At 36.9% G+C, this 72089-nt stretch overlaps 1 protein-coding gene across 24 annotated transcripts; it reads right to left on the bottom strand.

Annotated features, from left to right (window-relative positions):
* Window positions 1-22789: 22789 nt before the first annotated feature.
* On the bottom strand, window positions 22790-69226 carry LOC114270207 (uncharacterized). 24 transcript variants are annotated; one of them, XR_014329249.1, is made up of 12 exons: window positions 69060-69226; window positions 68190-68291; window positions 67847-67902; window positions 65430-65498; window positions 64951-65089; window positions 63059-63238; window positions 30973-31107; window positions 29929-30751; window positions 29745-29811; window positions 29554-29646; window positions 29133-29378; window positions 22790-23150 (listed from the first exon to the last, which is right to left on the bottom strand). XR_014329249.1 is itself a non-coding variant. In XM_082868430.1 (12 exons), exons 9-12 carry the CDS (start codon window positions 29841-29843, stop codon window positions 23118-23120), a joined length of 471 nt encoding a protein of 156 aa, XP_082724556.1. In that variant the 5' UTR covers window positions 29844-30751; window positions 30973-31107; window positions 58043-58134; window positions 63059-63238; window positions 64951-65089; window positions 65430-65498; window positions 67847-67902; window positions 68190-68291; window positions 69060-69226; the 3' UTR covers window positions 22969-23117. The 24 variants fall into 24 exon arrangements, 19 of the variants coding, with proteins under 19 accessions (XP_082724556.1, XP_082724543.1, XP_082724541.1 ...); XM_082868430.1 differs by adding an exon at window positions 58043-58134 and having other exon boundaries at window positions 22969-23150; window positions 29745-30751; XM_082868417.1 differs by lacking the exon at window positions 22790-23150 and adding exons at window positions 58043-58134; window positions 65587-65684 and having other exon boundaries at window positions 28918-29378; window positions 29745-30751.
* Between the last annotated feature and the right edge of the window lie 2863 nt (window positions 69227-72089).

Below are 72089 nucleotides of genomic sequence, written 5' to 3'. Positions count from 1 at the left end.
GTCTTCATCTGGGAATAGATACTCCACTGCTTCATCATCTCCTTCTACTGGGTGATCCGCTAGAAATTCCGCTACAGCTCTCCCTTTGACTGATTTGCGCATGACATACTTGAGGTCAAACTCGGAGAGAAGAAGCAACCAACGAGCTAGCTTACCCGTAAGTGCTGGTTTCTCAAAGAGATATTTGATGGGATCTAAGCTCGAAACCAGAATTACAGAATGAGCTAACAGGTAGTGTCTCAACTTCCTCGTTGCCCAAACCAAAGCTAAGGAAGTTTTCTCGAGAGGAGTGTAGCGAGTTTCATATTCTACCATCTTCTTGCTTAGATAATAGATGGCCTTCTCTACCTTCGCTTCTGATTCTTGTGCTAGCATGCACTCCATGGTTGAATTTGTTATTGATAAATGCAAGATCAGTGGTTTCCCCGGTTCTGGTGGTGACAATACAGGAGGATTCTGAAGGTACTGCTTAACTTGCTCGAAGGCAAACTGACACCAATCATCCCATTGGAATTTCTTTCCTTTCTTCAACAGATCAAACAGTGGTTCATAAGTCAAGGTTAATTTTGAGATAAACCGTCTTATGAATTACACCTTACCTAGAAAGCCGCGCACCTCCTTTTTAGTCCTTGGTGGTGGCATTTCCATGATGGCCTTGATTTTGGAGGGATCTACTTCAATCCCTTTTTGTGTAATCAGAAATCCCAACATTTTTTCTGCAGTTACCCCGAAGGTGCTTTTCTATGGGTTTAACCTCAGTCTATACTCCTTGATCCACTCAAAGAATTTTTCCAGTGTGGTGTAGTGACCTCCTCACTCTTTAGACTTGACGATCATATCATCCACATACGCCTCAACCTCCTTGTGGATCATGTCATGCAAAATGGTGGTTGCAGCCCCCTGATATGTAGCCCCAGCATTTTTCAGTCCAAAAGGCATAACTCTATAACAGTAGGTACCCCACAGCGTGGTGAAAATAGTTTTCTCTCTGTCCTCCGGTGCCATCGAAATCTGATTATACCTGGAAAACCCATCCATGAATGAAAGCAAAGCATGGCCAGCTGTGAAGTCTACCAGTTCATCGATGTGTGGCAATGGAAAATCATCTTTCGGACTTACTCTATTTAGATCCTGGAAGTCGACGCAGACCCTAATTCTACCGTCCTTCTTTGGAACCGGAACGATATTAGCCAACCAAGTCGGGTATTCAGATACCATCAAGAAACCTACATCAATCTGTTTGCTGACCTCCTCTTTAATCTTTAATGCCTAATCTGGGTGAACTCTGCGCAGTTTCTGTTTGACTGGTCGGGCCTCGGGATTAAGAGGGATCCAGTGTTGTACAATCTCTGGATCTATTCTAGGCATGTCTTCGTAGGACCACGCGAAAACATCTTTGAAATCTTTTAATAAAGCGATTAAACGCTCGCGTTCCTCTGAAGATAACGTGGATTCGATCTGGACCAAACAGGGATCCTCCTCAATACCCACATTAATTGTAGTGATTTCATCTGTGCAGGACTTAACTCGCCTCTCCTCTTCTTGGTCAACCAAAATTTTCAAAGCCCGAGGAATTTCTTCCTCTTCGTTTAAGTCAAAATTTTGAAAATCAAGATCAGTGCAACAAACGAAAGGCACAAAGAAGTAAGCAAACTCTACGACATTCCCATTAGTAAAGTCTGGGTCCTCAGTTACAGTTGACTCAAAATAAAAACCAAAAGAAGGCTTTGATAGGACTTTGGCATCCGAGTTACCACTCTCAGAAGTACCAGACTCAGAAGAACTCGAATCTGACTCCGACTCTACAGACTCGATGGAATCAGATTCAGACTTATTATCCGATTCAGAACTGCTGATGATGCCCTTTTCAAACTTCCAGATTAGGTGTGGAGCCTCAGATGCATCCACAATAAGTTTAGAGAAATCCGCTTCTGGTTTATCCCCGATCATTGAGCTAGTAAAACTATCCCCCAAGTTGTCAGACTTAGTTCCGACAGTAGAATTTGCTAGTAGGTCAGTTAGTGTTTTTCCCAACAGCTCTTCTTCTTCAACGTTCATAGTTACGGTCCTGCCTTGACCTGTATTAGTACTCAGGTCCATCTGCTCATCTTCCCATTCCGGTAACTGGTGCCCGAAGAAGATCTCGAACCCGGGATAGATTGTCTTCGTCTCCTGGTCAAACCAAGGCTCTGGAAATCCACAAAAGGGGAAATCTTTCCCTTGGCAAACAAAGCGTTCGTTCAAGGTTCCCCGTATTGGTTTGTGAACTAACTCATATTGTTTTCCATCCTTCTTTGCTTTAATTCTTCCTCTCAACTCAGCCCACTTCCTTTGCCAATCCTTAGCAGTAGGTCTGTATCCCAGCCCAAAAGCATGGGGGTTGTGAATCAGCTCCTTGGTAACAGCACCTCCTTGCCTGCCACTCCTGCCTAGTCCTGATCCAAGCATATGCCCCTGTTTGTTCATCATGTAGATGGACTGAGCACTCATATAGATTCTGTCAACTTCTGCCATGATAGATTGGACTACTCGGGCTTCTGTTAGTGAGAAGCCAGAGAGGAATACATTTTCTTCCCCGTGTATGATTTCCAACACTAGTGTGGCAATTCCCTGGGGAGGGTGGATCGATGAATTACCGTAGACTGTAGCAATCCCATCTTTGAAGGGGTATTTCACCAACTGATAGACTGTTGGTGACACAGCTTTTATCTGATGCAGCCAAGGCCTTCCCAACAGTAGATTGAAGGTAGCCAGAACATCCATTACATGGAATTCTACCTCATGTTCGGACGGGCCGATCGGGATATGGCTTTTGAATGTTCCCATGACATCCTGGCTTGTATTTTCATAAGCTCGGACGGCTTGAGTTGTGGGTGTGAAGTCAACAGGCCTCAAACCTATGGCATAAGTAGTCCGTGCCGGACACACATTGATCGCCGATCCAGTATCTACTAACACTACTGGAATCCATTTCTTTCGGCTCTCCAGAGTTACATGCAAGGGCCGATTGTGGTTGGCACCCTCAGGTGGCAGCTCTTTATCCGTGAAAGATATCACTGGCGTAACATCACCGGATGTGACCAATGACACCAGTTGATCAGCGGTTGTGTCGATAGGCAGTTTGGTGCGATTCATTGCCTCTAGCAATGCTTGCCTATGCTCCCGGGAAGCCATTATCAATCCCCAGATTGAGATATCTGCCTGAATCTTCTTAAGCTATTTCAAAACCAGGTTGTCTTCACAATCCTTCTCTCTGGTGTTATCAACCTCTTTGTTAGAGGATTCTGGTTGATCTACAGCCACAGGTTTGAAGTACCGACCATTTTGGGTCATGTGATTGATTTCGTCTGTATACCACGTATCGTCGAGGGTATTAGATTTCCACCCTTCGTTCGTGTATGCATGACTCAGATCATTATCTTCCCACCACTCTTCGGCAGTCATGGCCAAGCTTTTATCAGACTCTACTTGGAGCATGTTCACATCACGCCCCTCAGCAACATACCTTTCCTTTTCAACTATGCTTTTGGTTTCTGGCAAGGCCATCTTCCTTTGAATTTCTTTCATTCTCTTCTGCTGGAATTGTTCCAGCACTTGTTCTGTACTAGTAATGGATGTGGTCTCGACTTTTTCCTCATTGACCCCTTTTGTCTGTTCCACCTCATTTAGCTCTTTATCACCAAACCAACCGTTGTTTGTTTCCGACTAACTTGAATCCAACCAGCCTATCTGGACACTACTTGTTTCCTCTTCTTCAAAGAAGTAGAGGTTGGCTAGGTCTTGTTCTATCTGAACTAGATCTTCTTCCAGTTCGGCCAAGTCATTTAGGCCTTGTTCAGGCCAATCATTCTGATGTTGCCCTAACTGGCCTTCCCCGATAGCATTGACACTGAGAACATCCGGCAATAGGATCACTGGTTTTGGTTGATCAATGGCCACAATGTATAAACTGGGGTCATACTCCTCTGCAAGCGAAGCCCCCTTTTTTATGACACAGGTATCAGATAACCTTGTCTGTAATGCACTTTCCTCTTTCTCTGTTCCTGTCATAACCTTTTTGGGTTGGATTTGTAAGGCTAGATCCAACATGCACATATCCGTGCCTTTTGGAATAACCACCTCTGGTTTTGGTAGGTGGGAAGAGGTAATATATATGCTTGGGTTGAAGGTAGGTGGTAGTGTTTGGATGTGGTTAATATTTCTGGAGGGAGGAACTGGGTTATGTGTAGGAAGTGGGTTAGTTGTCACATTTGGTTCAGGAGGGGCGATGACTTTATTGTCAATGAGATTCTGAATCTCATGACGTAGACGATAGCATGAATCTGTATGATGGCCATGTTGTTAGTGGAAAGTACAATATTGGGTTGGGTTGGGTCGTGTCTAACTGGCAGTGGGTTTGGGAGAGGGTGAGTATCAAGAGGCTTGAGATGCCCCTAGTCCATCAACACCTTGAGGGTGCGGGTTGGACTCATATGGAGGGGGGTAAAAGATCTTCGGTTCCAAGGTTGACTATTTTGTACGGTTTGTGAGTTTGTGGCAGCAGCAAAGGGATCGACCATCTTGGCCGATGATGTAGCAATGGTACTGACATCTGCAGGCCACAGAATAGTGCTAGTACTGGCATTAGTACTCCAAGTGAATGGCTTTTTTGCAGGTTCACTTGATCTGTGGATGATGCCCTTTTTGAAGGTGCTCTCAATTTGAACCCCTAACTCATGTAAAGAAGCAAATGTGGACAGCGGTGCCACTATTATTTTCTACAACATGTCTGGCTCGAGGTTTTGGACCACTAACCTGACTTGTTCTCTTTCAGAAGGTCTGTTCGTCATTCTGGCTGCCTTTGCCCTCTATCTTGCCACAAAGTCAATGAAGGGTTCTTTAGGGTTCTGAGTGGTTGCTTCCAGCTCACTGATTGTTACTTCTATCTGAGTATTGTATGAGTATTGGTTAACAAACCCCTCAGATAGTTCTTCCCAATTCCCCTTCGTTGAGTCCTCTAGTTTGGCATACTAGATGGCTGCTACATCTGACAGGGTCCTCCCAAATAATGAGAGTTTTTGTGCCCTAAAAAAACCAATGGGCCTCAACATATCTGAAAATAGGTAGACATGCACAATCGAATCCCCGCTCCCATCAAATCTATCGATGTGAGGCATTTTGAATTTTTCAGGCAACCTGACTGAAGCCTCAGTGTACCTGTCCTCAATGTCAGGAATTGAATTGAAACCCTGGGATTTCTTCAAGGCTTTCTCAAGCCTAGCAATTTTGATCATGGCTGGATCAACTTCATTCATATCGAAGGGAATGGTTCCCATAGGAGGTTGTACCAGAGGTCTGTAAGCTGAAGCTGTTGGAAACATCTCATGAGGATCTGGGACCTAAGGAGTTTCCAATGGTGGAGGGAGATCAGGATTTGGTTGGGCAGCTGGGACCGGATGTACAGTAGATGCAGATGCCCTAGATGGCCGTCGCAGATCAGCGATGACTTCATCCCGTGTGGCCATCCATTGGTTGACCGTATCCATGGTCCTTTGGATGGCAGCAACTTCTTCTGTGTTTTGTGTTGGGTTCTGTGCCATTGTTGGAATAGATGAATTAGATACTGGTGAGTGAACAGGAGTTTACTGAGTGCTTGGTACTGATGCTGACTGTCTATTCCTTCTTTGTTGAGTAACCGACGGGAGAGAAACTAACACTGGCTGACCGTCAACAAGATCTTGCGTTTTACAAAGCCTACGAGAACGAGTCCAAACAACTCGGGGAATATCGAGTCTTTCTGAAGCTATGATGAAAAACTACCTAGCAAAAAGAAAGAAAGAAAACATATTTTAAAAAAATGGACAGTACTTCGGCCCCAATTCTTAATTAATCACAACACATAGTTGAACTATGATCCCCACTGAACTTTGTTCTCAGACTGATTGCTCATTTGTACCATTGCTATAAACCACCCTGTCTATTTCATTATTAAAGCACATACCACATAAAAAGAACCAAAACACCCCTATGAGGGGGTAGGGTTACCCTATCCTAGATTTTGACATGATCTAGGTTGCACTATTTCAAGCAAGTGGTTTCATAACATCCTGTACGGGTAGCATCCTGTCTTAATTTGAATAGTGACTACAGCGTACTATATCCATTAGGTCAAATAGTCACAAAGGGTACCTCAGCAAGACTACTTAATATACCTCTCACACCTAACACCGAGAAGTGAAAGGAGGATCAAGCGATACAGCGGTAATCCAGATCCAAGGGTTGTGTTCCCAACTTGACAGACCCTATGACCGGTCAGCCTTTTGACAAGCTTTGTAGGCAAGCCTCCGGCAAACCGTCCAGGAATAACAAATGGCAAACACAGGGACTTAGGTGCACCAATGCAAACGCAATGCAAAGACTATATTTATGTAGATAAAATTTCACATCATAAAGTTTGAGTCAAGTTCTCTAATTCCCCAGCAGAGTCGCCAGAAACTGTAGCTCGGCTTTTCGCGCTCCCTTTTGGAAGAATGAATAGCCCTTACAGTTCGAACTCCACTTGTGTTGGTTCTGAATCTAATTTCACAAGTGCAATGTGAAACAGTGGAAACACAAAAAGAGTCCAAATCCGACAATTTCTATTGGAAAATCGATGTTTGAATCAAATGCCAAAAATGGACTGCTTTGCCAGATTTCAGAGTTGCCACCTAAATATTTATTTTGAAAAATTTAGGAAACTTGTGACTCCTACCAAAGGCCATTAGCCCGTCGTCACCAAAGTGTCTTGGTTTGGGAACTTAGGTATGAGAGGGGAAGGTCAATAATTGAACACTCCACTCACCCGATCAAAGATCGGCCTCTATTAATCATGATGTGATTTTTATGTACAGTATATGCTCTTGTTCTATGTGTAACATACAAGTATAGACTAATTTCACGAAAAGCTGGAATATTTGATTTCATGTTTGTTTTGTAAAAAAAATGTTTTGAATATGTATCACTGAAAATGGTGATCTCATATATACCGAAATCAAAGTATCCCAATTCAAGTGATTAGCCTTTATCCACAGGCATTTAAATAGGTATATCACATAAGCAGTTAGCCTCATGGTAGTATGTTTGATATGACAGCATTCACACTTATGCAATATGCTAAAGCAAAAATGCTTACCTTAATGTCCGAAGGTGAGTCCAAAAAGAAAGCAAATAGTTAGAAAAAAAATGCATGATCCTAATTTAATGACTAATGCAACACATGCAATGTGTAATTAAGGTTCGGCTATTAGTATGGCATGTGAGTCAATTCAAGGCATGTGGTAGCGCATGTATGCAAGTAAGGAGTTTGAATTTGAGATTTAAATAACATGATGAGCCAAACTTTTATGCATGTAAACGAATGGATGCAAATCATGGAAAATGCTAATTAAACATGATGTCCCTAATCTAACCATCATAAGCAGTGAAATAAAAGGGAGAAAGAATGGGGGTTGGAAGACATACAACTTATTACATATTTCTCCTCGCGAAGGAGGGTCCGAATGTCCAAATGTCCAAATAAATAATTATTACAAAGCCGAATGAATAATAAATGAAAGGGGCTATCTAATTTATTACAATAAGCCTTGACACAATAAACTCGGTATAATGTCCGACCGAATTCAATTAATCTTATTGGTTCTTTATGTCGGTTGTAATTCAATTTTAACCAATTTTATTAGCCTTTTTTTATTACCTTTCCATTTCTTTATCTTTTCTCATGTTTGTGCAAAAGTAATATTTACGTCCACTAAGTCCAAAATGCAATAAAAAGAAACAAACATCAACTTAACCCGAGAAACAAATCTTATTTTCTTCGAGGGAAATTACAAATGAAGAGTCAAACTTATTTACAAGCAATAAAGGATTCCAAGTCAAACTCAAGATGTGCAACAAGGACTAGTCAAACTCAAAAGAGTGATAATGACTTAGAAAAACCCAAACGTGAGTGATAATGACTTGAAATCCAAACTTGATAATAAGTGATAATGGCACTTTCCTTGGTGATTTCTAAGGGTCAATTACTCCCTTAAAAGTAAACACACTGATGAATAAAAAGAAATGAAAAAAAAAAGATCGTGCTTTAGTATAAGAACATGTATACATTTGGGGTAGTGAACCTCCAAAGAACTTAAACCGTTAAGTATAGAGCGTTTTATGCTTTTGGTAGTAAATCTCCTAAGAGATTAAATCAGTAAGCATAGAACGTTGTATACTTTTGGTAATGAACCTCTTAAGTATAAAATGTTTTATGTCTTTGGTAATGAATTTCCAAAGAGATTAAACCATTAAGCATAGAACGTTTTATACCTTTGGTAATGAACCTCCTAAGCATAAAACGTTTTATGCCTTTGGTAGTGAATCTCCAAAGAGATTAAACCATTAAACATAGAGCGTTTTATACCTTTGGTAATGAACCTCCGAAGAGATTAAACCATTAAGTATGGAAGAGTTCCTTTCTTATACTTGAACCACAATTTTAATTTTTCACAAATTTTTAATCGAAATAAGCAAAGAATTGAGGGAGGTTGTAGAGATGATTATGCAAAGTTGATTAATTGGTTAGTACAAACAAACTTGATATTTAAAACATAAATTATTGAAATAAATTAAACAGCCCCTTAAATAACATACAATAGTGTTGAAATTAAGCTATAGAAAGCGAGCAAAATTAAATAGGATCAAGTTAGTAAACAAGTAGAAGGAAGGGTGGCTAACCCTTCCACTTTTACAACTTCAAATCACATAGTTTAGATGTTGAAAAATAGCCCCAAAAGAATTTGAGAAAAACCTACCACTTTTACTATTCACCGCCGGAGGTTACTATTCACCGCCGGAGGTACTATTCATCGTCGGGATTACTATTCACCGCCGGAGGTTACTATTCATCCAATTGGGTAAATTATTTAAAGTAATAAATTACAACAGTTTATATACAATATTTAAATTACAGCAGAGATGTGGGCGGTGCAGCCTTCCCATTAAAGCAATAAAAAAACAGTTATGAAAAGAAGTAAATGAAGTATTTAAACAAATTATATCACATTTTTAAATTAAATGAAAATTTGCGAAAACTCACCTTTTGGGGAAATGATGAATTTTCTAAGTCACAAACTTTCTTTTGCTTACTCTCAAGTCTGTGGAATGTGTTCTCAATTCTCAGTCCAAAATTTGGAATTACAGCTTTAGTGGTTGATTTTTTGAATGGTGTATTGATGGAATGGAAATAAAAATATCAAAGAAAATATTTTATTTTTCCTCTCTCTCTCTCTAAAAAAAAAACTAATTTTCTTTCTTTCTGATTCTTTTTCTCTCAAATTCTCTCGCACCACTTCATTTTTCTCTCCCTCTAATTAGCCTCTCTCCTTTTTCTTTGTTGGGCCTCCCCGTCCCCGTCCCCGTCTCCCTTCCCCTCTTGAAATCTCACCATTTGGTTGCTTTATATAGGCAACAAATAGATAATATAATAATATAAAGTATATAAAGATTATATATATAGATATATTTATATATGTTTGCTGAGGTTGATGTCGGCAACCGAGGGCTGACCGACATCCATATAATTTTTTATTATTTTTCTTTTATTATAATATAATATAATATATAAAATATCTAAAATATATAATTTATACCAAAACACTAAACATATAATATAATAATATAACTTTTTCTATTATTTTATTTTATACATGTAAAATATATAATTTATACCAATTTATATAAAAACACCAAAAATATGAACAAATACATAAAATTATGCAAAATTACAAAATACTAAACTAATAAAATATTTAGTAGTTTAAAACAATTGGGCCATAATGGTGAATGTTAGGGTTAAAGTTCAAATTCCATCTCTCTTACTGAGGATTCTGTGAGAAACACATTCTAATTGTCATCATCGGGTAATTAAAAGAAAGCGCCCAAGTCTTAGGGCCGATCAAAATTGGGGTGTCTACACTAGTGCAGGCTTCGGTTTGCTTCTTTACTTATCCGTTGTTCTTATTTTTTCAAAAATTTAGTTTACAAAGATGAGTTCTAATCTTTAGTTATCCATGTTAATAATTTGTTCTATTAGTAATGTAATCTAATCTAATTCATTTCTGTATTTTAGTTGTGTATTTTATTCTGTATTTCATTCCTTTTAACATAAAAATAAAAAAATAAAAAAAATTGTTTTGTCATTTCTATTTAATTATTTTTGGGTAAATTACAGACGCAACCCCTGAGGTTTACTTAAATTACAAATTACCCCTATGGTTTTAGAAATTGCATTATGCCCCCTAAGGTTGCTAATTTCATAGCAAATAGGTTCTTTTATTAATAAATCATCAAGTTAATTAACAATTTTTAATAATGTTAAAATTTTATTTCAATTAGTAATTCAACTAATTTTATTATTGTATATGTGAACAATTAGAAATTTTCCTTTTTTTAATTAATTTTGTTAATTAAAAAATTCTGATAGGGTGCTATTTGTAATTTTCCAAACCACAAGGGGTAATTCGTATTTTAAGCAAATCTCTAGGGGTATTTGTAATTTACCTGGTTGTGATGATATTGAAGTTTATTTTTGGCCATTAATATTATATTTTATCACTTGATGAGACATTTCAATGTTTAAACCAAACCAAATCAAACTAAGTCTTAAATCCTATCAAATGGGACCGGTTACATGAATCCTTCTTCTCTACTTGACTCTATCAACGGCCATTTGGTTTGTCAAATTAAGGAGATTTTTATATATCTATTTACTACACTAACTCACGTCAATCTAGGTCTACCCTTTTTCCTTAACACTTCTACCTACTGTCACTATATCACATATCTTCAGTACTGCTTGTGTTGGTCTCCATTGTATATAACCAAACCGTCTCAATATATTCTCTCTCAACTTATCTTCTATCGGTGCTACTCCTACGCATTCACAAATATACTCATTCCTAACTCTGCCTTTTCTAGTCTTGGCACGCATCCATCTTAGCATCGCCATCTCAGCAACACTCATCTTATCTACATGTTGTTTATATAACCAAACCATCTCAATATATTCTCTCTCAACTTATCTTCTATCGATGTTACTCCTATCCATTCACGAATATACTTATTCCTAACTTTGTTTTTTCCAGTCTTTCCACACATCCACCTTAACATCGTCATCTCAGCAACACTCATCTTATCTGCATGTTGTTTCTTAGTTGCCCAATATTCTATCTCAGACAATATTGCTAGTCTAATAATCGCTCTATAGAACTTTCTTTTAGTCTAGTGGGTATTCGTTTATCGTACAGTACCCCAAACGCACTCCTCTATAAAAGCCACTCAGCCTTAATTCTAGGGATTTTTGGTGAAACCCCCATTTTTGGGCCTTTTTTTAGGGTAAAGGACAGCTCAATAAATTTTTCTTCAAAAAGCCCTTGAGTAGAAGACGCATGGCTCAATAAGGACATTCTATAATTTGTCTCTTTTTTTGACAATATAGCCCTTATATATATATATATATATATATATATCATATATTTGAAAATTAGAGCTCATGCATACACGGATCTTGTATATTTGAATCAGTGAAGACAATCTGCAAAATCAGTGAAGACAATTTGCGAAATCCATGAAGACGATCTTGAAATCTAAAGATCTCGCCGCCAACAATCTTGTCCTTGGTCAACAATATACGATCTCGCCGACGACGATCAACACTCTCAATTAAACGAGAGATTACATTTCAAATCTGCACAACTCTATATCAGATTTCAAGAGTTTCATCAAGATTTGTGAGTGTTGATCGAGTTTTAAAGGTTTTGCTTCAATAACGTGCTTGATTATTGTTCAAGTTCAATCAGGTATGTTGATTTGTTGATTATTTATTTATTTATTTTTATTTACTTTTATTGTGTATGATATAATTTTGTTTGACAAAATGAGAGTAAATTTTACTCTGGTAATATGTGCTCTGTTTGTAACAACCCTCACTTTACTCTAGTCATGCTTGGCTATATTACATGACCTTGTCTTGATGTGTTACATTTGCAAAACCTTGATTTGTCTTGCATAAGTGTTACTTGCATGCTTTGTTCCTTGTTTGGTGTGTGTGTTTAGCCTAGGTTAATGCAAGCCGAGGTCACCTTAAGCTTAGAACCATCTTGGAACCACTTTGGTTGACCTCCACCTTCACCAAGGCATGTTGGCTGAGATGTCATCATCTATGCCGAGGTGTTCATCACCAAGGCCGAGATGTGTATTATCTAGGCCGAGATGTTACCTTTGCACCTAAGTGATCTTGTTCATGGATTGGTACAACCTAGACCGAGGTGTGGCATATCTAGGCCAAGGTGTGGACAGCTAGGCCAAGTGTTGTCCTTCCTAGCCGAGGTCATTGTTCCCTTACTTGCCGACGCCTTGTTCTTAACCGATGTCATTACTTGCCGGAGCGCCGTTGCCGTCTAGCTTGTTGAGTACACTTTGTCATAGTCTTGTCTTTTCACTCAATCACCTTTTTGAGGAGAACCAACCCGGTAGTGCCACATGTCCGAGCTGAGTGTTAAATCAGCCGGCAGAGAGAGGAATGCATCATTTTTGTATCATATCTTGTTCTTGAGGAGAGAGAAGTTCTTAGAGGAGGAATAGATTTCCAAGCTTGATCCTTAGAGTTCAAACCGTTTGATTCGTGTTTTGAGGTTAGAATCTTAATCTACTCTTGTTGTTCTTATTGATCATCTAGCTGCATTGCATGATCGGACCTGATTTGCAAGCCATGCATCGATTTAATGTTGGGTTTAGAAAGAGAAAGTGGTATTCATGTGTTCTTGAAGAAAAGGCCTTGTTTGATCCTAAAGTTTGCATTAAGATTCAAGTTTTTGTGTTTGTTTTCATAAAATCTTCGAGTATAGGTGCCCAGGTCCATGTTTTTGAATTCATAGCATGAAATCTCAGATTTTGTAATAACAAGTTATGCTCTTTGCATTCATGTTCTTCATGATCATGTTCTTCAAAGAAAAGGAAACCCAGATTTTCCTGACTTCGTTCCCTTGAATGTGGTCATCGGGACCACACCTCGGCAAGGAGGTGTGGGACCTCGACCAAGACCTGGTTGGTGCCCAATGTGTTTTCCCGAGATGAGGAACAGTGTTTTGTTTTGGTTCGACTTAGTTTGAAGGAATGCTGAGATCATTTGCATTCATGTAAAGCTTGTTTGATAGTACATTCAATGGGATTTGTTATGTGCTTGTAGGCCTTGGATCCTTACTTGTAACCCCGACGTTTGAAGAACTATGTGAGTGGTATTTTTAATAAAGCTATGTTATAATGTTTTGATGAAAGCTTTGCTTTGCTTTGTTTTGGAAAAGTATTTGTTAAGCATGAATGACTATCCCTATGTTATGTATCAAGTATTAGCCTTGGTTTTGGTAAAACCTTTGAAAGTCCGTACGTGCTAGGGAACTATAAGCATTTGTAGCACAACCTTTGAAAGTCCGTACGTGCAAGGGGACTATAAGCATTTGTAGCACAACCTTTGAAAGTCCGTACGTGCTAGGGGACTATAAGCATTTGTAGCACAACATTTGTTAATGTCATCCCTTGAAACTTGAAAGCCTTGAAAGACTTTGATTGATGAAGCTTGAAAGATTTGTTAGATGAACTTGATTCATCCCATGTTTTGTTACAAGCTATGATTATGTATTGTTTGTTAAAGATCTCGGATATCACGCATGCAAATCCTTTATTACTTGTATCATTCACTGAGTATCCAAGCTCACCCTCTCTATATATATATAGGTGATGAGCAGGACGGCGGCGACGCCTAGATGTGCTTTGTAACTTGTTTTGGATTCGCATTTTGTAGCATCTTGAAGATCATGCTTCTTCGCTTGCATTTCATTGTATTTTGTATATGATGGCTCGAGAAGCCTTTTAGTCAAGATGTATTTTTGTACTTCATTTTATTGTACCCAAGTTGTAAGACCTTGTTAAGATGTATGTCATTCCATTTGACTTATGCACAACTCTTATGGATTAATTAGAATTGTATATATTGCTTCCGCACTTGTGAGCCCCATATATTTATACTCTGATTGTGTGTGAATTTTGGAAGTTGGCCTTCGATAATCTCGGATTACTGGCCATCACGGCACCATTCTACTAGGGGCGGAATGGGGTCGTGACAGATTAGTATCAGAGCACAAGTTTCTTATAGTACGTTACTCACACACTTCGAGTCCTAAAGAGCATAGGGCTTCCCTTAGAATTGATGTTAGGATTGCATCATAATGCTTGCTACTTGACAATGTGTACATGATCTTGGCGTGACTATTTGTTATTTGCATGCATATTATTTGATCGTTTTGTTTTAAAGTCACATTTTGCATACTCTTAGCATCATGAGAAGGGGTAGACCACCAGTTGGCCGAGATCATCCCGAAGACAGATTGGACAGATTAGAGAGATTGGTCGAAGGTTTGGTCCATGAGTTGAGACAACCTAGGCCACAAGACACTAGTACTACTTCTACCCAAGCCGAGCAGAAAAACGGCCGACATGCAGTTCCACCTCCACCTCCTCCAGCACCGCAAGTGCCTCCACAGCAAGCTTTATATGGGGATGGCACCATAGCCCTAATCCGAGAGTTTAAGAAAATGAAACCGCCGAGATTCTCTGGGGGTATAGAGCCGATGAAAGCCGAAGCGTGGGTCTTGGAAATGGAGAAACTGTTTGAGATTTTTCCCAGCACCGACGCCCAGAAGGTGTTATTGGTCGCGTTCACATTAGACGACGATGCACGAAGATGGTGGATGATGACCCGAGAAAGCAACCCAAGTCTGACTTAGGCCAGATTTTTGGAGTTGTTTTACAACAAACACTTTTCCCTTAGCGTTCGAGACCGCAAGACTACAGAGTTCCAGACTCTAACACAAGGCAGCAGGACAGTGGCAGAATATGACCGCGCTTTTACCGAGTTGGCGAGATATGCGCCTCACATGGTCGATGATGAATATAGAAAAGCCAGGAAGTTTGAAAGTGGGCTTCGTAGGCCGATACAAGATCGAGTTAACATACTCAACATGTCGATTTACGCCGGAGTATTGGACAAGGCCATCCTTGCAGAAGCTAACTTGAACCGGTATCAGAATTTAGGAGAGAGCCAAAAGAAGAGACAGAACTATGATAATCGCCGAGTTCCGTTTAACGCCAAGAAGAAAGTGAATGTGGGCAGCTCCAGCAACTCGAACTAGGAAAGTAATGCTAAGCCGACGTGTACAAGTTGTGGGAAACTGCATTCCGGAGTTTGCCGTTGGGCGTCAGGAGCCTGTTTTGAATGTGGCGAAATGGGTCATCGCACGAAAGACTGTCCGAAGGCAAGAACTGATGATGGTAAGATGAATGGGAGTACCTCGGGCTCTGCACCGAGAAATAACATCGGGAGGGCCCAGGCGAGACAGGGCAGAGTTTTTGCATTGGTACCAGGAGACACTCAGAATGCTGAGACAGTCATGTCAGGTATACTCCCAATTTTGCTCTCAAGATGCATACATATTGATTGATTCGGGTTCTACACATTCATTTGTATTTGCTAAGTTTGCCGAGAAGTTAAATAGAGAACAAGAACCCCTTGATTATGTGTTATATGTGTCTACTCCATCTGGGAGAACTATGATTGTTGCATCCATTTATAGGGCGTGTGTCGTTGTGATTGAGGGTGTAGAATTATTAGTTGATTTAATGCCGTTAAGCATGACTCACTTTGACGTCATCTTGGGAATGGACTGGTTAGTAACAAATTATGCATCTATTAATTGTGTTTCGAAGAATGTCACACTGAAACCCCCAAACCAAGCCGAGGTTATTTTCCAAAGTAAAGGAGTAGTACCCCCACCTTACTTAATCTCATCCATGAAAGCCTATAAGTTGATCCAAAAGGGGTGTCAAGGTTATCTGTGTAGTATACTAAGTGATTTGAATGGAAATGTTAAGTTAGCCGACATCCCAGTGATTAGAGAATTCCCCGATGTCTTTCCAAATGAATTGCCTGGCCAGTTAGTGGATAGGGAAATAGAATTTATGGTTAATGTTATGTCGGGAACCCAACCTATCTCCAAAACACCCTATAAAATGGCCCCAGCCGAACTCAAGGAACTAAAACTACAATTAGACCGAGCACTTCACCTTGGGGAGCACCAGTTCTATTTGTCAAGAAAAAGGATGGTACACTTCGTCTTTGTATCGACTACCGAGAACTAAATAAGGTGACCATTAAGAATAAGTATCCATTGCCAAGGATTGATGATTTACTTGATCAACTACAAGGGGCACAGGTCTTCTCTAAGATTGATTTGAGGTCGGGCTACCATCAACTGAAAGTTAAGGCCGAGGATGTCGAGAAGACTGCTTTTCGGACAAGGTATGGCCACTACGAATTTTTGGTAATGCCTTTCGGAGTGACCAACGCTCCTGCAGCATTCATGGATTTGATGAACAGAGTTTTTAAGCCGTACCTAGGCGAGTTCGTGGTTGTTTTCATCGACGACATACTGATCTATTCCAAGAGTGGTGATGAGCATGAGAAGCATTTGAGACTAGCCTTACAAATCCTAAGAGACAGGAAATTATATGCCAAGCTTAGCAAGTGTGTATTTTGGCTTTCCAGCATTTCATTTTTGGGCCATGCGATTAAAGAAGAAGGAATCTCTGTTGATCCAAGTAAAATTGAAGCTGTCGTAAATTGGCCGACGCCAACCAATGTGTCCAAGGTTCGTAGTTTTCTGGGTTTGGCGGGCTATTACAGGAAGTTTGTGAAGGATTTCTCAAGGATTGCAGTACCACTGACACAACTAACTCAAAAAGGAGTGGCGTATGATTGGACCGAGGATAAGGAATCAGCTTTTCGGGAGTTAAAGGAGAGGTTGGTTACAGCACTAATACTTATACTACCGTCAAACAAAGAAGAATTTCAGATTTATAGTGATGCTTCACATAGGGGATTGGGTTGCGTGTTAATGCAAGGAGGTAAGGTTATAGCGTATGCATCCCGTCAGTTGAAACCTCACGAAAAGAATTATCCTACCCATGATTTAGAGCTAGCAGCCGTGGTGTTTGCTTTGAAGATTTGGCATCATTACTTGTATGGGGCTTCTTGCCAAGTTTTCACAGATCATCAGAGTTTAAAGTACTTATTCACTCAGAAGGAATTAAATTTGAGACAGAGAAGATGGCTTGAGTTATTGAAAGACTACGACAAGCAAATTCAGTATCACCCAGGTAAAGCAAACTCAGTAGCCAACGCATTGAGCAGAAAATCAGTTGGAAGTCTAGCATGCTTAACCATGATTTCAGTGGAGCCGACCGTTATAGAGGAAGTGAAGACCAGACAAATGGAAGACGGATTCTTCAAGAAAGTTGCCGATGAGATTATCACTAAGCCGAGTTCAAGGTACACTATTGAAAATCTGGTACTTAAGTTTGAAGGAAGATTGTGCATGGCCGACATTCCAGAGTTGAAAAGAAAGATTCTGCAGGGATCTCATGGTTCCAAATTTGCTGTTCATCCAGGGAACACTAAGATGTATCAAGATGTGAAACAAACTTTTTGGTGGCCAAATATGAAAAGAGAAATAGCCGAGTTTGTATCCCGGTGTTTGCACTGTCAACAAGTGAAAGCAGAACACCAGAGGCCAGCAGGACTACTTCAACCTTTGCCGATTCCTGAGTGGAAATGGGAACACATCTCCATGGACTTTGTGGTTGGTTTGCCGAGGACACAAAAAGGCATGGATTCAATTTGGGTTATCGTTGACAGATTAACTAAGTCATCACACTTCTTGCCTGTCCAGACTACATTCAATGCTGACCGACTTACGGTACTGTATATGAATGAGATTGTGAGACTTCATGGAGTGCCGATGTCCATTGTGTCAGACTGAGATCCGAAGTTTGTTTCTAGATTTTGGCAGAGTTTACAAAGAGCTTTGGGAACCGAGTTGAAGTTTAGCACAGCTTTTCACCCCCAGACCGATAGACAAACAGAAAGAACGATTCAGACACTCGAAGATATGCTCAGACTATGTGTGTTAGATTTCAAAGGAAGTTGGGAAGTACATCTACCGTTAGTAGAATTTGCTTACAACAACAGTTATCAAGCCAACATTGGCATGGCGCCGTATGAAGCTTTGTATGGAAGGAAGTGCAGATCGCCGATATGTTGGACTGAAGTGGGAGATAAAGCTTTGATTGGTCCCGAGCTAGTTCAAGTTACAATCGAGAAGATTAAGCTCATTCGACAAAGGATCAAAACTGCTCAAAGTCGACAGAAGAGCTATGCCGACCAGAGAAGAAGAGAGTTGGAATTTGAAGTTGGGGATCATGTATTCCTGAAGGTTTCACCAATGAAAGGAATTTCTAGATTTGGGAAAAAAGGTAAGTTAGCACCTTGTTACATCGGGCCGTTTGAAATACTTGAGAAAGTTAACCCAGCTGCCTATAGACTGGCTTTACCACCAAAACTAAATCAAGTTCACAATGTGTTCCACATTTTGATGTTGATGAAGTATATTCGGGATCCACTGCATATAATTGATTATTCCGGGATTGTGGTTAATGAAGATTTAGGCTACGAGGAGAAGCCGATGAGAATTATTGACAGACAAGTGAGACATTATTTGTAGAGCAAGGTAACTTAAGTTTGGGGACCAAACTTCTTTAAGGAGGGTAGGATGTAACAACCCTCACTTTACTCTAGTCATGCTTGCCTATATTACATGACCTTGTCTTGATGTGTTGCATTTGCAAAACCTTGATTTGTCTTGCATAAGTGTTACTTGCATGCTTTGTTCCTTGTTTGGTGTGTGTGTTTAGCCTAGGTTAATCCAAGCCGAGGTCACCTTAAGCTTAAAACCATCTTGGAACCACTTTGGTTGACCTCCACCTTCACCAAAGCATGTTGGCCGAGATGTCGTCATCTAGGCCGAGGTGTTCATCACCAAGGCCATGATGTGTATTATCTAGGCCGAGATGTTACCTTTGCACCTAAGTGATCTTGTTCCTGGATTGGTACAACCTAGACCGATATGTGGCACATCTAGGCCAAGGTGTGGCACAGCTAGGCCAAGTGTTGTCCTTCCTAGCCGAGGTCATTGTTCCCCTACTTGCCGACGCCTTGTTCTTAGCCGATGTCATTACTTGCCAGAGCGCCCTTGCCGTCTAGCTTGTTGAGTACACTTTGTCATAGTCTTGTCTTTTCACTCAATCACCTTTTTGAGGAGAACCAACCCGGTTGTGCCACATGTCCGAGCTGAGTGTTAAATCAGCCGGCAGAGAGAGGAATGCATCATTTTTGTATCATATCTTGTTCTTGAGGAGAAAGAAGTTCATAGAGGAGGAATAGATTTCCAAGCTTGATCCTTAGAGTTCAAACCGTTTGATTCGTGTTTTGAGGTTAGAATCTTACTCTTGTTGTTCTTATTGATCATCTAGCTGCATTGCATGATCGAACCTGATTTGCAAGCCATGCATCGATTTAAAGTTGGGTTTAGAAAGAGAAAGTGGTATTCATGTGTTCTTGAAGAAAAAGCCTTGTTTGATCCGAAAGTTTGCATTAAGATTCATGTTTTTGTGTTTGTTTTCATAAAATCTTCGAGTATGGGTGCCCAGATCCATGTTTTTGAATTCATAGCATGAAATCTCAGATTTTGTAATAACAAGTTATGCCCTTAGCATTCATGTTCTTCATGATCATGTTCTTTAAAGAAAGGGAAACCAGATTTTCCCGACTTCGTTCCCTTGAATGTGGTCATCGGGACCACACCTCGACAAGGAGGTGTGGGACATCGGCCAAGACCTGGTTGGTGCCCAATGTGTTTTTTCGAGATGAGGAACAGTGTTTTGTTTTGGTTTGACTTAGTTTGAAGGAATGCCGAGATCATTTGCATTTATGTAAAGCTTGTTTGATAGTGCATTCAATGGGATTTGTTATGTGCTTGTACGCCTTGGATCCTTGCTTGTAACCCCGACGTTTGAAGAACCATGTGAGTGGTAGTTTTAATAAAGCTATGTTATAATGTTTTGATGAAAGCTTTGCTTTGCTTTGTTTTGAAAAAGTATTTGTTAAGCATGAATGACTATCCCTATTTTGTGTATCAAGTATTAGCCTTGGTTTTGGTAAAACCTTTGAAAGTCCGTACGTGCTAGGGGACTATAAGCATTTGTAGCACAACCTTTGAAAGTCCGTACGTGCAAGGGAACTATAAGCATTTGTAGCACAACCTTTGTTAATGTCATCCCTTGAAACTTGAAAGCCTTGAAAGACTTTGATTGATGAAGCTTGAAAGATTTGTTAGATGAACTTGATTCATCCCATGTTTTGTTAGAAGCTATGATTATGTATTGTTTGTTAAAGATCTCAGATATCATGCATGCAAATCCTTTATTACTTGTACAATTCACTGAGTATCCAAGCTCACCCTCTCTATATATATGTAGGTGATGAGCAGGACGGCGGCGACGCCTAGATGTGCTTTGCAACTTGTTTTGGATTCGCATTTTGTAGCATCTTGAAGATCATGCTTCTTAGCTTGCATTTCATTGTATTTTGTATATGATGGCTCGAGAAGCCTTTTGGTCAAGATGTATTTTTGTACTTCATTTTATTGTACCCAAGTTGTAAGACCTTGTTAAGATGTATGTCATTCCATTTGACTTATGCACAGCTCTTATGGATTAATTAGAATTGTATATATTGTTTCTGCACTTGTGAGCCCCATATATTTATACTCTGATTGTGTGTGAATTTTGGAAGTTGGCCTTCGATAATCTCGGATTACTGGCCATCACGGCACCATTCTACTAGGGGCGGAATGGGGTCGTGACACTATTTTTGTTTGATAGAATGAGAGTAAAATTTTACTCTAGTAAGTGCTCTGTTTTTATTTGGTAAAATGAGAGTAAAATTTTACTCTGGTATGTGCTCTATTTTGTTTGATAAAATGAGAGTAATGTTTTACTTTGGTGTTATCTATTCTGTTTTTTTATTTTTTGATACAATGACAGTAAAATTTTACTCTGGTATTGTGTATTTCTATTATTTGTTTTTGGACTTGCTTTGACAATATTTTACCTTGATTAACAGTAAATTTTTATTGTCAATTGATTGCAAATTTGAAAAATAATTCCACCTCTTATGTTGTTATGCAACTATAGTGATCGTACCATTTTGTTCAAGGTTGTGTCAAACTACACGTTGTAGAACTTAACTGATTTCTTAAGTTGTAAATTGAAGAAGTTTGACAATAGTGGTTACATACTATTATCGTACTGTTTACCTAGACATTCGCAATGCATGATTGATGATGATTATGATTTTCAGAATATGTTGTCGCTTGTTTATCCCTTAGTGTTGACCGGGTTGATGTGACTATTACTAAAATGGGCATTTCAAATGAAAAACATGGAGTTAGAGAATTGGGTGAGGCTAGTGGATCCAATGTTACTGATGATGAAATGGATTTACTCTCTATGATTTGTCAACATGAAGAAAGGACTTTATTGTCTTCTGGATGGGTAAATGGAATTACTCATGTAAGTCAAAGATTTATTAGAGGTGTAAAGGATTTCTGGACTGCATTATGTAAATATGTCATTGAGATAGAATTTGAGTTTGTGTATGTGAAGAATGAGAAGTGTCGGGTCACTGCTGTGTGTTCAATGAGGGAGTCCAAAAGTTGTTTATGGCGAGTACATGCATCTCTAGAGAGTGCTAATAATTGTTTCTACATTAGGACTCAACATGATGAGCACAGTGTAGCTTGCTTTTCGTGCTCCTTTCAGATATGATAGCCCTACAATTCAAACTCTCGTGGTTCTGAATCTGATTTTATAAGTGCAATGTGAAACAATGAAAACACAAAAAGAGTCCAAATCCGACAATTCTTTTGAAAAATCGATTTGAATCAAAAATGTCAAAAATGGACTGCATTGTCAGATTTCAGAGTCGCCACCTAAATATTTTTGAGAAATTTTGGAAATCCATGACTCGTGCCAAAGGCCACTTATCCTTCATCACCAAAGTGTCTCGGCTCAGGAACTTAGGTACGAGAGGGGAATGCCATGAATTGAGCGCCCCACTCACCCGATCAAAGATCGGCTTCTACTAATCATGATGTGATTCTTATTTACATTATATGCTCTTGTTCCGACTATTAGACTAACATTACTATGTGTTGCACACAAGTATAGATTAATTTGCAAAAATTGGAACGCTTTGATTTCATGTTTATTTGAAAAAAATTTTTGATACTCGTCAGTTGAAAAGGTGAGTTTGTACATTAATCAAATTGGCACAATTTAAACAATTAGCCTTCATCCACAGGCATTCAAATAGGTATGTCAATTAAACAATTAGCCTTATGGTAATATGCTTGATACTATAACACTAACATGCAATACATTATGCTAAAACTCAAAATTGCTCACCTAGTACTCCGAGCCAAAACAAAGCAAAATGATTAGAAAACATGCATGCTCCTAACTAATGCAATATGACTAGTGTGACACATACAAGTATACAATTAATAGGCTCGGCTATGAGCATGGTATATGATTACAATTCAAGACATGCGATAAAGCACGTATTCAAGCAATGAATTTGAACATAGATATCGGGTTAGCATGACGAGCCGAACCTTGTATGCATGCAAGGCAATGTATGCAAAGCATAAGAATGCTAATTTAAAAAATGTTCTATACTAACCATTGTAAGCAAGTAAGTAAAAAAGAGAAAGACGTGGGATTCGAAGACATACAACTTATTATATGTTGGCCCTCGTGCAAGAGGGTGTGAATCAAAGTCCAAAAGTCTGAATTAAACTAATTATTACAAAACCAAATGAATAAATTAAAAAATTAACTAACTAGCTACTCTATTACAACAAGGACAATAATGAAAAATAAACTAGCTATCTAAGTTATTTAGCTATAACAATTACAAATAAACAATAATAATAATTACAACAATACTCGGAGAATTAATTTACAACAATGATACAAGCAAGGATGCACAAGGGTTGCATGCACAGTGTCCGAGAACAGCTCTGTCTACCTAGGCCTGCTCTGTTTCACCTTTAGCCATTGTCCTTTATTTTCTGCAAAACATACTGCTAACCAAACATTGATGGCCGGCCATGCCACAATAAGGCCAACTGTGCCTTAATTTTATGCAAAACTCCATTTTAGTGTTCTGAAGTAAAAACAGTGCAGACAGAGTTATTCTGAACTCTGTTTGTCCCTTCTACTCTTCTCTCTCATGGTAAGCCTTAAGAGAAGAATAACGTCATTTCCAAAACCATCAATGAGCAAATTGATTGCTTGATGAGTTAGGGCATGATTTTGGACAAAAATTAATGAATACAATGAATCAATAACCACCCCTCCCTTCTGTCATGGAGTAAGCTCAAAGAGAGAGGTAGGAACGCTTCAAGGCTCATCAAAACATCATGAATTGATATAAGACAACCCTTGACACAATAGACTCAGCATAATGTCCAGCCGAGCCCAAGTAATATAACTCACTTTCTTTATGTGGGTTGGTTCGTTTTAGCAATTTTTTAGACCTTTCCATTCTTTAGTCCATTAAGTCCTCTAAAGATTACATCCACTAAATGAGAAGCATGTCAAACGGGAAGTGATTCTCAACATGAAAGAGAGACTATGCCGTTGGCAATGAACCTCTGTAGAGATTAAGCCATTAAGCATAGATCTCTAGCTCATGTTTTGAACAACCATCAACCGGTTGAAACAACTCTCAAATGAAAGAAATTGATGGTAGCTTGCTTGTTAAAATGAGGCATCTTAACATGGAAATTAATTAAAGAAAAGCTAGAACAACATGCAACAAGTATGTATATGGACTTATGATACAACAAATGGACTAATCAAAGCTTGAACCAATTAAACAACCTAGGATAGCCCTAAAACAGTCCTTAATATGCTAAAAATAGTGGCTAAAATCAAGAGAAGGTAAGTAAAAAAAGTAGCGGAAAAGCTATGGAACAAAGCCTAAGGAGAGGTGGCTAACCCTTCCACTTTTTGCAATTTTAAATCACATATTTCAACCCCCAAAACAATCCAAGAACAGTCCCAAAACAGCCCAAAAACAGTGGCCAAAAGTGTGTTTAAAGAGCACAAAAAGATAAACAAAAGCCAAAGATATAAAGCTAGTAAGCAAAATCAAGGAAATGTGGCTAACCCGTCCACTTTTGAGACTTTTAAACCAAGTTTTCCAGCATTTTTAAGCTCTGAAAATCAGTATGAAAACCAAAGAACAAAGTGCAAAAATAAAGGGTATGAGCTATGGGATAAGGTGCAAGAAAGGGTGTTAAGCCTCTCTACCTTTGGTAACTCTTCAACCCCAAGTTCCAACACTTAAAATAGGTCCAAAACAGTAGGGAAACACAAGAAGAAGATTGAAAAAGATTGAAATGAAAGCAAGGGAAAAAGTGACAAGCTTATTCCTCTTGAAGAGAGCAAGCTTTGGTTGTTGATCAAACTTGATTCCAAACACCCTCAAGTTTATGAAATATAGTTTGAAAGTCTAGCAAAAAACTTCAAGAACAAGCTTTAATGTTGTATGTATTGTGCATGTATAGCTAAAGAAGGTTTGAAGGTCAAGAAAGCTTTTGTAAGGAAGTTATGTCTAAGCTTCTACAAATATCTCCTAGAACAATTCTCTAACCTCTAGGTTCTAAAAATATGCCTTGAATTCTCTACAAGAAAGCTTCAAATCCAAGCTTTAATGGTGTATGGAGGGTGAAAGTTGATTTGAAGAACAAAAGAAGCTTGAAGGTTCAAGAGCTCTCATCAATGTCTAAGCCTTTTGGAAAGTTTTTCTAACCTTAAAATCTGAAGTGGGAGGTCCTATTTATAGAATTTGAGCCAATTTGGTTTAAAATATCTTCAAACAAAGATATTTGTTCAATTCTCGCCAGTTGTCTGTTTGGCACCATTGAACCTGGCTGGCCCCCAAAACCCACGGTCGAGCCCAAAAATGGACAGTCGAGCCCAAAAAGCAAGTCTGGAAAAGTTTTCATTGAGGCTCGACTGGGCCTCAATGAGGCATGGCCAGTTCTAAATGGACCCGATTGAGCCTAAAAATCTGTTTTTCAGGCCCGACTTCAAATGGGCATATCTCCTTCATCCGGACTTGGTTTTAGGTGATTCTTGAGTCTAAATTGAAGCTCCAGAAGTTTACTTTCCAATGGTGGTAGCCTCACCTATAAATTCTAAGTAGTTAGAGAGATATGCCTAATTTAGTGAAAGTCGCTCATTCTTATCCTAACAGATTGATGCCCAACCTTCTCCCCAACTAGTTTTCTTCCCTCCCCTTCTATTTTCTTCAGCTCCAAACCTATAACTAAGATGTTTTAAAAGATTTTTCAAAGAGTTCACCTCCCTTTCATTTATTTCCACTTTGTCCTTACTCAATTTACCGAAAAGTGCAATATTTTAAACGAAATGTGAGCCTCGAAACATAGTGGAAGTATTTGGAAAAATATTTTGAAATGAGGGTTTTAAGGTCTAAAATAGTTTGGCCAAAATGAGGTGTAAGGTTTGGGATTAGAGCTTGAATCCAAATTTCTTCGCTGAGAATTCAAAGGATTGCATAGTGTAACTTTCATCATCGGGTGTTTAGAATAAAGCGTCCAAGTCTTAAAGGCGGTCAAAAATGGGGTATCTACACATAGTTGTGGAGCTGCAGTTCGTACTTCTAAAAACTCAAGGATGAATTCAAATTTGGTTGCAAGTTTGATTCTTAATGAAATTCATGCGAATCCCCAAACTCGTCCAATTGATGTTGTGCATCAACTTACAGATCAATACGAGATTACCATTACGTACAATCATGCTTTGTTGGGAGTAAAGAAAGCTAGGACTACTACTTTTGGGGATTTCTCTATGTCTTATGATGGTATATGGATATTGTGATGAGTACAAATCCTGGTAGCTATTTACAGCTTGACTATACCCATCAAAGTGACGGTTCAAGAAGTTTTTTGTTGCATTTAATGCTTTCATTCAAGGGTTTAGGCATTATCGTCCTCTATTGTTTATCGATGGTACTTTTCTAAAGGTGAAATATAAGGGCACCTTGTTAACAGCTACAACGAAGGATACGGATCAAGGTAGATATTACTGTCATAGTTTATTGAAAAGTAACAAGTTACTTATTTTCAGAGCAACATGTTACTTTTATTCAAAGTAAAAATTTACTGTATTTGTCCTTTTTGTTTAATATACTTACTAATTGTAAAATAATATATTTTTTTATTTTTTTCCTCTTACAATGGCAATTGTCGATACAGAGACTACAGACAGTTGGGAATAGTTTCTTATGCATTTGTGGAATATATTGTTGGATGAAAGAGCAATTACCTTCATATAACATTGGAATTTTGGAGGTTTTACCTACTGCTTACCACTATTTTTGTCTCCAATACTTGAAGGCCAATTTGAAGGATAGATTCTCCGATCCAAGTTTCAGAAACACTTTCAGGAGTATAATAGTTTTTTTGTTTTCTTTATATGCTTATGCTCTGACAGTGGGATGTTTTAATCAGTGTTTGAAAGAATTACAAGATGAGGGAAAAGGGATCGTTTATAAGTTTCTATCCAATTTTCCCTATGACAAATGGACTAATGCATATTTTAAAGGACAAAGATACAGTGAAATGCACTTGAATGTGGCAGAGTCTTTCAATTCATGGATCCGTCAAGCTCAACATTTGCCCACTACGAAGATGACCGATTCAATTAGGTTGAAGATCATGGATTTGATGTCAAGAATGAGAAAACAAGCTAAAAAATGGAATACTTTTCTTGTTCCTGAGATGGATTCAACATTAGTAAAGGCTCTTAAAAGTGGAAGAACTTTGTTGGTTAGTCGTTCAAGTGATCATGTTTTTGAGATTCAATCCTGGCCATCAGTCACTGTTGACCTGTTGGATAGAACTTGCTCATGTTACCAATGGCAATTGAATGGCTTTCTTTGTGCTCACACGGCGGCCGCTATCCAAAATAGCGGAGGTGATTTGTAAGCACATGTGGAACCATTTTATTACACTAGCAAGTTCAAAGCTTGCTATGCTGAGTCCGTTTGTCCAATACCCACTGTTGAGAAACCTCTTGTAGCTATGGATGATCTTGTTGTCCTTCCTCCAATTTGTAAGAAGCCATCCAGCAGGCCAAGGAAGAATAGGATTGCATCTAAGGGTGAGAAGATAAAACGAGTACAGTGCGGTAGATGCAAGAAGTATGGTCATAATAGGAAGACTTGTAAGGAGACATTGCCATGAAAGACATTATTGCTTTGTAATAAAAGTATAAAAATAATGCAGTTCTTCTGCAATAAATAGTCCATAGCAATCATAGTCTAGTCTTTTAGACTGGACTTATAAGGAGACATTGCAATAAAAGACATTTTTACTATGTTCTTAAGGCATTGTTTGGGAACTTCGTTTGGAGCTAAAATAGCCACAAAAAACAAAATAGGCTATTTTAGCCACAACAAACAAAACATCACATCCAACACATAATCATTACACTCTTCTCTCATAAAAAAGTCAAAAAAGCTAAAAAACCAAAAAGTCCTTCCCAAATCAAGCTTTTTAGCCCAGGCTAAAATAGCCAAAAAAGCCAAAAAGCCAACCCACTTCCCAAACCAACCCTAAATGGTTGTCTATCCAAGTTTCTGATTTTCTTTGTGGTTGAATTTTACATTTTAATATATTTTTTTAATGTGGTTGAATAAGTTTCATGTAAAGGAACTTATAATGGAGTTTGTTCAGTAGGTGTGAAGGATTGAAGTAAAATTCTAGTCTAAAAGGAAGTAAACATGAAATTAAAATTTTACTACATTTTAGAGTAAAATTTTACTATCTTTTAGAGAAATGTACTTTGAAGTGAAAGTAAAATTTTACTATGTTGTTGAATGGTTGTCTATGGCTGTACTTAGCCTATGCTTTCAAAGTAAAATTTTGCTATATTTCAGAGCAAACTTTTACTTTATTGCAGAGTAAAATTTTACTTTTTTCATTTTAAAACATTACCTTCATTCATATGAAAGTAAAACTTTACTACCTTTCAAAGTAAAATTTTACTATCTTTTAGAGGAATTTACTCTGAAATGAAAGTAAAATTTTACTATGTTGTTGAATGGTTGTCTACGGCTGTGCTGGGCCTGTGGTTTCAGAGTAAAATTTTACTATTAGACAGTATGTGTGTCCCATTGAAAAACATTTCCAACCAGCACCAAAATTTACCACAATACACAAACTCCCATGATATTCATCATGCAATCTTTGTGCAAAAATAATCTAACAACACAACTACATATATTATCAAGGCACACAAGTATAATCTGTATCATTGTATTCTATCTATAACAACGTTCATTCCTAGTCAAAACAATATCCTGCTATAATCACCAAACCACAGTAAAATTTACTAGAACAATAGACATACCATGTACTATCTATAACTCTTTTAGTATTCTTTCACTTGCAATTACTTTTTCAGAATTCTTTCATTTACAAAAAGTAAAATTACATACATCATTCACAGATACAAAAAAGTAATTTCCAAAAAGTTGTCCATATCGTCGTCATCAAGGTCTTATTTCTTGGGTATTTTTCTTTTGAGGTTGAATTGATCCTCACCCCATGCTTTTAGATAATTATTCAAAAATTGATGCACTATTGATGCTCAGAATTGTTAAGTTCGTCCTCTTCCATAGACTTTGCAATAGGCTCATCTCTTATGATTTGACGCATGATATAACATATAATAATTCCACAATCAACACAGTTAATAAAAATCAAGATCTTGTTAGATTTACTCAAATTTGAAAACTACCAATTCAAGCATGTAGTAGTAACGTGAAATACTTATGATGTTGGGCATTGTTGTAGACTATCTTTCACCGAAACTAAGTTTGCAAACTTTCTTGTACCTCTCTTTCTTTTGTTGCTCAACTTGTTATCCACATATGTTATCTAACATCATTGCATAATTGTTTGGTCGCGATTAAATACAAGAATAAAACACAACAAAAATTTAATGTTAATATGATGCAAAGCACTTACAATCTGTTTTGCATCCTTAAGGTAAGGATCTTCTTTGTTGTCTATTGGCCTTAAAGAATTGTAATGCCCCCACTCATCATATTCAGTGTCCAATACAAGCAACGTCCAGTTATAGGGTTTCTCTTCCTTCTTGTTCCCATTGGAGTTCATGCAAAAGTGAAGGAATCTATATCCACTCAAATCTTGCTCAAGCACTTCTTCAATTAAATGATTTCTCAAATCTCCATAACCCCGTTTCACTACTAACTGCATTTAATCCTATAAGAGTGTCATGTGTCAAGTTGTGTTGGTGACACACTGCATGAGTTGTCAATCTTTAGCAAACCAAATGGTAAAAATTAACTCTAAAGTACAATACAATGTTACATTAAACTATAGTAAAAGTTTATCAATTCAAACTAAACACAAATTGATGGCTTACCCAACAAAGGCTTGAGAAAAAGAATGGCTTATTCTTTTCTGGCTTCTTTGCTTGTTGCTCAATCTGAATAATTTCTACAAGACTGTCAATGACCTACAAAAACAAAAATAAATTAAATATATGTTAATAAAATGAACTATTTTTAGTTATTGAAGTGAACACTAGTCATTGAAAATTATATGGCCACTTACATTATTTGCAGTATCACCATCTCTTACAATTGCATCCACATCATGTAATGTAACATATACGCCATTTCTTGTGTTGGACCATATGATTGCATTAGTCATAAGGATAAAAAAAAAATGTTGATTAACAAATTGTACTTTAATAACAGTAAAAATTTGTTGTTTGAGAAAATTAAAATGGTCTTACTCTGTGATTTCCAAATTGTAAATTTTGCTCAGTAGACGCTTATCATTCTTAACAAGCAATTTGCATATTGCAGCCTTATCCAGATACAAAACCTTTCAACTGGTTTTAGTTGGATTAGAGGTAAGTTGTTAACACAAATCACTCCTTTTGATATAACTTCAATTGCTTGTTTTGTGGTCTTTTTTCTTTTCTTTTTTTTTCTCTACCTCTCTTGTCTCACATTCAAAATCAAACATCTCTTTTTTCTTCCTTGCCTTCATTTTGATTTTCTTAACCATAGATGTTTGCAATGGCTCTATGACTAGAGGTGTTTCTTTCAATGTAGCCTGAATCCCAAAGTTTTGCTCTTGTTGTACTCCTTTAGCATATGGCATTTCTTTAGAAGCAAAAGCTTGGGTAACCGCATGAACTACATTTTTATCAATCTGTCCAACAAACTCTTTATTTTTAAATTTGAGTACTTCAAACTCCTTTCGTAGTTTCTCCATTTCTTTCTCTGTGTTGCTCATCTTTTCCATCATTTCTTTTGTTTTCGCCTCTTGATCCTCCTGTATTTTTTGCATTGTTTGCCTTATTTTCTTTAGTTCTTCAACCGATGCCATATTCTTACCTTTCAGCCTCTTGTTTTCTTTTTGAAGTCGTTCTAATGTCCCAAGATCAATGAAGTCCTACAAAGTTGATCATCTCCTATAGCTTCAGCTACATAATCTTCATCTTCTTCAGTCTCCAAATTTTCCTCTATGTCCATTGCATCTTCTTCCTCATGATTACAAATGAGATTCATTTCTTCTTTGGAAATGGGGTTCAATTAATTGTGATTCACCTGCATTTGAAAATTAGAAAAAGAAAAGAAATTAACAATGAAGCAAACTTTAATCAATAGTAAAATTTTACTTTGTTTGAAAGTAAAAGTTACTCTAATTGTAAGTAAACTTTTACTGTGATTTTAAGTAAAATTTTACTCTGTTCAAGAGTAACATTTTATTATGTAACTATAATTTTAAGCAAAATGAACCAGTAAGACTAAGATTGAAAAGATGATACCTCTTCAAGCTTTAGTTTTTGCAATGACCTCATTATCAGCTTTTTCCTCAACTTTGATACTTCCTATCGAAGGAGCCTTGGACACAAATTTTTGCCTTTAGGTTGAATGAGGGTAGTGTGCTCGCATAACCAGTACTGTAAAATAAAAAACTGAAATTAGTAATTCTCTAAAGATAGATTGCGTAATATTTCAAGTAGTTCAATTTACTTACCAAAACAAGTACACATCCAGTTACATTTTCAAGACTTCCTAATGAAGCCTGGATTGAAGTAGTCAATGTGGATGCAACTGCAGTCGACCATGCATATGAATTCATTATTCCCAAATCTTCTACAAGGGCGACAAAAGCCCATCCAACTGTTAGACCGGTTGTTGGGAATAACAAAGTTGCCACAACAAATAAACACATTATTCGTGCAACATCCTCAACATCAACTATTGTTGTGCCTTCCATAGATTTCTTAATGCCTCTCTCAAAATCTTTACAGATATTCTTGACATATTATGAAACCTTCTCTGCACAAAAGGTGTTTCTTGTTTCTTCCCATATGAGACATCTACTTTTTTCATTCCCGATTTTATCCCAAAATCAAAGTAACATCACTGTCCCATATGTCACACGTTTTCTCCCCAAGCTTGAATCCCTTTGCATGAAAATCATAAGACTTGATCATAGCCATGACATTATCGCCAACACCACATCTTCTTTCTTCCAAAAAGATTTGAATAACATCCCAAAAGGTGTTCGCATTAGGTTTATCAATGAAACAACATTTGATCTATATTGTTTCACATAGTTCTCCCTCTCCCGTACTCCACGTACAAAATTCGACTTTAAAGGTTTTGTTCCTGAAGGCATTGGATTGCTTTCATGAGAGCCTTCACCCTCACTAAGGGAGCCCTTTCTCAGTCTCGTTAATGGAAGTACAAAATCATCATCAAATGCATTATACACATTACTCATGGATTTTTTACTACTTTTGCTACGTTTTTCAAGGAGTTTCTTCTTTTGTACAACCGTAGGTGGAGTTTCTTCTAAACCCTAAACCCTAAACCCTAACAACCATTTTAGAACACTAAAAAGTTTCCCTGTATCAATAGTGTAACATTTTACTTTAAACAACAAAGAAACAAAACAATAAGCACTAAAGAAAATGAAGAATAATGCAAGAAAAAATAAAAATAAAAAATCAGTGCGTGAAGGTAAAGCATAAAAATGCACAAACATTGCAATGAAACAGTAAAGTTTTATTGTGAAAGTAAAATTTTACTCTGATTGGAAGTAAGAGTAAAATTTTACTCTGATTGGAAGTAAAATTTTACTCCGAACAATACACCCTAGGAAATAAACAAAAAAAACACCTACAAAAATTCTAGAACCAATAATATTGACAAAGCTGCATCGCCATATTCAAGAAATGATTGTGAACAAACAGAGATAGTTCTAGCGATGTATAGAAATTACATATAAAGACCACAAAAACATATATTGACAACATCAGACTGAAAATTTGCTGCAAAGATCAAGAACATTGACCTAAATTCAGGAAAATCCCAAGAAAACTGTGTCTCAATTGTGACTATACGCAACACAATTCTGAAATTAACATGTACAATTCACATTCAAACTGAAATCAGAGAAATGATGAAACTACAATCACATTCACATACATAAATAGATACATATATATACACGTATATTTATATACAAATTGATATACACATTTATATAATGAGCAAAGGCTAGAGAACACATATAGCAAAAAATCAAGAGGCATTGACGAAAGCATGAAAATGCACAAACATTGTAATGAAACAGTAAAGTTTTAAAGTAAAATGTTACTTTGTTTAGAAGTAAAACTTTACTCTCATTGAAAGTAAAATTTTACTCTGAACAATATGCACTAGAAAAAAATAAAAAAATAAAAAATAAAAAAAAAACATATATTAACAATATCAGACTAAAAATTTGCTGCAAGATCAAGAACACTGGCCTAAATTCAAGAAAATTCCTAGAAAACCGAAATCAGATACACGTATTACACATTTATGTAATGAGCAAAGGCTACAAAATACATACAGCAAGAAATCAGGAGGCATTGATGAATGCTCCTCAATATCGGTAGCACCGTCACTCACGATGGTGCTAGAATGAGGGTTTTGGATGCTACTGCGGTGCTGGAAGAAGGGTGTCGAATGCTCACGATGGTGGTGGAATGAGGATTTTGGATGCCAAGGCAGTGGTGGAAGGAGGCTTTCGGATGCTGGGGTTTCCGAATGACGATTTTCAGAGCAAGGTTTTCAAGCGATGAAATAGATTGAGGGTAGACAAAAACGGTTTCATCATTTGATATTTGCCCATTTATATGGAAGGGTATTTCAGTCTTTTCATCATAATTTTTCATTTGAGGGACTTTTGGAACTATTATTTTATTTCATGGGCATCACACAAAAAAGGCCCAATGGAAGGGGCTTTTTACCAAAAATTCCTTAATTCTATAGACCACATCCGCTCTAATCTCCCAATTTGTTATAATAATTGATTATAAATAATGAAAATGTCCACTCTCAATCTTCATTTCTTCTCTACTTCCATTGTTACTGTTACTAAAATTACATTCCATGTACTCTATCTTATTTCTATTTATCCTAAATCCTTTAAACACAGTAAAATTTCTTTGTGTTGAGAGATACTAAATTTCATTAATCTAAATGAGATTTTTCTCAAATCAATCAAATTTTCTTTTAGATACTATCGTTACAGTCATGATAGTATTGAAGTTGTTTCAACACTTAATTTTTTTAATTTTACTCTTTAATTAAAAATTTTACAGTGAAATTTCACTAACTTAACACTATGAATTTTCACTGAGTTGGAGAATTTCACTGTGCTGAAAAGTTGTCACCAGTGCTGTCACTATCATCAGCGACCAGTGGCAATCGGAGGTTACAGTGGCAATAAGATGTGGTGAAATAATAAAATAACATTAGGGGTAGTCTTGTCCAAAAATAAGTTAATATGCTCAAACTAACACGTATATTTTGCTTGTACTTAAGCTTAAGCTAATAGAAAATGTTTATTAAGGAGCTTTAAAAAACTAGATTAATAATAAATAAATCAATTAGTAATAAATAACTCTTAAATATTTTGTTAACGTAACACAAACAAATTAATATTGTTTCAAAATTTAATACTATAAACCAAAAATACACAAAATCTTCCTTTTTTATTTTTTCTTTTTTCTTCATACTTCGGATATTAAATCACTCATAATCATTTCTATTGTTTCAGTATAACTAATACAAAACATATTCCTTTTAATATAAATTCATCGTAGTAGTTCCTTAGGTTTGTCATCTGCTGTAGCCACACGTCTTCATAACCCTTTGTCAGAACTTCTTAATTGAAAAACTTGTCTTCACCTGGCATAAAACGCCATAAGTTTGAAATGCCTAGTAAATACACACACACCACATCCCATCCCTTTTTCCCGCGCCGAATACACAAGTACACATGAGCATAATATGAATAATTCCATAAAGATGAGAATTACTAGGTTAGAAGTTAGCACACTTCTAAAATCCTCCAAAGAGATTTTTCTTCCTAACCACAAGGATTGGATTCAGATTATTTGGTATTCTCCCTTTATTCTTTTGTAGACCTTACCACGGATGCCTACGTTGGTTATCTACTAATTAGTGCCAAGCGAAGACCTGAAAAGGGACAGCAAAACAACGGGTCAACACCTGAAATGTCGCTTACTGGACCCAACCTTATCTCTCAACCAAAAAAAAAAAAAAACGACACCGCATAGAACCTTAATACAACCGATACGTAACAACCACTTGCGAAATTTAACTCAATAAGGGAACACATCCCACCATATTACATTTTCGAAATCATAAGTTCATCCATCTCATAAAAACATTACAAGTGAACGTAACCTGTTATCACCCCATTAGATTTCCCCTTTCTTTTGGTTCATTATGCTTTTCAATTAGAACAATGCATGATCATAATAATCACAATCCCAGCTAGACATGAAGTAACTTAAGCATGGTAAAATAAGTTCACAAAATCATCCTAGATGACATATCAAAACTTAAGCATTCAAGAGATATAACATAAAAGAGTTGAAACCCAATAAAGAGCACATTAATACAAATTTCCAGATTTTTCAGATTCGAACCGTTTTATAAATAAATATGAAAAAAATTACTTTCTGTGGTCCTAAGAACCTGGCCTATAGCGATCCCGGGTTTACCCTTGTTGTACAGTGATCCGGACATGTGTCCGTGGATGTTGGTTGTTGTTTATTATCGTGTTTGCATCCTTTGTACCTTGTATATCGAGTTATGGGATGTGTTGGGCAGGTTTGTTTCAGGTTGGTTGAGTTTAGAAACCAAAACTAGTTGCCCAGATTTTTGGCCTGTCCGCTCGAGCGTAGGTTTTGGCGCTCGAGCGGGGAATACACCCATTCAGTAATTGTTGTGCAGTGTTGTACGCTCGAGCGTAGGGTTGGGAGCTCGAGCGGAGGCCTGGTTCTGCAAAAGTGCTGGGCGAGTGCATTCTGCGCTCGAGCGGGAGGTTGGCCGCTCGAGCGGAAGTCTGTGAGTGGCCACTCGAGCGGGGTGTTTTACGCTCGAGCGGAGACCTGGGTTAAAGTCCCGAATTTGTGACTCTTCAAATCACTTTTTCACTTTTTCTTCTCTCTCTTACTTTTCCAAAAACACCATTGTTGAGTCTCTCTCTCTAGATACTACCTTCTCTCTAGGTTTTGATCTAGTAGGAGTGATTTGCTCACCTTTGGCCTTTACAAAAAAGTTGTTGATCGTCGAGGGCTACATTTTAATCTGAAAATCACGGGTTTTGGAGCACGTTGGGTTTTGTCGTCTTCTCCTTTGGGACTCCGAATTTGAGGTAGGGATAACCTACTCCTCTCTATGGGTTTTGTCTTTAAATTTTGGTATTTTGAGATGTTGGGCTTGGTTTGGTAATTTTGTAAAAGTTTGGGGCTTTTGTGTAATTTTACAAAAGTTGGGGTTTAATTCATAATAAACCTAGATGCATGTTTGGCATAGAAAAATGGAATGATTGTTGAATCATTGATGAAAATGGGACCTAAGGGTTGAAATGATAATTATGGAAAATGGCCTAATTACATTGTTTAATTAATTGGGATAATTAATTGGTGAGAAATGAGGAAATGAAATGTTGATTGAATATCCATTTGTGCATTTATTTTCTGTTTTTAGAAATAACTGCTTTGGGCTATCGGTGGAGGATAGTCGAGATTGTTGTAGACAATGCATGATGATTAGGTAAACGGAAACTAATCAATGGAATGTGTCATGGAACTTGACGGTTGATAGAATACATTAATTGTATGTATTGTGTGATTGTATATAGAACCAATGTGTTTATATACGTTATGTGTAGAGGAGGAGATAGGGGATGTACTCCGCGGTTTAGGGGAAGATAGGGGATGTACCTCTAAACCGGATAGGTATTGGGAGGAGATAGGGGATGAACTCCGTAGACACAGCTCATATGCTTGTCTAGAGAAGTGAAGATAGAGCTCATATGCTTATCTTTGTGAAGTGTGGATACAGCTTGTATGCTTATCTGTGGATATTGTTGATATACATATCTGTTGTAGAATGTGGATACAGCTTATATGCTTATCTGTGGATATTGTTGATATACATATCTGTTGTAGAATGTGGATACAGCTTATATGCTTATCTGTGGATATTGTTGTTATACATATCTGTTGAGAATGTGGATATAGCTTTTATGCTTATCTGAATGTGAGATATAGTTTTTGTACATATCTGTGGAAATGACGATAGAGCTAGCATGCTTATCTGTTGAAAAAGGGAAAATGAAAGGTAACTTAGACTCATAAGTTGTATGACATAAATTTGTGATTTATGTGATTGTATCAGTGTTGACCATCTATCAATTGCTAATATTTTAGTCATTGTCCATGGTTGGTTTAGTGTATTTCTACTGGGCTGTGGCTCACCCTATATGGGAATATCATTTTCAGGTGCAGGAAGCATGCCACCTCCAAGGACTTAGCTGGGAGGCTAGTGGCGGACATACTTTTGTCGCTTAACTTTTGACGTATTACATGTAACTTCAAGCCTAGGGCTTAGTGTGTAATCGAGTTAGTACTCTTTTGTTGTAACCAAGTGTTAACTTGGAAAGCTGTAAGCCCGTAGGGCATTTTGTTATGATGTTAACATGTAATACTTTTGTAATGGAATTCGAATGAATAAAGGAATACGGTTAGTTTAAATGTAAATGCATGTCCTATTTGATGGGTTTAATTTTATTATTTTGAGGGCGTTACAACTTGGTATCAGAGCGTACCGGGTTCGAATACTTTGGGTACGTGGGAAGTGATTAGTATCACAATGGGTTTGTCTCGCTTGATAGAGACTTAGATGTAGTATCATATGCTATGTGCTTAATTGATAACATGCTTATGTGACTATGTGGGTATGGGATTTAATTTCTAGGATGTTGATTGGATCCTTGAGTTTCTGGGAGTCTTGTTGGAAACGCACTTGATCAATGCTGTTTCTAACCGGAACTCTAGTAACGCCTCGGGACTATCATTATCCGGAAATGAAATTCTTAAGTGCTTATGTGTTTATGTGCTTACATGGAGTGAATTACAGTTGTCCATGCATTAGGACGTAAGTGTTTAGTTTCGGCACACTTATGAATGTGCTAACGTTCTGTGTTGCCTTTATTAGAATGTCAGGACGAGGAAGAGGAGCTAGGCGTGGTAGACCTGCGAGGCAGGAAGTACCGTTACCGGGTGAGATTCCGGCAGTGCAGGAGGGAGTTGGGCAGGCCAATGTGGCCGAGCCAGTGGGTCAGCAGGCCATGGGTGCCTTGGCCAGAGAGATAGCAGGAGCTTTGGGTATTCTTAGAGCTGGGAATCAGGTAGCTGAGACTGGGCCTTCTTTCTTGAAGAGGGAGTTCTTCCGGTCTAATCCGGATGAGTTTGTCGGGGATCCGAAGGAGCCACTGAAGGCTGATGAGTGGTTAGAACAGATGAGTAAGACGTTCGAGATGCTTGGCATTGAGGACGGAGCACTGAAAGTGACCTTGGCATCCTTCCAGCTGAAGGGAGATGCGGGTCAATGGTGGAAGTACGAGAAGGCTCGTGTTGGTGGTACTTGGGAGGCGTTTATAAATGCTTTTCAGGAGAGGTTTTTGTCTGCAGTAGCTAGGGAGAAGCTGAGAGATCAGTTTAGCCGGCTTAATCAGCAGGGCTTGTCAGTGACCGAGTTTGAGGCTACTTTTACCAGTCTGTCCAGGTTTGCACCGGAACTGGTGGCGTCTGAGGAACGCCGTTGCTACGAGTTTGAGCGGAAGTTGAGGCGGGGCCTCAAGTTGAGAGTTGGTGAGTCTTACATCCGAGAGTATAGACACCTGGTAGATGCTGCAGCTCATATGGAGCTTATGATGCAGGAGGAGGATGAGGGTCAGAGAGGCTCCAAGAGGAGCCAGGATAGTCAGAGTGATGGTAGGAGGCAGAGGGGTTATAACCCTCAGCAGTCTCAGGGTGCAGTCTCTAGATCGACCTTTCCAGTGCCGAGTGTAGGCTCGGGGAGAGGCAGTCAGGGGGAATTCACTTGTTACAGGTGTGGCCAGCTGGGTCACAAGGTTTCAGTTTGCCCGCAGAAGGGTGGGGGTCAGAAAGCTGCGTCTTCTTCAGCTAGACCGCAGAGTCAGAGTTTGGGCAGGGGGCAGCTCTTGACTTGTTATCAGTGTGGACAGCCTGGGCACCTGAAGAGGTTTTGCCCACAGTTGAGTGCCACTTCGGGAGCGTCTGGTTCTAGGCAGACGCAGGGTTTTCAGCCAGCTCAGTCTGTGCAGGCCTCGAGGGCCAATCCGGGAGTTTCGTCATCCCAGTCTGTGCAGCAGTCTTTTGCTCCGAGGGGTGAGCAGGTAGACCAGGGGCCTACGGGGCGCGTGTATGCTGTTACCGCGCAGGATTTAGTACCAGCTCCATCTGTAGTGAGAGGTACTTTTCTGTTTTGCAACGCGGTTGCTAATGTGTTGATAGACACGGGTGCATCTCATTCTTTTGTATCTGCTGCATTTGTATCGGTTTTGGAATTGGAGTTAGCACAATTAGCATCTCCTATTTGTGTGGTATCGCCTTTGGGCGGTGAGTTGATCCTGAAACAGGGTGTTAGAGGATGTGATATTGAGGTCGCCGATTATAGGCTTCCTTTTCCGTTTGTTGTCATGCCCATGAAGGGTTTTGATGTTATTTTGGGTATGGACTGGCTATCGTCATACCGGGCTGTTATTGATTGCTACCGCCAGAGGGTTACATTATGTACCTTGAGCGGGGAGTGGTTCCATTTCTTGGGAGACCGGGTTGGTAGTGTTTTGCCACCGGGGTATGACTCGCGAGGGCGAAGTGAGCTTAGTAGTCTACTTGCCAGCTTTGAGAGTGGTGAGAGTGGTGAGACCCAAGTTGTGTTGCCGAGGGTGGTTTGTGAGTATTCGGATGTTTTTCCCGAAGATCTTGTTAGTTTGCCACCTCACCAAGAGATAGAGTTCTCTATTGATTTAGTGCCTGGTACGGCGCCGATTTCTATGGCACCTTACCGTTTTGCTCCAGCAGAGTTGGTTGAGTTGAAAGTTCAGCTCCAGGAATTGCTCGATAAGGGCTTTGTACGCCCTAGTGTTTCACCATGGGGAGCACCGGCACTCTTTGTTAAAAAGAAAGATGGTGCCTTGAGATTGTGTATAGACTACCGGAAGTTGAATCGGGCTACGGTTAAGAATAAGTATCCTATGCCCCGTATAGATGATTTGTTTGACCAGTTGAAGGGTTCCCGTTGTTTCTCTAAGATAGACTTGAGATCGGGTTACCATCAGTTGAGGGTCAGGGAGGAAGATATTCCTAAGACGGCATTCCGTACGCGGTATGGCCATTACGAGTTTCTGGTGATGCCATTCGGGCTTACCAATGCACCGGCAGTCTTTATGGACTTGATGAACCGGATTTTCCGGGAGTTCTTAGACCGATTTGTGGTTGTCTTCGTGGACGACATCCTTATCTATTCGTCTTCTGAGGAGGAGCACGAGGCACACTTGAGAGTGGTGCTTGAGTTACTTAGAGCCCATAGGTTGTATGCCAAGTTTGGGAAGTGTGAGTTCTGGCTGGGGGAAGTCAAATTCTTAGGCCACGTGGTATCCGGGAAAGGGGTGTCTGTTGATACATCCAAGGTTGAGGCAGTGCAAGATTGGGCACAGCCTAAGAGTGTGTTTGAGATCCGCAGTTTTCTGGGATTAGCTGGGTATTACCGTCGGTTTGTGAAAGATTTCTCCAGGTTAGCGTTACCGTTGACTAGACTGACTCGGAAAGGAGTCAAGTTTGTGTGGAGTGAGACTTGTGAAAAGTCGTTTCAAGAGCTGAAAGTTAGATTGACCACCGCTCCGGTGTTGATTATTCCGGAGAGAGGGTTGGGTTATGCGGTTTATTGTGATGCCTCACGAGAGGGTTTGGGTTGTGTGTTGATGCAAGAGGGGAAAGTGGTAACTTATGGCTCACGTCAGTTGAAAATACACGAGAAGAATTACCCCACACACGACCTAGAGTTAGCAGCTGTGATCTTTGCCTTGAAAATCTGGAGGCACTACCTTTATGGTGAGAGGTTCGAGGTATTCTCAGATCATAAGAGTTTGAAGTATCTGTTTACACAGAGAGACTTGAATCTGAGGCAAAGGAGGTGGATGGAGTTCATCGAGGATTATGATTTTGAGTTGCATTATCATCCGGGAAAGGCCAATGTTGTGGCCGATGCCCTTAGTAGGAAGACCATTGGTGATGTAGCTTGTATAGCCATCCGGGAATGGGAGATGTTGAGAGCACTTGGCGAATTTGATTTGCTACTGGGCGAATCTGTTGAGGCTGCGGCCTTGTTTTCTGTTGTTGCGCAGCCTACACTTGTGATTAGAGTGTTAGAGGCACAGAGAAGTGACCTTGAGGTAGAATCCCTCCGAGAGAAGATCTCCAGTGGGAAAGTTGAGAAGGGTTTGACGGTGTATCCCGACTTGAGTGTGAGATACCGAGACCGTTTGTTTGTACCGGCGTCTTGCCGAGAGGAAGTACTCCGAGAGTTTCACCATTCGCGCCTTGCGGTGCATCTGGGAGGTACTAAGATGTATCAGGATTTGGGTCGCCAGTTTTGGTGGCGGGGTATGAAGAGAGATGTGGGTGTTTTCGTATCGAAATGCCTTACTTGCCAGCAGGTGAAGGCCGAGCATCAGAGGCCAGCGGGTTTGTTGCAACCCTTGCCTATTGCCGAGTGGAAGTGGGAGCATGTCACTATGGACTTCGTTGTAGGTCTTCCGAGGACTCAGCGGGGTAGTGATGCTATTTGGGTGGTTGTAGACCGGTTGACTAAGTCGGCGCACTTTATTCCTATGCGCGTGAGAGATTCGGTAGATCATCTTGCCGATTTGTATATTCGGGACGTAGTGAGATTGCACGGGGTCCCAGTGACGATCGTCTCAGATAGAGATCCTCGTTTTACTACTAGGTTGTGGCAGAGTTTGCAGAGTGCCTTGGGCACTAAGTTGACTTTTAGTACGGCTTATCATCCTCAGACTGACGGGCAGTCCGAGCGTACTATCCAGATCCTCGAGGATATGCTTCGGGGTTGTGTCCTGGACTTCAGTGGGACGTGGGAGAGGCACTTGCCATTGGTAGAGTTTGCCTACAACAACAGTTTTCAGTCTAGCATCGGTATGGCACCGTTTGAGGCCTTGTATGGCCGACCGTGTAGGTCTCCAGTGTGTTGGGCCGAGGTGGGTGATGCACCTTTGTTGGGTCCGGAGTTGGTTAGGGAGACGACGGAGAAAGTTGAGCTTATCCGTAGGAGGCTTGTTACAGCCCAGAGTCGACAAAAGAGTTATGCCGACCGTAGGAGGAGGCCTTTGGCGTTTGAGGTAGGTGATCATGTCTTTCTGAAGATATCACCTAGGCGAGGTCTGATGAGGTTTGGGAAGAGTGGGAAGTTATCCCCTCGGTTTATTGGTCCTTTTGAGATCCTTGAGAGGATTGGTGAGGTTGCTTATCGGTTAGCCTTACCGCCGCAGTTGTCCGGGGTACATGACGTGTTTCATGTGAGTATGCTTCGGAAGTATGAGCCAGATCCATCACATGTGTTGGATTGGACTGATTTAGAGGTAGATGAGGATGCCTCGTATGAGGAGAGACCGGTTCGGGTCTTGGATAGGCGGGATCAGGTCCTGCGTGGCAAGACCATTCCTTTGGTGAAAGTCTTGTGGAAACATCACGGAGTGGAGGAAGCCACTTGGGAACGTGAGTTGGAAGTCCGAGAGAAATATCCGGACTTGTTTGTTGATATGTAATCTTATATTTAAATTTTACATTTTTGTTGAACTTAAGAGCTTTTATATATGTCTTAAGTTGTGAAACATTGAAAATGTTTTGATTATTGGAAGTATGTTTTGGAACTTGCCTCATATGGAAGTTGAATGTAACATTATATGTGTTAAGTATATTGTTGAAATTGGAAAGATAGTGCATAATGTTGATGCATGTTGAAAATACATATGTTGTTTACACATTGTGATATGTCTCTTGTTAAAGGGATGGGATGACCGGTAATGGGTCGAATTGTTGAATGTTCAAGTGTAACATTGTCTAAATTGGAGAAAAACTTGTTTTTGAAAACTTGTGCTTAATTTCGGGGGCGAAACTCTTTAAGGGGGGGAGGTTATAGCGATCCCGGGTTTACCCTTGTTGTACAGTGATCCGGACATGTGTCCGTGGATGTTGGTTGTTGTTTATTATCGTGTTTGCATCCTTTGTACCTTGTATATCGAGTTATGGAATGTGTTGGGCAGGTTTGTTTCAGGTTGGTTGAGTTTAGAAACCAAAACTAGTTGCCTAGATTTTTGGCCTGTCCGCTCGAGCGTAGGTTTTGGCGCTCGAGCGGGGAATACACCCATTCAGTAATTGTTGTGCAGTGTTGTACGCTCGAGCGTAGGGTTGGGAGCTCGAGCGGAGGCCTGGTTCTGCAAAAGTGCTGGGCGAGTGCATTCTGCGCTCGAGCGGGAGGTTGGCCGCTCGAGCGGAAGTCAGTGAGTGGCCGCTCGAGCGGGGTGTTTTACGCTCGAGCGGAGACCTGGGTTAAAGTCCCGAATTTGTGACTCTTCAAATCACTTTTTCACTTTCTCTTCTCTCTCTTACTTTTCCAAAAACACCATTGTTGAGTCTCTCTCTCTAGATACTACCTTCTCTCTAGGTTTTGATCTAGTAGGAGTGATTTGCTCACCTTTGGCCTTTACAAAAAAGTTGTTGATCGTCGAGGGCTACATTTTAATCTGAAAATCACGGGTTTTGGAGCACGTTGGGTTTTGTCGTCTTCTCCTTTGGGACTCCGAATTTGAGGTAGGGATAACCTACTCCTCTCTATGGGTTTTGTCTTCAAATTTTGGTATTTTGAGATGTTGGGCTTGGTTTGGTAATTTTGTAAAAGTTTGGGGCTTTTGTGTAATTTTACAAAAGTTGGGGTTTAATTCATAATAAACCTAGATGCATGTTTGGCATAGAAAAATGGAATGATTGTTGAATCATTGATGAAAATGGGACCTAAGGGTTGAAATGATAATTATGGAAAATGGCCTAATTACATTGTTTAATTAATTGGGATAATTAATTGGTGAGAAATGAGGAAATGAAATGTTGATTGAATATCCATTTGTGCATTTATTTTCTGTTTTTAGAAATAACTGCTTTGGGCTATCGGTGGAGGATAGTCGAGATTGTTGTAGACAATGCATGATGATTAGGTAAACGAAAACTAATCAATGGAATGTGTCATGGAACTTGACGGTTGATAGAATACATTAATTGTATGTATTGTGTGATTGTATATAGAACCAATGTGTTTATATACGTTATGTGTAGAGGAGGAGATAGGGGATGTACTCCGCGGTTTAGGGGAAGATAGGGGATGTACCTCTAAACCGGATAGGTATTGGGAGGAGATAGGGGATGAACTCCGTAGACACAGCTCATATGCTTGTCTAGAGAAGTGAAGATAGAGCTCATATGCTTATCTTTGTGAAGTGTGGATACAGCTTGTATGCTTATCTGTGGATATTGTTGATATACATATCTGTTGTAGAATGTGGATACAGCTTATATGCTTATCTGTGGATATTGTTGATATACATATCTGTTGTAGAATGTGGATACAGCTTATATGCTTATCTGTGGATATTGTTGTTATACATATCTGTTGAGAATGTGGATATAGCTTTTATGCTTATCTGAATGTGAGATATAGTTTTTGTACATATCTGTGGAAATGACGATAGAGCTAGCATGCTTATCTGTTGAAAAAGGGAAAATGAAAGGTAACTTAGACTCATAAGTTGTATGACATAAATTTGTGATTTATGTGATTGTATCAGTGTTGACCATCTATCAATTGCTAATATTTTAGTCATTGTCCATGGTTGGTTTAGTGTATTTCTACTGGGCTGTGGCTCACCCTATATGGGAATATCATTTTCAGGTGCAGGAAGCATGCCACCTCCAAGGACTTAGCTGGGAGGCTAGTGGCGGACATACTTTTGTCGCTTAACTTTTGACGTATTACATGTAACTTCAAGCCTAGGGCTTAGTGTGTAATCGAGTTAGTACTCTTTTGTTGTAACCAAGTGTTAACTTGGAAAGCTGTAAGCCCGTAGGGCATTTTGTTATGATGTTAACATGTAATACTTTTGTAATGGAATTCGAATGAATAAAGGAATGCGGTTAGTTTAAATGTAAATGCATGTCCTATTTGATGGGTTTAATGTTATTATTTTGAGGGCGTTACATGGCCTCTGGAGCGTTTGTCGAGAAATGAGTCTAGTTTCATACCCAACTTACAAAAATAGGATAGATCTTCTAGATTTTAAGATATTTCAAAAATATTAGGTTCTATCCAGAATTGTAAACTATTACGAGAAATGACTTTTTCTCTCAAACTACTCACTCACTTTGGTTCAAACAATTGTTAGATAAATATTAACATCCAAAGGAAACTTTTGGTATAAAAATGGACTTAAGGGAATTTTTTTGAATTTTTTTAAAATTGTAGAAAGTGTGCTTCTTTTTCTGGTTCTTTGTGTCAAAAACTTAGAAAAATTGTTTGGGTCACAAAAACACACCCTTAGGCTCTACCAAAATTCTCACACACTCTTCACATAACAAATAACACCCCTTTGAGTTCATGAATGTTTGATATGAAAATAAAATCAAGAAAGTGTTGGAGATAATTTCGGCAATAATTAATTAAAGCAAATAAAATAAATAAAGGAAACAACATAATTAAACCCTACAATACTTCTGCAGATGGTTTATGAACAAGTTTGTGATTGAGTCCAGTGTTTGAATACTATATCTTTAAGATAGAATTGCGTCATCTCCAATGGTGCTTGAGAACAATGGACATCATATCTCCAGGATACAACAATCACCACAAACGAAGAGAGCACACTCTTTGATTGTACAGAGAACCAAAATTATGTTTTGCACTCACAAAATCCATACTCACATAAATGAAGAATACAAGAAGAATGCTTTAACTTGAGGAATTTGTAATGAAGAAAATTGGAATGGGGGCTGCCTTTATATAGGCTTTGTTGGCACCTATTCAGTTTGAATAGAAAAGGCATGAAAAAGAAGATGACCCTTGGGTCACTCCCTTTTAGGATAAAGAGACACCATGAAAAGGTTGCACCCTTTCGTTCAAATGGAGTCTATTTCAATTCACCACTTCTAAATTTTCCAACAATCCCCATATGAATGAAATTGACGAAACGAGTAATGCAACAACATGCAGACTATGTAAGTATAAATCTGAAAATAACCTGCATAAGATAGGTAACTTTTGGCCTTGAACCTTCCCTTGTGAAAGATTATCAAATTTACTAGTTGATCAGTGAACATGATGTCTTGAACTGTTCTGCCATTAGTGTAAACCGAGACAATAGCCTATCACATAGTTTTATTTCCATACACAACTTGATTCTATCGGTTGTGTCCATTTTGGCCCTAAGCAATTCCTGGATTCATGAGTGCTGTAGAGAATTTAGCCATTTCAATTCTCATAGAACTGGCCCAGTTCACTCATATAGGTGATTCCCATTAAAAGTATCCTGCTATACCCCACTTGAATTTCAAGCTATGTATCTCATTAAAAGCAAAGCTTAACCTATTTATCGCTACAAGTAATCACTATCTCATCATAGAAATGGGTAGGAGTTTTACTCTTTAGTGATTCTAATGAGTCATTCTTAATTCGATTGTCCCTTTGAACCTAGATCTTAGGATCTCCAATCAACTAGGTTGGGTTTTCATTAAGATAACTTTTAAGTGATAGGCTTTAATCCCATTCCCCTCGATGATCGCAACACTTGCTTGGTCAAAGCCTTTGTCAATGGATCCGCTATGTTTTCTTTTGACCTTATAAACTCAATGAAAATTATTCCATTAGAGAGTAGTTGTCTAACGATGTTATGTCTACGACGAATGTGATGACACTTACCGTTATACATATGATTCTGTGCCCTAGCCATTGTGGTTTGACTATCGTAATGAGTACAAATCGCTGGCACAGGTTTCGGCCATATTGAAATATCTTCTATGAAATTACGAAGTCATTCTTCTCTTGCTTTGTCTAAAGCATAAATTGTTAGGGAATTTTCAAAATTTATAGTTTAATTTTTGGGTGTTTTTAAAACCTTCCATGTTTTTCTTTGGAAAGCATGAAATAAGCTTGGGGACTTTGTCTCACATTGGAAAGAGAGCAAAACATGGAGCACTTAATAAAGTGCTACATGGAATATTCTTTTGAATATGGAATTATGGGATGAAAGCTAGTGTGCATGCACCCACACCGCAAGGATGGCGCTTCGCACCATTCGCACACGCACACGCACACGCACACGCGCGCGCGTGGCGTGGGCAATGGGTTGTGTGCCGTTTGATGGCGCACTTTGCACTTAGCACGGACGCATCAGTGCCATGAGAGCGCTTTCCTATTTGTATCGGATAGGTTGGAGCAATGACGTGGATCCGACGTGGCAATGACGTGTCGTCCGTTGGTGATGAGTCAACTAACCGATCAAGCGGTTGTGTGTCCGATTTGGAGTGGGTTGATCATAGCCGTTGATTAGAGATACGCGCGATGGTACGGATGAGATGGCACCCGATCATGATCAAGTGTGAGTAGTCAAGGCATCTATTCGGTGTCAAAATGATCTGCACCATAGATCATCGATCCAACGGTCAGATTTGATCGGATGCGATCAAGGGACATGACCATTCGATCAAATCCATTAAGGCCTATAAATAGGCTATGAAATCAGCCATTTCATTCCGTCCAAAATCCTAAAAAGCATTCCTGCAATTCTCTCTCTCTCTCTCTCCCTCTTGATTTTGAATTTTCAATCAAGAGTTTCTTCAGCAAATTTCTATTTTTCTTATTGATAATCAAGTTCTGCAGATTTGATTATCAGTGTCTTGGTTTCTTGAATATATCAAGAGTGTTCTGATCTATTGTCGTCAGTGCAGACGCCGATAGACTAGATCTTTAGATCAGGCTTCATTGTATCCTGGAGGCAAATTTGTTGTAACCCCCTGCACACCTTTTGGTGGGTACAAATATTATCTTTAGGAAAGTGACTTAGTAACGCTACTTGAAGCACTAATTTTTTGTTCCATATAGACAAGTTCATTGCTAAATTTTGAAGACCCGAAGACCACAATTTGAAGAATTCAGGACCTTTTGTTTCAACAATCTAAAGACAATATTTAGATATGGCGATGTCTATTCAGAAAATGACTCAAGATTTCATGAAGCTTGATCGTTTTGATGGAGGAAATTTTTTACGCTGGCAAAAGAAGATGCACTTTTTGCTCACCACTCTCAAAGTGGTCTATGTGCTAACTACCCCCTATCTGACGAAGCAAGAAGACGAGACTGTGGAGCAAACCTGTGCCAGAACCAAATGGGAGAATGACGACTACATTTGTCGAGGACACATTCTAAATGCGCTGTCAGACTCTCTATTCAATGTGTATCAATATCTAGAAACGGCAAAGCAACTCTGGGACTTATTACAGTCAAAGCACCTCACCGAGGATGCCACCAGTAAGAAATTTCTTGTTAGTAATTTTATGCGTTTTACAATGATTGATACAAAGCCCATTATGGAACAATTCCATGAGATACAACATATTTTGAGTCAATTTCGACAAAAGAATATGAACATGGATGAATCTATTGTAGATTCATCTACAATAGAGAAACTACCATCTTCTTGGAAGGATTTTAAGAAAACTCTAAAACACAAAAAGGAAGATCTTACTTTAGAGGAATTGGCTCAACACCTCCGAGTTGAGGAAGAGTCAAGGTTACTTGAAAGTAAAGATAACCAATTGGCTCAGACGTCCAAGATCCACATAGTGGATGATGGTAAGAGGTTTAACACAAAGAAACGTAAGCATGAACCCCAACTCGAGAAAAATGCTAAGAAGCTGAAAGGCGCTTGCTGGCACTGTGGCAAGCCAAGGCACTTCAGAAATGAATGCCGGTCATACAAGAAAAAGCCAGAAGCATCAAATGCCAAGAACAAGTTCGTGGCTGTTGTATCCAAGGTGAACATGCTCGAAGATGCTGGTGACTGATGGATTGACTAAGGAGCAACAAGGCACGTCTGCAACGACTAGAGCCGTTTCATTACTAATGAACAAGTGAGTGATGGAACAGTTCTCTACATGGACAACTCTTCAACTGCTGCTATCAAAGGTAAAGGGACGGTGGATCTAAAGTTTACATATGTAAAAGTCCTAAGTCTTAATGATGTTTATCATGTACCTGATGTCAGGAAAAACCTTGAATCTGGAAGCCTGTTTAATAAGCATGGTTTCAAGTTAGTATTTGAGTCAGACAAATTTGTCCTGTCTAAGGGTGGGATTTTTGTTGGGAAGGGCTACATGTATCAAGGAATGTTCAAACTTAACGTTATCAATAATACATCTATTTCTGCTTATATTGTTGATTCTCTTTCTTTATGGCATGCTCGTTTAGGTCATGTTAATACTAGGAAAATGCATGATATGGTTAATTTAGATTTAATTCCTAAGTATAATATTGATATGTTTGAAAAATGCAAATTTTGTGTACAATCTAAAATTACTCGCATTCCATTTCCTAAAGTAGATAAAACCACATCTCTGCTTAAACTTGTGCATAGTGATGTATGTGACATGCATAGTACCCCCACTAGATGTGGTAAAAAAAATTTGTAACATTTATTGATGATTTTTCTAAGTACTGTCATATCTATCTTTTGCATTCAAAAGATGAGGTGCTTGATAAATTCAAGATTTTTAAGACAGAAGTAGAAAATCAGTGTTATGTCAAAATAAAGAGACTTAGGTCTGATAGAGGCAGTGAATACCATTGTCCAGAATATTGTGAAAATGTTGGTATTATTCATGAGAAGTCTGCACCCTACACACCACAACAAAATGGAGTAGTTGAAAGAAAGAATAGGACATTAATAGAAATGATTAATGCTATGTTTTCTTACTCCAGTTTAAGTTCTGGTTTTTGGGGTGAAGCCTTACTCACTGCCTGTCACATACTCAATAGAATTCCTCTCAAGGGAAGAAATGCTACTCCTTATGAACTTTGGAAAAACAAGAAACCTAATCTTGGTTACTTGAAAACATGGGGCTGTAGAGCAATAGTCAAATTGCCTGAACCTAAAAGGAAGAAATTCGGTGGAAAAGGAATCGAACGCATATTTCTTGGCTATGCTATACATAGCAAAGCATATAGGTTTCTGGTAGTAGAGTCCAATGGTTCAATGGAAACAAATACCATCATTGAATCACGTGACGCGGTATTTTATGAAAATCGTTTCACAACCATTCCAAGGTTGGATTCTAATCAAGGAAATGAATCAACTCCTTTGATGTCTACAGAGGAAAGTGAACGACATGAACCTATTGAGCCTAATGAACCTAATGAACCTATTGAGCTAAGGAGGAGTAAGAGGGCTAGGACTGAGAAGTCATTTGGCTCTGATTTCATTGTTTACCTTGTAGAAGGAACTAGAAAAGCTTATTGTAAGCAAACAATGATTTCTTTGAATATGGATTCAGATCTATTAACCTTTGAGGAAGCTATGAAGTCTCAAGATGTTGCTTTCTAGAAAGAAGCAATAAACGATGAGATGGATTCTATCATGGGAAACAATACTTGGATACTTGCTGATTTTCCACCTAGATCCAAACCCATTGGTTGTAAATGGCTTTTCAAAAGGAAAATGAAAGTTGATGGCACAATTGACAAGTTCAAAGCAAGATTAGTTGCTAAGGGTTTTACTCAAAAGGAAGGTATCGATTATTTTGATACATATGCTCCGGTGGCTAGAATCGCCACCATTTGAGTGTTGATTGCCTTAATCTCAATCTATAAGCTTGAAATCCATCAAATGGATGTTAAGACCGCTTTCCTAAATGGAGAGTTAGATGAGAAAATCTACATGCAACAACCAGAAGGATTTGTTGTACAGGGTCCAGAGCACAAAGTGTGTAAACTTGTGAAGTCACTATATGGACTGAAACAAGCTCCAAAACAGTGGCATGAGAAATTTGACAAAGTAATAGTGTCAAATGGTTTTAGGATACATGATTCTGAAAGTGTGTGTACAGTAAGTTTACTGGAAATAGAGGTGTAATCATATGTCTACATGTAGATGACATGCTTATTTTTGGTACTGAAAATGATGTCATTAAAAGTACTAAAAGTTTCTTGTCATCTAGCTCTAGTATAAAAGACATGGGCTTGGCTGATGTAATTTTGGGTATTAAGATCAAACGAGAAGACAATAATTTGATTCTAACCCAGTCGCACTATATTGAGAAAATTCTTAAGAAATTTAACCAATATAATTGTACACCCATGTCTACACCTTTTGATTCAAATTTGAAATTATATCCTAATACTGGAAGAGCTGTTGATCAGCTCGAATACTCAAGAGTAATAGGTAGCTTGATGTATGCCATGACTTGCACTAGACCCGATATTGCTTTGGCAATGGGAAAACTTAGTAGATACACTAGTAATCCTAGTAGTGTGCATTGGCATGCTGTTAACTGAGTACTTAGGTACTTGAGGAAAACAATAGACTATGGAATAGTCTATAATGGCTATCCAGCAGTGCTAGAAGGATTCACGGATGCTAGTTGGATAACTGACCGTGAAGATCACTCGACCACGAGTGGTTGGATTTTTACTCTTGGAGGAGGAGCTATCTCCTGAGGTTCTAAGAAGCAAACATGCATAACAGACTCAACCATGGCGTCAGAGTTTGTAGCGTTGGCTTCTTGTAACAAAAAGGCAGAATGGCTAAGGAATCTCTTGTTAGAGATTAAGATATGGCCAAAACCTATGCCACCAATATCTTTGCATTGTGATAGTGAAGCAACTCTATCACGGGCCTATAGCCATGTCTATAATGAAAAGTCCAGAGATATAGGACTGAGACATAGCTGTGTCAGGCAGTTAATCACAAAAGGTGTGATTACCATTAGTTATGTAAAGTTAAGTGAAAACTTGGCTGACCCCTTAATAAAGGGACTTGCAAGGGATTTGATGTGGAAAACATCAAAGGGGATGGGTCTCAAGCCCACTTAATATAATCACTCCTGGTGGAAACTCGACTCAACGCTTGAAGAAACATCAAGTCTTGAGTTCAATGAGCCCAATTACACTACATGTAGTGATTGCAAGCACTTAGTTTTATTTCATTTTCATCCCAAGGTTGAAGTGCTTGGTACCTATAATGTGAAAAGAAGAGGATGAGCTAGCAAACTCTTAATAAGCTTACAACTGGGCTGTTAGGGTACTGTAAATTACAGGGGTACTCTCAGTAAGCTTACCTATGTGAGTGTAGAAGTTGGTGCTGCTTCCTATGAGTCCAAGGGCTTGACTCTAGAGCGCTCATGAAACAGGATATAGACACAAGGCCAATCCACGTGTCGGTTTGTTTGAATACTTGAGGTAACCTGTACTGTGCGTGAGACATGTTCGGTTTGTCATATAAGATCACTAGTTTAAAGACAAGTCTATTATGCCATCTTGACTAACTTTGAGATGTCTTCACTAAGTGACTGATTCAAACCGTAAGATATCTTCACCTACGCATAAGGCTGTCAAGTGAACCAAGAGTCATCATCTGGTATTTTGAAAATGTTGGGGAATTTTCAAATGGTTTTCAAAATTTATAATTTAATTTTTGGGTGTTTTTAAAACCTTCCATGTTTTTCTTTGGAAAGCATGAAATAAGCTTGGGGACTTTGTCCCACATTAGAAAGAGAGCAAAACATGGAGCACTTAATAAAGTGCTACATGGAATATTCTTTCGAGTATGGAATTATGGGATGAAAGCTAGTGTGCATGCACCCACACTACAAGGATGGTGCTTCACAACATCTGCACACACACACTCATACGCACACGCGCGCGCGCTCATGGTGTAAGCAGTGGCCTGTGTGGCGTTTGATGGCGCACTTTGCACTTAACACGGACTCATCGGCGCCATGAGGGCGTTTTCCTATTTGCATCGAACAGGTTGGAGCGATGACGTGAATCCAACGTGGCATGGGTGACGTGGAATATAGTCAGCTCCACATGGCAATGACATATCGTCCGTTGGCGATGAGCCAACCAATCGATCAAACGGTTGTGTGTCCGATTTGGAGCGGGTTGATCATAGCCGTTGATTGGAGATGCGCGCGATCGTACGGATGAGATGGCACCCGATTGTGATCAGGTGTGACTAGTCAAGGCATTTATTCGATATCGAAATGATCTGCACCATAGATCGTAGATCCAATGGTCAGATCTGATCAGATGCAATCAAGGGACATGACCATTCAATCAGATCCATTAGGGCCTATAAATAGGCTACAAAATCAACCATTTCATTCCATCCAAAATCCTAAAAAGCATTCCTGCAATTCTCTCTCTCTCTCTCTCCCTCTTGATTTTGAATTTTCGATCAAGAGTTTCTTTAGCAAATTTCTGTTTTTCTTATTGATAATCAAGTTCTGCAAATTTGATTATCAGTGTCTTGGTTTCTTGATTATATCAAAAGTGTTCTGATCTATTGTCGTTAGTGCAAACGTAAATAGACTAGATCTTTATATCAGGCTTCATTGTATCCTGGAGGCAAATTTGTTGTAACCCCCTGCACACCTTTTGGTGGGTACAAATATTGTCTTTAGGAAAGCGACTTAGTAACGCGACTTGAAGCACTAATTTTCTATTCTATATAGACAAGTTCATTGCTAAATTTTGAAGACCCGAAGACCACAATTTGAAGAATTCAAGACCTTTTGTTCCAACATAAATTCATATTCCATTGCGGATCTATCAACGCAAGTCTATTTAGAAGATTTCCAAGAGACCGCTCCACCTCTCAAGCTAAAGACATATCCATTAGTGGATTTAGAATCCTTAGTGTCAGATATCCAATTAGCATCGCAATACCCTTCTAGGACCGTTGGATATCTAGTATAGTACACTCCATAGTCACTGGTGTATTTTAGGTATCTAAGAACCCTAAAATTGTTGTCCAAGTCTTTTCGTGGGTTACTAGTGTATCTACTCAATTTACTTATTGCATGTGCTATATCAGGATGCGTGCAACTCAGGAGATAAATTAGACTTCCAATTATACAGGAGTATTCCAATTGTGATATGCTTTCACCTTTATTTTTTATTAAATGGAGGTTAGCATCCACGGGTGTCTTTATATGACGGTCTTCATGCTTATTGAGTTTCTTAAGAATTTTGTCAACATAATGAGTTTGAGACAAAACATATCCTTTAGATGTTTTAGTAATTTTCATTCCTAAACTCATATCTGCTACTTCCATATCTTTCATGTCAAACTTAGTTTTCAACATTTTCTTAGTTGAATTGATCATTCCACTATTGATACCAATAATTAGCATATTATCTACATAGAGGAAAACAATGACATAACCTTTCTTAGTATTTTTAACATAAATATATTTGTCACACTCATTGATTTTAAATCCATTTATCATCATGACGATGTCAAATTTTTCATGCCATTGTTCTGGTGCTTGTTTCAAGCCATACAATGATTTTACTAATTTGCACGCTTTCTTCTCTTTCCCTGGAATGACTAAACCTTCTGGTTGTTCTATGTATATTTATTCATTCAGATCACCATTCCATAATGCAGTCTTTACATCCATTTGATGTATCATTATTTAAAGCAGCAATTGCAATTAACATTCTAATGGATGTGATCCTTGTTATAGGTGAATAGGTATCGAAGTAATCCACTCCTTCAATTTGCCTATAACCTTTGGCCACAATTCTTGCTTTGTACTTGTCAATTGATCCATCCGATTTCATTTTCCTTTTGAATATCCATTTATATCCAAGAGGTTTACAACCTGGTGGAAGATCCACTAATTCCCATGTATGATTTTGTAGAATGAATTCAATCTCACTGTTAATTGCTTCTTCCATAAAGGAGATTCCGGAGTTGATATTGCTTCTTTGAAAGTTCGAGGCTCTTTCTCAAGTAGAAATGTTAAGAAGTCAGGACCAAAAGTTTTCTCAACTCTAACCCTTTTACTTTGTCTAGGCTATTCTTCGAACTCTCCTCCTTCGTTTTCTTCAACCAATTCTTGCCTAGTGTCAAATGTAATATCATGAGTCCGTTTAGGAATACTAATCTCTTGAGCTAATTTGCAAGGAAAAATATTTTTGAAAAATGAAGCATTCCCTGACTCAATGATTGTATTAACATGAACCTCCGCATTGTCACTTTTATGTACTAAAAATTGATAAGCACTGTTGTTGTTTGCATATCCAATAAATACACAATCAATTGTTTTAGGACCAATCTTGACCTTTTTAGGGTCTAGTAATGCTACCTTAGCCAAACACCCCCACACTTTTAAATATTTATAGGAAGGCTTTCGACCTTTTCATAATTCACAAGGTGTTTGAAGGGTTTTCTTGTGAGGTATTTTATCCAAAATATAATTGGCAAAAAGAATAGTTTCTCCTCACAAGTTCTAAGGTAGTCCCAAACTTATTAACATAGCATTCATCATTTCTTTTAAAGTTCGATTTTTCCTCTCAGCAACTCAATTTTGCTAAGGTGTATAAGGCGCAATAGTTTGATGTACAATTCCAAGTTGTGAACATAAGTTAGCAAAGATGCATCATATTCACCACCTTTATCACTTCTTAACACCATAATTTTTCTACCTAGTTGTAATTCAACATCACTCTTATATTGAATGAATTTTTCCAAGGGTTCATCCTTACTTCATAGCAAGTACACATAGCAACATCTAGTGCTATCGTCAATGAAAGTAATGAAATACTTTTTGCCATCCCGAGTTTAAACAAATTTCAAATCACAAATATCACTATGGACTAAGTCCAGTGGCTCAGTTTTCCTTTCAATTGATTGAAATGGTGCTTTAGTTAATTTTGCTTCAACACACACTTCACATTTGTGATTTGAATCAATTTGAAATTTAGGCAAATAATCTAGGTAAATTAATCTTCGCAAAGTATCATAATTTACATGACCTAATCTTCCATGCCACACACAAGAAGACTCAAGTAAGTAAGCAGAAGATGTGTTAATTTTATTAAACTTTGGAACAACAGTCATTACATTAAGTTCAAAAATTCCATCACTCATGTACCCCTTTCCTACATACATTTCATTTTTGCTGATTACAAACTTATCAGACTCAAACACTAATTTAAATCCATTCTTGCTCAGCAATGATCCAGAAATGAGGTCCTTTCGAATATCTAGTACATACAGCACATCTTTGAGAGTGAGTTCTTTGCCTGACATCATTTAGCACCACGTTCCCTTGTCCCTCAACTTTGGAAGTCGAAGAATTTCCCATGTAGAGTTGTTTTCCATCTTCTGCTACATGATATGATGAGAACATTTTTTTCTCAGAACAAATGTGGCGAGTAGAGCCTGTGTCCACCCACCAAGCTTTGGGGTTGTCCACCAAATTAACTTCAGACAAGACGCCAGTTACATTCAGGTGCGAAACCATTGCACAAAGACTCTCTTCTTCAGTTAAGTTGGCTTGAGTAGGTTTTTTTCTTGTAATTTCCTTGAGCCCCTCATCTTGCAACAATCCTTGACACGATGTCCCATTTTGTCACGGACAAAGCACTTGCCATTAAAATTCTAACTATATCCACTTTTAACACCTTGCTTGGAGCTCTCTTCGAGATGTTTCCTTTTCTTATTGTTGAGCTTTGACTTATGTTCCACAACGTTTGCCTTGGATTCCATGAGACAATATTCATTTTTCCTTTCAGAACCACGATTATCCTCTTCAATCCGCAAGCGAACAATCAAATCCTCTAGTGACATCTCTTTGCGTTTATGTTTTGAATAGTTTTTTAAATCCCTGCAAGTCGGTGGTAATTTTTCAATAATAACCGCCACTTGAAAAGATTCACTCAGAGACATTCCTTCTGCACGAATTTCATGCAAGATAACTTGAAGTTCTTGGACTTGATTGATCACTATTTTGGAATTCGTCATCTCAAAATTAAGGAAGCGACCAACAACAAATTTCTCTGTTCCGATATCTTCTGTTTTATATTTGCGATCAAGTGAATTCCACAATGCTTTTGCAGTCTTGATTGGACTATAAACATTGTATAATGAGTTATCCAATTCATTGAGGATATAGTTCCTGCAGAGAAAATCTGCATGTTTCCATGCATCCACTGCTACAACAATTTGTGCATCACTTTCATTCTCACTAAGAGATGGAGCATCTTCTCTCAAAAACCTTGCCAAATTCAAGGTGGTTAGATAAAATAATATTTTCTGTTGCCAACGTTCAAAATCTATCCCACTAAATTTTTCAGGTTTTTCCTCATGTTTGACGAGAACATGACCATATCCAACAAACGTCAGAATGGAAGCAACCGGTATAGACACAACGGGTGTAGGGGCAGTATTTCCCAGTGTATCATTACTTTCTATAGCCACTTTTGATTAACAAAAAAAATTCCTTTTTTATGTTAAACAGAAGATTCCACTATATATATATATATATAACTATAAAAATAAATTTATACATATATTGTAAACTTCACAATGCTAGAATAATACAACAATGTAAAAATAAGTGTCCAAATAATCTAGTATACTACAAATTATTTGGACCACAAAACAGAGTTCTATTGCAAAGAGAATTCAGATAAACAAAAAAAAAATTCCAAATTAAAAAAAGTTCACCAAACAATAACCAAATAAATTCAGTAAAATTTTAATTTAGGTTAAAAAACTTTATCAGCAACAACCGTGTTCCCAAAAAATAGTATTCTCAAAAATTAACACTAGAACTAGAATACAAAAGAACAAAGTTTCATAGAAACACTATTACGGTTCAAACAATATTGTCTACAATATTGAAAGGCCACAAATATAACAATTATACTAAAAAAAAAAAAAAAAAGTCCCACAATAATACTGATAGAGTCAAAAAAATATTTTTACAGAAAAAAATAATATATATATATATAACGGTATAGTACAGAAAACAAAACCAGAAAAAATTGTAAACCCATAAATAAATATTCTAAACTTAAAACCAAAATTGAACCGAAAAAGAGTTATACTCAAATACATATTCGAGTAAATATTAGTAAACAAATGTGTAATAAATAAACCAAACAATAAAAACCCAAACTTCTAATACGTCGTATATAAGAATAGAAATTTGCTAAAAATTAATTTTAACTGAAAAATCAATACTGTAATACAGAAAACAGTATAGAAATTCTGTCTTAAAATTGTTGGAGATAATTTCGGCAATAATTAATTAAAGCAAATAAAATAAATAAAGGAAACAACATAATTAAAGCTTACAGTACTTCTGAGTTTGTGATTGAGGCCAGTGTTTAAACATTGTGTCTTTAAGACAGAATTTTGTTCTCTCCAATGGTGCTTGAGAACAATGGACGTCCTGTCTCCAAAATACAACCATCACCACAAACGAAGAGAGCACGTTTTTTATTGTACAACAAACCAAAATTATATTTTGCACTCACAAAATTTAGACTCACACAGACGAATAATACAAGAAGAATGCTTGAACTTAAGGAATTAGGAATAAAGAAAATTGAAATGAGGGTTGCCTTTATATAGGCCTTGTTGGCACCTATTCGGTTTGAATAGAAAATGCATGAAGAAGAAGATGACCCTTGGGTCACACCCTTTTAAGATAAAGAGACACCATGAAAGGGTTGCACCCTTTCATTCAAATGGAAGGTTGCACCATTTCATTCAAATGGAGTCTATTTCAATTCACCACTTCAAAATTTTCCAATAGAAAGTGTAGAGACCCTAATTTTTGTAATTACCATTAAATCCCTAACCTTGAGCTTATTTCAATAAAGCCTTTGAATTTTCGCTTAATTGCGTTTAAAACCCTAGAATCAGGAAGCATTGCGGATTAATTCGAGTAAACCCTATTTGATCTCAGTAAATTAATAATCACCTTTAAAACCCTGGTATTAATTATTAGACCCTATAATTATAGATTAATTACTTTAAAATCTTAATCCCCGATAACGTCGTTTTCGCTCGGTTTCTTGCCTTTCTTTGTGCTTTAATTTAACGAAACCCAAATTTATTATTTTAACTATTTTCTAATGTTAGTATATTAATAATAAATATCAAGATTTCATAAATTTAGACTTGGTCCCTATATAATTCTATTTTATTTCATTCTAAACCTTAATTTTAATATTTTATTAATTAATGTACTTGTGTCTATTATTTTATGTTTATAAATACAAATATATATATATATATATATGTATATTTCTTGGAGCCCAAGTAGTTGGCCATGTGATGAATGAAAGGGCCTTGATGGCATTTTGACAAATTTGCACTTAGGGAACTTAGTCCCTAAGAAACCTCCCAATTCTTTCTCTATATATATATGCACACTTCTCCTCCTCATTTAGCACAATTTTCAGCCATGCACGAGAGGAGTGAGAGAGAGTGATCTTAGAAAAAAAGAAGAGAGAGAGAGAGAGAGAGAGAGAGAGAGAGAGAGAGAGAGAAGAGAAGAGAAGAAGAAAAGAAGAATTGTGTTAAGTTTTGTACAACAAAGATAAACCTACATCACCTCTTCTCTCAAGTTCTTTTACCACTTTTTTTCCGTTCCTATTTGTATATATATGTTGTAGTCTAGGCCTACACTCTTATATACATGTGTATTAATCAAGAAATTGTGTACTTCTCTTTCTTTCTTAAATTTCCAGCAGCAAAACTTTTCCCTCTCTTGAATTTATTTTCCAATCAAAACTCAATAAACTCAAAATCTGTTTTTATGGGGTAATATTTGGTATGTCTAGAGTATGAGATAATTTTGGTAGGACCTAAGGATGTATTTTTATAACCTAAACAATTTTTTTAAGTTTGTTACTCACAGAACCAGAAAAACACTCAACTTTCTCTATTTTTAGAAAATTCCAGAAAAATAATCCCGAGTCCACTTTTATGTCAAAATCTTAATCTTGGTGTTATATTTCAACTAAAATTTGTTTGAACTCAAGAGAGTGAGGGGCTTGAGAGGAAAAAAAAAAAAAAAAAACAATTTGTGTAACAGTCAACGAATCTGGATAGATCTTGGTAATTCTGAATTATCTTAAAATTTAAAATACATATCCTACTTTCATAAATTAAGTTTGAAACTAGACTTATTGATCTACAAAGTCACATGAGGCCAGGTACTTAGGGTCAATAAAAGTTTTTTTTTCATAATTACTTTCAAACTGGTTCAAATCTGAAAATTTGTGTTAATATGCTCTTATTTGGTTTGCAACTCTTATATTCTATGTTTCTTGAATGTTTTAATCTTGATATGTAATCTATGATAAATTGTGAATTTGTTTTACCATGAATAAATTACTTGTTGTTTAGTTTGAATTTGTAATTATATTGACCATGCTTTGCTATAATTGAGAACATAATACACTTAATAAAGGGAAAATCAAATGGGATAGTAATGGGTTGCAATCATTGTAGTAAATTTTATGAGATAATGAACGATGGAGTATGATATAGTGGAATGTGTTCCATTTTTGTGAAGTCTTGCACAAGTGTGTTGTCGAATCCTAACATGGCACAGGAGGTATTCTGGCTGCTTAACGAAAATGTGAGGCATAAGGGTGGCAGTGAGGGTCTCACGCAGGGAGAGTAGCCCTGGAAGCCCATTCCCTTGGGATAGACCGTGATGTCACCGCTCGGATATGTAACCTAGGTGCGTAGGCATCATTGGTAATTGTGCGATAAACGACGCATTGGTATTGTATTAACCAATGGGGAGTCAGAATTACCAGTGGCCAGTGTTACTGGTTGCGTAGGAACAGCATTCCGTAGAGAGTTGCCTAGAACTAACTTAATCGACTGCTATCCATGAGAACTGAAATTGACTATTATTCATGAGAACTAAAATTTATTATAAGTTTTGCTTAATTATTGTTTTTGTTGTATGTTAGGATCATGCTATTATTTTACTTGTGTATTTGGAATGGGAAAATGGACAGGGTGTGTATGTATTTACTAGGCATTCCAAGCTCATGGCGTTTTATGCTAGGTGAAGGTGAGTTTTGTACCGAGTACGTAATCCTTGAAAGCTTTGAGAAACCATGGCTGCCCTAGATATTAGATTTTATATTTTCAGTATTTTGGATAATCTTTTTGTATCAAGAAACTGATCTGTATTTAAAGACTTGAAAAATTTTATCTGTAACTATTATTAATATTTTCTTTTAGTATAATTTTTTGTATTTTGTGCTTAAAAATATTGTGTATCTACTAGTTAAACCCTGGTGTATCATTGTATTATTTTATCGATGTTCCCAAAATTTGCAAGGTCACAGAAAGATGAAGAAGAGTATGCTGGAAATTGAAGGAAAGAATGAGTCTTTTGAAAAAAAATTTATGAGCATACAAGTGCATAAGTTTTAAATACCATATATATTATACATATAGCATGTATTGGGAAGGGAAAATAAGTAATAGAAAAGATGGAAAGTAGGGGTCGAGAATGGCTGGCTTAGATGCAATTCTTTCTTCCTTTCTTTTTTTATATTTTTTTTTCTCTCTCTCTCTTCCTTCGTCACTATGGCCGGCTGTATAGGTGTGTATATGAGGGAGAATGTCTTGCGTTTATATAGAGATGTGAATTTGGGTGGTGGTTGAAAAGACCTAAAAGCCCTTGATTGGGTTTGAATTGAATTTGTGGTCACTTGGTCGAAATGGAATAGAATGGAGGTAGATTAAGCACTTGAGCTCATTTAATTAAGGACCTAGTTGACTTCAAGGCTTCTACTTGGAGGCCAAGAAAAGAAACACAATCCCTTAAATTAAGTCTTGACCCATTAATATATTTTTTTTTCTTCTTTTCTTTTCCTTTCCTTTTTTTTTTTTTTTTTGAAAATTGTCATTTACCCCATCAATGGCCATAAAGTTCACTTGCACACACTCTTTGAACAAAATTAATCTGTTTTCTCCAATTGCAATCCTATATGCCTCGTATCTCATTATTGTGTCATGGATATTATTTGATTTGTGATTTAATCTTCCCAACATATGTGATCTTTAATTGCAATTGCACCTCTTATTACGCTTGAAAACAAATTTGTGCTCTTGTTATATATAATGTCACTCTCTCTCTCTCTCTCCAATCTTATCATGGCCTTTTTGCTTGCTTGAAAGAGGAGCCTGCTAAGTTCTGCATTCTCTAACTATGTTATTTTTTCTATGAGCTTTGCTCTGTTTTGTGACCAAATTCTCAAGATGGCCAAAGTTGACTCTAAACTAACGAAATATTTAGCTTGTAACATGACATTGCTATTTGAATATCCTACCATGAAAGAAATGCTTACACTATTACGCTAATGGCAGTTATTATCATTACAAGCCTATGTAAGAAAACACTGACAAGTATCATAGGAACTATGCATTGCGGTAAAAAATAAGTGAGAATTAGCGTCGTAGACCCAAGAAGCTCATGCCTATGAAGACACTAGGTGGCACAAAATTTTAGAGAAATAGATTAAGTTGATTAGATGTGTTTGGTGATGTTACGAGAAGAAAAAAACAATCATTCATGACTTGAAAAAAGCTATAACGAAAAACACTAGTTCCTTAGTAGTCTTGGGAAATAATATCAGCATTCAATGGACAGTTGTTGTTAGGCTAGTCAAATTCTAAAAACAAGGGTTGTAATTTTAGATTGGAACACTCCAGGTATGGAAAGAACGATTGGGTATAGTTAGATTTATTGCCCTGTAAATTGAATGTGTCCTTTATTCATGCAAACATCATATCTACGAACTTGGCGCTAATCTCTCTTATTTTGGTTATTTTAGAACTTGAATTCTAGACAAAACAAAACCTCTCTAAGTTGTAAACCCTAGCAAACACTTTGTTGTCCTCAAACTAACATGCGCAGTTGTGTTGACTAAAAGATTTGTTTTTTGCATTTTAAGTAATATACTAAATTTAGCATCTTACATCAAGTATAATTACAAGAATAATAAAGTGTAAAATGTATGCTCCAGCACCAATTGTATTCCAACAAACATACATATAAAATGTAATTGTGATAAAGTTGCTTCCCCTCACTCTCCTTTCCCTAATATGAACCTCGAGTCATAAAAGCCTTACTAACACGATCTAGCCCAATTGCCATTACACAAAGACTAGTAAGTACATGTAAGGAAATTCATAGAACTGTATAGAACTGTAAAGCATTTGAGGTTGTTTGTAAACCTATTCTTTCTAAAAAAATTATCCAATTTCTGAACAACTTCTGATGCATCTATATTGCCATGGAGACAATCGAAGTGCCAGTTTAATAGTTTTCTTACCTTTCTTCTTTTAACATCCCGAGCTTAGCAAACTTTCATCGATCAACCCGATCATCTTTTTCAACTTAGGCTCTTCATTGATTATGTTTTCCAAGTGTTTTCTATTTCTGTGAAGGTACAATTTTTTTGTCACTCATTGCAATAAGATGACGCCTAAGCTGAAAATGTGTTCAACAGACTCTGCAATGAAAAGAAAGTAGATGGGGCTTTTTATAGTTTGCTATATTAACAAGAATAGACATGTGAAAAATATTTGTTTTAAAAATTCATAATTAAGAAGGAATATATATATATATATATATATATATAAATGCTGAAAACTACAACAAAATAGTATTCTAATTCAAATCTAAATTTTTTTTGCTTTTAATGTTTCTCATTAACCCTTTTTCTACTCACTCCCTAATTAGGTTACCCGTCTCTCTCTCTCTAGTGGTAAGTAGGTGCACTCAATTTCATTTTATTGTTTTTCACATTAAAAATCTTACCTTTTGCAAGTGTACTCCATAGTTTATCTTTTTCTTTTCTTCTTTTCAATATCAATCTTATATGATGTTTTCTCCTTTCAATTATTTTCTTCCCTAGTGCTACTAACAATTGTTGTTAAGAGGCATTCGGGTTTTAAGAGGCATTCGGGTTTGTATGGTAAGTTGCAAATATAGAACTAGAATAGAAGAGAAAACCATTGTTTAGAAGGTATTAAGATGTGTGCGTGTGGTTTCTAGAATCAACTTGTGTTTTTATTAAACTTCCATTTTTATTTTTATTCAACTTCCATTTTCATTCAACTTATAGTCATTTTTAGTTTGATTTTTAATTTTTTTATTCAACTTCTATTTTTATTCAACTTACATTTTTATTTTTATTTACCCTTGTTTTCCTAATAAATAAAAAGGTCAAAAGAATAAATTTTATCCAAACACTCACTGATTTAGAGAGTACGTGTAGTAAAAATGAATGATAACCATTTTTTAATTTGTTTTTACACTCAAAAATTAATTTTTAAAAAATTATTTACCTTAACATTTAAAATTTATTCAATGTTTTTATTCAAATAAATTTTACCAAAAAATATTTTCAAGAAAACACCGTAAATAAAAGTAAAAATGGAAGTTGATTTAAATAAAAGTAAAAATGAAAGTTGAAAAAAAATAAAAATTAGAGTTGAATAAAAACGCAAGTTGATTCAAGAATTGATACCTTAACGCTCTATTTGGAAGTTGAATAAAAATGAAAATTGAATAAAAATGGTGCTATTTAAAAAGTTTAAAGAAACTTCAAATAAACCAACCTCGAGTTATTTAAAAACAATTCAGTTCATTTGCAACCCTAATGCTGCCCCAACTTATTTTGAGAGCCTACACAGAATCTCGTTTTTCTTCCAAAACCCTTCTGTTCAAATCGACACTACAGCCACATTCCTTTTCTTACAAGAACCTCTTTTTAACTCACTCAACTGACACGCGTAACGAAAATCAAACACCAAAATTCAATGCAAATTGCAACTCAACCATGTTAAAGGATATAACTCTATTTCCGAAAATCAACAATTCGCAACAGCAAACAACCAGACCCATAATTGACACATCAACTCAATGGAAACAAAATAGATGAGTGAGTGTGCCAAGCACAGGGCTCTACGCACAACACAAACTTCACATCACCAGACCACAGCGAATCAATAAGATTCCCTGTCCAACACTTACACCCAAGTGATAATAGGAGACTACAAACACCGGGCAAACAAGCAATAAGGGGACTGTCCCAAAATCAACCAAATAGACTACATCCAACAAATTGAGTTTAGCAGTAATCATGATATAACATTTCACCCCGACAACAAATATAAGTTGAAAATTTTTGAAAATGTTTTCTTCATGTAATGTGAATACCTGATCACATGCTTATCCCCAGTCTTCAAGTTTGACCATGCTGGTGGGCTTCGAGTGCAGCTTTTCCCTACATCTTAACATAAGAAATTGCTGCATTTCTTCTACAGTTAAACTCTACCCATTGCATTCTATTAAAAACCTGTCAAAAAAAAGGGACCTTCTCTATTAGCTACATCCAACGATCCAATTATAGCAACGCAAAACAGACCTTATAGGCGTGGCAAAGGACCTAGGCATTCAAGTTGGAGATATTGAAAATGAATAGATTTCAACAATAGTTGAATAGGAAAAGCTAGACAGGTTGAGGTTCAATTAAACTGCAAGAGGAGGAAGACAGCTGTTGCAATCAATTCATTTTTATGTCCAACTTTTCCCGTTCTTTTCGCGCAAAAAAGAAAGAAGAGAGTGAGAGAGAGAGAAGAAACAAAAAAATGAAAAGCAAAAATATGACACCCTTTTGTAGCATTAATCAAACAAACCTGATAGAAGGGGATAACAGAGACAGGTTCAGTCAGATTGATGAATGCATAACCCTTATTGCATTTGTTCTACAGCAAAAGAATGTAAGTCAAATAATTATTCACAATTTATTAGGCAAAACTAATGTCTGCTATTCTAAGGTGAAAAGTAACTTGCCTAAAAATCGAAGGGCAGTTTAATAAAAACATAACCACCCTTGTATCGTTCACCAATGACATCTTCAAGCATCTTATAAGTATACCTATCGTTGAAACCTTATCAAGATAAGAAGAAAAACAGAGACAAAAACAAATATACATAATCATTTACTACTACTTCAGAAAGATGGAAGGTGTTTCCTATACTCTCCCAAACTGTCTTTATAAATTTAAAATTTCATTTACATGTCTTGTGTAAGGGTTCCACTGTTGCTACAGGTGAAATAGTTGCGACTATTACCCCAAACACAACATTTATGAAATAACACAACTACTGATGTTCAAATCAACTCAAGCAATTTAGTCATTATTTGAACATTTCCGTAGCTATATGCCATCAATCACCTCTTGTCCGTCCTTCCTCATAATGCCTCTTTCTCCAAGTCATTCCCATCAATCGATATAAAAACCCACCCTTTCTCCTTAGAGAAGAGGCTAGATTTAAGAAATTCATTGTCACTAATGTTTATATCACCATGGAAAAGAAAGCCCCATCATTCTCTTTCTCTTCCTATAATAATCCACTGGTTGGCACTACACGCAACATTCATCTAACATCCTTAAGTAAAGTCTTGGGGATTTCTTCAAGTTCTACTCGGGTTTCTTGATACCCAATGTAGTTTCTATTAAGAGAATCTAACAAAATATAAGGGCTGTTGATTTAAAGGCATAAAATCTTTCAGAAATTGAGCCACTCATTGGTTTTGCTCTTAGAAAATACACTTCTCATTGGACCACAAACCAAGTGGCTCATGCTCTTGCATGACTACGTATAGGGCTGGATTGAGGAGGTACCTACGCCTCTCTCTCTTTTGGTGGTCGTTGACCTACCTTCTTGATAGTTTTCTTCGGTCTTGTATCCTTGTGATGAATCCACAATTAAAAATAAGGTTTGTCCCAATTCTACATATGTTCTTACCTATTCTACAACCGTTGTACAAGCATTTAAACAAATATATATATATATATATTTCATGTTGTTTGTTATTAATTGTGAATTTGAGTTGACGTCCCTAATTTAAATGTATCTATTGTAAATGTAAATAGACTATGATTGCTTCTCGATTACTGGTATGGTGGGTTAGGTTTCAATCATTGGATGAGTTTTTCTTTTTCTATTATTTTTCTTTTTAGAAGGTATTAAGATGTGTGCGTGTATGCATATGTGTATTTGCAAGGTTATTGTACATTAATACAAAGTGAAGTTTTGATAAGTGCTTTGAGAACTAGATTTTGAAGTTACACCAACATGGTTTTTATACTCATGCACACCTAGGAGATCAAAAACTGTCTCAAAAACCCAAATGGCGTAATCTCGACTATTCCAACTACAGAGAGCCTCTAAAAGTGTCTAATCCTTGCATTGGGGACAAAAGTCAAAACGAAATCAGTCCGCCTCCCCTACTTGCCCTTCATAAGGAATAGTTTGGAGGAGACCGAATTGCCGTAATATTTTAGTACCAAAGCAAGGTACCATTCCATTTATCCCCACTAGAGAGGAAAGTTAGTCCCAACGCCCTAATGCCAATTTGCTCAGAAAGACGAGCACCCGTGTACAGTGTACCATCCCACGATATCAAGAGTAATGCTCTCAAAAGTTTGTCCAATCGGCAATATTTTTTACTGTACAGTATAAAAAGAAAAGAAAAATACAATAAAACAAAACAAAACAAAACAAAAATAAAGAAATAAACAAAGAAAATAAACAGTATATCAAATGGCTGACTACCCACAACTATAATAGTTCGGCACAACCAAAAAAATGGCATGTTGGGTTGTCATGCAAGATGGAAAGGCCGGGGTAGGTCTCTGCAACTACATTAGATATAATGGAGTGACAAACCATTGCACGTCTATTGCTTTTTAAAAAAAATCCCCACTGGATTGTAATTACTCTACTGATGATTTCTGGTAAAGGTTTTCAAACCAAAATGTACAAGAACCAACGGTTGGTTAACCACCAAAACCACAAAAGGAAAAATAAGAAAATACTATCCAAATTAATACATGAGCTGCACAATATGTTAACCAGATTTTTTATTTTTCTCAAATAAAAATGTTTCATCAAATTACCAAGTAAAATGCAACATTATTATAAGAGTAGAGAAACTATTAATTGAAACATTTAAATGAAAACAAAACATTAAATAAAAATAATATAAAAAACAATCTAATTAAATAAGGAAAATACACCCAAGATAATCAGAAGCAAAGAATACCTTATTTTATTTTTTTCCAACTCCACTCATGCCATCAAAACTTCCAAGTAAACAACCTATTTTATTACAAATAAAAAGAAAAAATATATATAAGAAACTATTTACTCTTGTTTCCAAGCATTGAAACCTATTAGAAAATAAAACAGTTGCACTCCAAAAGCTCTTGTTCATTAATATTAAAATATATATATATATATATATATGCTAATAAAAATAATGCACGACAAAAGAAAATAATGCAAATAGTGAACTTGAATCTAGACAAAGATGAGCTGAAGAAAAGAATGTAAACCCCTAGGAAGTATTAACATGTCTAGCAATGACAATGAAGTAGAAACATCACCTGAAGACTGCGGGGGCATGTCTCTCAGCCCTTTCGAGTCTCAACCCATTTGTGATCTAGTCTCTGTTTATTATGGGAGATTCTATTTCCACGCTTTTGTCTCTGTGTACACAATTAATGAAAAAAAAAGTTATGACAATTTTATCATGAAGCAAAATGACCACAATGGACATCAATACACACTACAAATTAATCTAGATTTTCTCTGTACACATCTTTAAAAAAACAATAATTCTCAATGCACATCTTTTATATAAAATAAAATAAAAAAACAAAAATTAAAACTTAGTTCCTACATTGTTTCTCACTACCTCTATTGTTTTCCATTACTTGCTACACTCCATTGTTACACTCTATCCATTGCTTGCATAAACTACTCTGATATCAAGTACTGAAAAATTGTAAAACATTCGGCACTACAGAACCTATTTAATTTTAAAAAATCAAAAATTAAATATCGAAAATTTATAAATAATTCGTAAGTATATAATTGAAAATGTACAATAATTTCGGAATATTTTTTCTGATTAGTGAGTGACTTCTTGTTTCTGAATATTTTTTCTGATTCATCTTTCAATTCCTTCAGGTTTCAATGGCTGCCAACAACAGCCCCTCTGCCCTAGAAAAAGAACAGGTACTTCATACATATACGGACACTGACACTATACATGTATTCTTATGAGATAGGCAATATTATTAACTGGAAAAGATTACTTTTTTGTTGATTTTGTGCAGATCACGAAACCCCTCTTTTTTTTCTTGAGATCACGAAATGGAAGAACAATAACATATTATTGCTTTTATTGTTGACAAATACTGTAGGGTTACGGTGGGATGGTTCGGCAAAGAGGAGAGAGAAAGAGGAATTACCTGAAAAAGCTTGGGGTTTTCGCAGCAATTGCTTTTGTTCTCCTACTCTACTTTATTCTCTGTATGCGGCTAGGGTTTCGCAGCAACCACTTCGTTTGCTCTAAGGGATGAGAGAGAGAGAAGGCTTCAATCTGCAATAGTTTTGTGGCCCCAAAAAAATCTGAAATAGTTATGAAATTTAAAAGGAAGGATATAGATGAAGGGGATGCACTAATAAATCCCAAATTAATAATTTATACATTGGTTAGTTTTAAAAAAAATTTTATAGATTGAAAGGTTCCATTACAATGTTTCAAACATCAGATTAATGTTTCGAACATTAAATTTCGAACATCAGATTAATGTTTTGAATATTAGATTTCGAACATCAGATTAATGTTTCAAACATTAGATTGATGTGCAAATGGAACTAAATGGAGCATAAGAAAACTTTTGGGACTAAATGGTTCAACTTTTCAGAAACTAGGACTTATGGGTAAATTTTCCATAGATGAAATAGTTAGTATGTAATTTAATTTTTATATTGGCCCTGTTTGGTAGAGCTGTGAGAAAGTATTTATAACTTATGCCTTAACAGTTTATGCCTTATAACTATGAACATAAGCTAATTTTTAACTTATAAATTAAGCATCTCCTGCCCTACTCAAAGAATAAGCTGATTTCTGACTTACAAAAAGCTATAAGCTGCATTGTTAAGCTAAACCAAACACATCAAAATAGTTTAAATTACGCTGAAAGCTAAAATAAGCAACTTTTAAGCTGCACCAAACAGGCACATTATCATCAATGTATTTTAGGTAACAGTTGGTATGCAATTTAGTTTTTATATTATCATTAATGTATTTTAGGTAATAGTTGGTATGTAATTTAATTTTTATATTATCATTAATGTATTTTAGGTAAATTATAAATACAATTTCTAAGATTTGCTTAAAATATAAATTATTTTTTGTTTAGAAATTTTAAATATCTCTTTGTCAGAATTATTTATTTAACAAAATTAACTAAAAAAATAAAATTTATAATTATTCGAGTATATAATAATAAAATTATTTAAATTATTAATTAAAATATGTTTCTAAAATCATTGAAAATTGTTAACTAACTTAATGATTTTTTAAAAAAAGTCTTAAAAAGATGATAAAAGACAAAAACAAAAACAAAAACAAAAAAACTACTCAAAAAATTATATCTAAACACCACCTAAAAAATATGTGAAAAAGTTGGTTGGAAATATGCCAAAATGACACTGCACCATTGGAGAAACATTACTATAATTTAGCATTTTACAACTGTAACATGTCAAATTATAATTTTAGCAATGCTATTATAACAATTAATATTGGAGATGCGCTTAGGGCAGATAATACTTGTCTTTTATATTTGAAAATATATATATATATATATATATATAAAATAAATTATATAAGGGTAAATTACAAATACACCCCTTAAAGTTTGCTTAAAATACAGATTAGTCCATGTGGTTTGAAAAATAACAAATACCCCCTTATTAGAGTTTTTTATTTCACAAAATTAACTGAAAAAATAAAATTTATAATTGCCCTCCTATACAATAATAAAATTACCTAAATTATTAATTAAAACATATTTTTGACATCATTAAAAACTGTTAATTGACTTAATGGCTTATTAATAAAAGGAGAATTTGTTATGAAATTAGAAACCTCAGGAGTGTATTTGTAATTTACCCATTGTATAATTTTAATATAATTATATTAAAATAGTGAGTCTCATATTGATTAATAATTTCTTAATTACATGAATAAAAAAATGATCATCTCATTCCTTTTATACAGCCACTTATATCTTAAATTATTTTATGTTTTTACATTAATTCTGATTCATTTAGCCATATTAAAAGAAAATTTAATAAAATTACATCAAAACTTTAAAACTGTTTTTTTCCAAATTTTAAGGTTAGTGTAATGGGTTTATTACACTGTATACCCCTAAATTATCGTCAAATTGTCAATATATTAAGTCCCTAAAGTATATAGATTGAAATCTATTTAGTTCTTAAACTATCGATTGAATCTATTAAATTCCTAAGATATTAAATCAAACCTATTTGTGCTCATAAATATTATAAACTGATAAAAGACCCTAATCTAATTAAAATTTTATTTCAAAAAACCTTAAATTTTTATTCTATCTTTAAAAAGTGGGTGCTACCTCTTAGGGTGAATTTTCTTTATAAGGATAAAAGTAATTATTTATAATATTTTCTTATTTATCTTCTAAAATGACTACATGTATTTGCCTTTATCTAATATTATATGTAAAATTTTGTTTATAATTATTAATTGATTGTTTTTAAATTTTTCACTAAATTCTTTTTATAATTTAATTAATATATTATTTTTTCTAGTATTATCTGTAGCAAAATGTTATTATTTAAATTATCTAATTCTATTTTTTCAATATATCTAATACTACTTTTTCAATATATCTAATACTTATATAATTTTATTGGCAAGCTTGAGAAATCAAACTTTAATATTAATTTAATCACACAACGAAATAAAATGCTTAATAGAGACAAAATAAAAATTAAAAAAATTTGTAATAAATTTTTAATAATATAAGGTCTTTTACTAATTTATAACACTTGCGGACATATATTTTAATTTAATAATTATTTTAGGAATTAAATAGATTTGAGTTAAATATTTTACGAATTTAATAGATTCAATTGAAAGTTTAGAAACTAAATAGATTTTGATTCATATAATTTAGGAACTTAGAAGATGATGATACAGTTTATCCCAGTGAATGGAGCGAACTGGTCCAAGCTCCTCAAGCCCCTCAAGCCCAAGTCTAAATGATCAAACCTACCGGATAACCTGCAAATAAGTTCAACGGGAAACGGGGTAGTCCCCCAGTGAACCCTCCGACGAGCAAGTTAGGAAGAGAAATAGAGTATATAGGGAGAAATTAGAGATAGAAAGCTTAACCTTCTTCTTGTCCTCAACGTTCGCTTATATCCTTTGGTAATCATTTCGCTGT

Source organism: Camellia sinensis, chromosome 5, assembly GCF_055761805.1.
Source record: "Camellia sinensis isolate YWXY chromosome 5, ASM5576180v1, whole genome shotgun sequence".
Classification (NCBI taxonomy): domain Eukaryota; kingdom Viridiplantae; phylum Streptophyta; class Magnoliopsida; order Ericales; family Theaceae; genus Camellia; species Camellia sinensis.
Note: the sequence above shows the minus strand (reverse complement) of the source record. Positions and strands in the feature narration are given on the sequence as shown.

Coding starts and splice junctions, on each gene's coding strand:
- LOC114270207 (XM_082868417.1), bottom strand. CDS start 29,843: ATGACTAATGCAATCATATGGTCCAACACAAGAAATGGCGTATATGTT. Junction 29,647..29,744: donor ATGGTGATACTGCAAATAAT/GTAAGTGGCCAT, acceptor TTGTTTTTGTAG/GTCATTGACAGTCTTGTAGA. Junction 29,379..29,553: donor TTTTCTCAAGCCTTTGTTGG/GTAAGCCATCAA, acceptor GATTAAATGCAG/TTAGTAGTGAAACGGGGTTA.